The following is a 72,089-nucleotide window of genomic DNA, read 5'->3' on the forward strand; positions in this document are numbered from 1 at the left end:
TGGTATTATTATCGTCGTTCTTAATTTTTGGACTTGTGGTATTGTTCCGATCGTTCTTCATTCTTTTTGGAAAAACAAACAACAAAAAAATAAAAACAAAAAACAAAAAGCACAAAAAAAGGGTTTTAGAAAGTAGTATCTAGACAAAATTGTTGTTTATATTTTTGCATTATTTTTTATTCTTTGTAATAGGCAAAGAGGGACAATTGTAGACACTAAATTTTATCTAAAATTTTTTATTATTTTTACTGAAACTCGATTTTGCAATTACGCTTTGGCATTAATTTTTTGGACCTAGTACATGATCTAGTTTTAAAACTTCTAGGGTGAAGCCTAACATGGGCCTCACAATGAAGCCCATTGTGTAGGCCCGAATTAATGATACATTAAACAAAAAACCAAATAATTAATAATTAATTAAATAATTAAAATAAAAATATATATAAGAAAATTTTGGCCAAAAAAAATTATAAAATCATATCTAAAAACAAAAAGAGCTTGGGAGCCAAAAGAAGAAGGAATCCAAGATGAACGAAAACAAAAGGCCCGAATGGGACATGGCCTCGTGATCATTGGCCATTTCACGTGTAAAAAAGAAGTGGTTACTTCAAAAACAAAAAAAATGAAGAAAGGGCTAGATTCATAAAAGAAGAAAGGAAGCATGAAAATCACGTGAAAGGGAAAGGAAAAACTCATGCAAAATAAATGCATGGAACATGAAGCTGCACGTGAAGAAACTGCCATGGAAAACTGCTTGCTGCGCATGGAATTGTGAAGGGAAAAAAAACTGCTTCATGCAGTTGCATGGGACGTGGGCTGAAATGGTAGTAACGTGAGGCGAAAAAGGGGAAGCACTGCAGCACGAAGCAGAAAAGAAAAAGTCGCAAACCAGCAGGAACCAAGAGTGGTGTGTCAGGGAACAAGAACCAGAAAAGAAGAAAAGGAAAGGATGAAAAGAAAAGAGCGGAGACGGGACCAGAAATTGAAAACGGGAAGCAGAAAAAGGAGAAGAAATAAGCAGAAAATTAAGACAGCCAAAAACGAAGAAGGAAACGGGAAAAAGAAAGCTGCAGCAGGCAGCCCGTGAGGAAAAAGCAAAACTGGAAAGGAAAGGCAAACCAGAAAACCAAAAAGGCAGAATGATGAAAATGAAAGAAACTGAAGGGGAAGAAAAAAACAGTGAAAGCAAAAACAAACACCAAAAAAGGAGCGCAGAAACAGGGACCGGAAGAAACACAAAACTTGAAAAAGAAGGGAAGCTACGCGCTGATAAGGAAGAGCAGAAAACGAAAAGAAAGGAAGAAATCAACAGAAAAGTGGTAGCTCTTGAAGACGTAAACAACGGCAAAAAAAAAAAAAAAAGATAAGGCTTCACGTGAAAGGTTTTGGTTTTATCCTTTCTTTTTTTTTAAAAAATGCAGAATATTGGTTGTTGTGGTTTTTCCTTTTTGCAAACGGCTTCTTTATGGAAGCATAAAGCTTCAATCTCTTCATGGCTTCCATGTTTGATTTTCACTGTTAATCACTCATGGTCATGAATTCCATTTTTATTTTCATTACAATTGTTAGTTATACATGGTTGAAAAAAATCCAAGACTTCCCTTTTTAAATATGTTTGTACGTTGGCATAGGCACTTGATGTAGTCATTTTGTTTGCATGAAGGTCTTTCATGGTGACCAGTTCCATATACATGGTTGAAAGAGTCCAAAACTTCACTTTTTGAATATGTTAGTACGATGGCATGGGCACTTGATTTAGTTATTTTGTTTGCATGATGACCTTTCATGGTGATTAGTCTTGTAGTGACTAGGAAGTTTAAAGCTTCGCCTAGATGCCATGTCTTCTCTGTTTATCTTAGCTTGCATGTAAATTAATTCCCCATGTTTTAAATTGCTCTTGATGAAATTCATTCCTTTTGCACTTAAAATTATTAATACTATCACACACTTTTTTTTTGAGTGACAATGCAAAATTATATAATAAAAATTTTAAAAGAAACCCCGGTCTAGATGTTGTAGGGAATAAAAGTTAAATTCTTTAAAAAAATAATAATAATAAATAATTCTACCTAGATGTAGGGGAATTATTGAAACAAAAAAAAATAATGTAATAAAAAATACATAAATGATAAATAAATTTTTTTTATTGAAAAGGGAGATAAGAGAAAATTATAAAAATTCAATTTTTAGAAAAATTATAAAAAGTGAGCTTTTACAAAAAAATATAAAAATTAATTTTTAGAAAAATTATAAAAATGAGCTTGGTCTGAAAAATCTGTTTAGATGTTAGAGATTTTTTAGAGAGATTTCTAAGTTTATGGAATTTTAATCAAGACTCTAAAGTGTAACCCTAAACTGAAACTTTAAAATTAAAACCCTAAAATTAGAATCCTAAGGTTGAGACCCTAAATAAAACCTTAAATTGAGACCCTCTATTAATACCCTAAATAAAATCCTAAACCCTAGGTGAAACCCTAAACCCTAGGTAAACTCTTAAGCCCTAAATGAAACCTCGAAACCCTATATTAAAACTTTAAATAAAAACCTAAGTCTACCAAAAACCCCAAAACCACCATAAAATTCAAGGATTTGTATAAAAACTTCTTGTGAAATAATCTTTTCCCAAATGCTGCATAGGTGATAGGGTATCTAGGAAATATTATTTCATTAAGAATTTTTGTATAATTCCATAATTTAAAATAATAAAGAATAAAAATGTAAATTAGGGTTTTAAATGTGAAAGGTCACACCCGAACTTTGCCTAGAGGTTGGAGAGTCTAGATGGTCTTTTTATATTTAAAGATCCAATCTCGATTTTAAATCTCCCCATTATTCAAGGCACATTTGCATTTATTAATTTTCTTGCACACATTATTCATATACATGCATTTCAAATATGGTTGCTATAGCCTTTTTCATTTTTATACCATAGAAAGTTTCCTTTAGAAATTTAATTTCAAAAATAAATAAATAAATATGTTTAAAATAATATTTCAAGGAATACAATTTTTGGTACTTTGCTAGATGTTGGAGAGTCACCAATAATTCTCATTTTCAAAGAATATAAGGTAATTTTTTAATTTAAAGATTTTCATAATATTTCCCAATAGTTTTTAAATTGATTTTCTTTCTAAAAGATAAAGGGAATTATAGTTAAATTTCATATAAAAACCATTTTTGTCTAAAGCTATAATTTGTGCATGATTAAATGGTACCAATTTTATAGGTACTATGGGGGTGCTAATCTTTCCTCACTCATAACTGATTCCTGAATCTGATTCTATTTTCATAGACCAAAATTGTCTTTTTAACAAATTCATTGTTTTATTAAAAGGATAGACTTTTTTGGTAGCCAATCACATTTTAAAAAAGATTGGTGGTGACTCTCTATGCTTATTCATGATATTAAATTTTTATGTCTAATGATCAAGTCTCTAAACTGATACGTTATTACTTGACTTGTGGTGTTCTCCTATTCGTTTGTTGTCTCTGACTTGTGGTGTTGTCTCAGTCATACATTATTTCTAACTTATGGTATTGTCGTGGTCATTTTTTATTTCTAACTTATGGTGTTGTCGTGGTCGTTTTTTATTTTTGACTTTTAGTGTTGTCCTAGTTGTTCGTTATTTTTGACATGTGGTGTTATCTCGATAGTCTTTTATTTTCAACTTGTGGTATTATCCTAGTCATTCGTAATTACTTGACTTATGGTGTTGTCCCTATCATTCATTATTTCAGACTTATGATGTTATCCTGATCGTTCATTATTTCTGATTTATGGTATTGTCCAAGTCATTCTTTATTTTTGACTTATGATATTGTCCTAGTGTTCAGTTTTTTGACTAGTGGTGTTATCCCAATCATCCTTTATTTTTTAGTTTTTGGTGTTGCCGTAGTCGTCCTTTATTTATGATTTATGGTGTTATCCCGATTATTATTTATTTTGACTTGTGATGTTATCTTAGTCTTTTTTTGTTTTTTAACTTATGGTATTGTCCCGATCATTAATTATTTTTTTGACTTATGATGTTGTCCTGGTTGTCCTTCATTTTTGACTAGCGGTATTGTACCAGTCGTTCATTATTTTTTGACGTTGGTATTGTCTCAGTCGTCCTTTATTTCTGACTTATGGTGTTGTCTAAGTCATTCATTATTTCTGACTTATGGTGTTATCGTGATCATTCATTATTTTTTACTTGCAACGATGTCTTAGTCGGTCTTTATTTTTGACTTGCAATGTTGTCCCAATCGTCTTTTATTCTTAACTTATGATGTTGTCCCGATCATTCATAAAAACAAAAAACAAACCTAAAAAACTAAAAAAATAAAAAAACTAAAAACACAAAAAACACAAAATAAAAAATAAAAACAAAACAAAAAAGGATTTTATAAGGTATTATCCAAATAAAATTGTTGTTTATGTCTTTCCATTATTCTTGATCCTCAAAAATATGCAAAGAGGAGCAGTTGTAGACACTTAATTTTATCCGGGATACTTTTCCTTTTAATCTATATTTGTTTTTGCAATTGGATCCAATCTTCATTTTTTGAGCTCAACACGTGACCCACTTTTAAATGCCTAATAAAAAGGCTCGATAAAGTCTCAATTTTAAAAGAAGCCCACTAATGGCCCATTGTTGGCCATTAAATAAATAATAATAATAAATTAGAACAATTAAAAATATTAAAAATACATATAAAAATATATGTATAATAGCAAAATGTTGTATGACAAAATGTAAATATAAATATAAATATAAATATAAAAACAAAAAAAAAGCTAAAAGGCTTGGCCCAAAATCACCCAAAACAGAGCCTAAGTGAAACAAATAAGCAAACTTAAAATAAGCCTAAAAACTAAAAGGAAAAAGCCTAAAAAAATGAATGAATGGCCAATAAAATAATAAATAAATGAAATATATATAAATATAACCTGAAAATGGTAGCAAAGAGAAACAAAAACTTTTTAAATAGAAAATGCATGTCATGGATGATGTGCTACAAGAAAAGTTGATAAAATGGTTGTATGGAAATCACATGAACAGAAGGAAAAGCTATTGAAACACTTAACGCAAAAATTATGCAACATGGCATAGTTGGAACATGGGGATGGTTGTATGAAGATGTGATAGGGTATGGGAAAGGAAAAAACTAGAGGAAAATATAGAGCGGAAAAATGAGGAAGGAAAAAAACTGGTTGCCATAAAAAAAGACAAGTAGTGAAAAAACCTGGCAATATGAAAGGCAAAATAGAGGTAGCAAAAAAAAAAAGATAAAAAGGGAAGGAAAGAAACAAAAAAAAAAGATTAACAGTGACAAGAATAAGTGAACCATAATTGACGAAAAGCAAAAGAAACGAAAATAAAAAGTTGAATAAAAGAGGGCAAGCAAGAAAAGAAATGCAAATTGAAAAGCAAAAAAATATATATAAACAAAGAGGAAAGGCAGAAATAAAAAAAAAATCAAGAAAAAGCCATAAGGAAAAGAAAGGAAGAGTAAGCATAAAAACAAAAAGCAAAAAATGTAGAGAAGAAGCAAAACAAGCATCCAATAGCAATATGGGCATTAGGGAGAAACAAACCAAAAAAAAAAGTAAAGCAAATAGAAACCAAACTAAATAAAGCTATAAGGCAAAAAATGTAGAAGACCAAGAAGGAAAAAACCAAAAGCTACATGACACTAGAGTGCCAACACATCTTACAATGTAAGATGAAACTAAAGAAAACTTATCCAAAAATAAGATGGGCTTATCCTTGGTCCAAATCTGCTAAACAAATGTAGAAATAACGTGACCTAAAAAAAGGAGATTGTGTTCACACTAGTTGAAAAAGAAAAGCATAGAGATGGATGGGACTATGATTAGATTCATTATCATATAATTTATAGGAGTAAATGGATAGATAATTACATTCACATTACAGATTATTGTGTTTACATGTAAATCCCAAGATTTTAGACATGATTCTAGCAATTTAATCTATAAAGTTCCCATGCTTGGAGGGATGTTCCTAGCTTATTTATTTTCTATTATTCTTTGGTAAAAGGCAGAATAGAGTTTTCTCTATCCTTAAGCAATCTTTTAGATTGTTCTTCAAGTTTTATATCTCTTAGGTGAATTTCCTAGTATGGTGAACTTTTATTATTTTGTATCCTTAATTAGAATTCTTAGGGTGATGTTTTTGTATCCCTTAGTGTCTAATCGTAATGGTGCACTTTTATCCCTTTTAATCCAATAATCATATTCAGCATTATTCAAATTCTTGTGAATTGACTTATTTGTGAGTTTTTTCGTTTGCTATTAATCTCCAACATCTCAACCATCACTTCTTAGCATCAAATTAGTATCAGAGCTATGGTAAGTCAACATCATCAAGCACCAGTAGAAGAGGTTGAAGCCAACATTGATGTTATAACAACTACCAATGTTGATCTAAAGGATGTCCTCATAAAAGAGATATGGCAACATATCCTTCAACTATAACAATAGCTGCATATATAAGAAAAGAAAGAGGAGATAAGAAGGCAAAGAAGGAGGAATGAAAAAGATAAAGGAGAAACCAATCCATACCATAGAAACACTAGCGATTCTAATGATAGCACCCCACCTCACCCATGACAAGTCAGAGACTATTTATGCAAAAACCAACTTTAGAATAGAATATTCAATCTAAAGATAGAGATTCCTAAGTTCAAAGGGAAGATGTAACCTAAAGAGTTCTTAGATTGGCTACACATAGTGGAGCACATTTTCGAATACCATGATGCCCTCGAATATCGCAAGGTGAAGCTAGTGGCCATCAAACTTAGAAAACATGTATCTTTTTAGTGAGAAATTTTGAAAAAGTAAAGGGAAAGAGAAGGCAAGAGAAAAATTACAACTTGAGAGAAAAAGAAATAAGAGTCGAAGAAGAAATATCTTCCAAACAATTTTCATCAAGATATTTTTTTCAAACTTCATAATTTGAAACACATGGATTTTTCAATAGAAGAATACATTAATAAGAAAAGCACGCCCAAGACCAGTGTTTCGACCAAACTCCTTTCAATATATCACTAAAAAAGGATAGAGCCATTCCCAACAAACCATAATCTAGTACTATCAATAATCAAACCCAAAGAGACTTCAAGTGCCAAAGACTTAGGCATATACATACTGAATGTCCAAATCTCAAGATAGTTATGTTGGTTAAAGATAAAGATCTTGAAGATGCTGAAAGAGAACCTATTGAAGCACCCCATAATCTTGAAGAAGATGTTAAAGAGACCTATGGTGATCTTGAATCCTTACTTATTATACAATATAGCTTGAGTGATGTGTAAGTAAAAGAAAAAGACTTGTTTCATAAGAATAAATTCCACACTAAGTACACTACTAATGATAAGGTATGTGAAGTGATTATTGATAGTAACAACTTTAACAATGAGGTATCCACTCTCTTCTTATGACGGTTGGATCAAAAAAACATGAAACATCCTCATCCCTACAAGTTGTCATGATTGTAATAAGGAAATGAGATCAAGATCAACAAACTTTGTTTGGTTGCATTCTCTACAAATAAACACTATAAGGATGAAGTATAGTGTGATGTAGCCCCCATGATGATTGCTTTAATGAACAAAGAAAACCAATTACCTTCTTTAGTGAGAAGCTCAATGATTTTTTATGAAAGTACTCAATTTATGACAATAAGTTCTATGCTATTTATAAAGCTTTGTTCCTTTGGAGTCAATATCCCCTTGCCAAGTCATTTGTTCTATATTATGGTCATAAGGTGCTGAAGATCATTAATAGCCAACACAAGTTCAATCAAAGGCAGGTAACTTGGATGGAGATTCTTTAATCTTATTACTTCACCATAAAAAACAAATCTAGAATTCCTAAGATGGTGGCAAAAGCTTTGAGCCTAAAGCACTCCATATTAGGAACTATGACTGAACAAGTTATTGACTTTGATATGCTCAAAAAACTTTATGAAGAGGTTTTTTATTTTCACAGAATTTGGAAGGAATGCAAGCTTGGGTCACATAACCAATTTTTGTTACGTGATGGCTTTCTCTTCATAGCTAATTACCTGTATTGTCCTTAAAGACAAGCCATTGTCACCAAAGTTCATGATGGTACATTAAGAGAATATTTTAGAGGGAATAATATCAATTTGGACTTTGTAGTGGGATTGCCAAGTATTCAATAGAAGGATTCCATCATGGTGGTTGTGGATTTTTTTACAAGATGGTAAATTCTATCCCTTGTAAAAAAATCATAGATACTTCTCATATTTTTTATTGGTATTTCAGAGAAAGCATAAAGTTACATGATATTCCAAAGTCCATGGTGTTCAATCAAGATTCCAAGTTCTTAAGTCATTTTTGGTACACCCTTTAGAGGAAGCTTATTACTAGTCTTAATGACAACCCTTGTCATCATTCTGAAACAAATGAGCAAACTAAAGTTATCAATCATAGCTTGGAAATTTTCTTGAAGTGTTATGAAAGAAAGAAACTAAAATAATGGGAACTTGTTTTACTAGAAGCGAAGTTTGCCTACAATTATTCACCAAGTCAAACCATTGGTTGTAACCCTTTTGAAATTGTTCTTAGTAAGAATGCAATATGTCTTCTGAATTTAATTCAACTTTACACTAACCAACATTTTGATGAAGATGTAGAAGAAAGAGCCAAGAGTATCAAAATATTTCATTAACAGGTTCAGAATAGAATTTTGCAAAAAAATAAGAAATATAAAAGGGAAATAATCATGCATCGAAGATATGTGAAGTTCAAATAACATGATTTGATGTGGGATTATTTGCTTAAGTTCTCTTTTAGAATATTTTGATAAAACCTCGATGTGAATTCCTTTCTAGCTTAAATTTACTAATTTCTCGTCGATACTCAAATCTGCTTTTGAATATGTATACTTTAACCTACCTATGGTTTTTGGGTGATATCTCCATCAAATCTTACTTGTTTTTGCACAAATTTTTTTTCATAGTTTTTAATTCACTTAGCTATAACATGGTAAAAATTAAGTTTCAAATTTAGACCACAGCATTCCAATTCAAGCTTGGAATTTTTGGCTGGATGCAAGTGATAGTGCAATTCCAATTTTGAGTAACCAATTTGGTATGGACTTCTCTCCACTTTGGCCATTTGTTTGCATTCTTTTCTTATCTAGATCTTTTTTTCTACTTGTTACCTTGCTTAATTTAATTTTGTGCAATTTATTTCATACTTTTCATTGTTGTTTGGTTAAATTTCTTCGATGAGGTTTTGTTTTTTCAAATTCTGCACTGCTTTTGAATTTGAGTTCATTGAGCTAATTTCTTTGCTGATTCATGTTATTTTCTTATTTATTTAGGCAGTTAACTCATAGATCTAGGTTGATTAGCTCAATTTTAGTTCATTCCCTCTAGAGAATTGCGGATCTAATTTTTCTTCCATGACTTGTTAGTTTCCAACTTACAAAATCAATTTTGGTTTCCACTTTCTTTCGTTGAATCTTGCAAATTTTCTTTAGTTTTTGTTCTTAAATTTGAAATCTCATGATTTTCATTAAGTGTTCTTCCAATTTACAGCTTGTATCCATTTAGTTTTACATGATTTAGTTTAATTTTCCATCAATCCAATTGAATTTCTAGATTTTGGCATTAGCTTTTGGTTTGCACTTTCATTTTTTTTATTCTTTGAATTTCATACTTGTCTTTACTATAGTCCTTTACTTGTTTTTGCAATTTTTGAGCTTTAGTTCATTACCTTGTTTCCATTTAGATTCGATATTATGTTGCAAGTTATGGCTTAGTCTAGGTTAGTTAAGAATTTTCGATTTTGCAATGTTATTTATATCTTTCATTTTTATCACTTCAATACTTCAAATTTGTTTTCTCTTTGATTTAGCTACTACATTTTACATTTTATAGCATGTATTTGATTTTTGTTCTTGTTCATTTTTTCATTTACTTAGCTTTATATTTTTGATGCTTTATTCACTTTTATTTTTGTAGTTAATTTTCATGCTTACTTTTTTATCAAACCAACTTTATAAGGTTATGGGGATAAAAGGTACTTAGTTTAGGAACCTATTTAGCTAATCCTCATAGGATTGACATTTTGATCTTTTGGTCACTATTATTATTTGTATGGCCTAAGCACTTGCAGAGTTTACCTAATTAAGACAAATGGTGAAAAGTGGGATGGTAACAAGTGAAGAATCCTTACCCATTTATAAGCTTAGGTTTGGCTATGATAAGGATAGGATTTATAAGAGTTTGAATTTAATCCAAATGCTAAATATCAAGCTAATCCTCATCTTGAAGTAGTTGGCCAAATGTGGACTCTTCATTCTTAAAGAGTTTGATCGAATTGAGGGGGTTCTTAGCAATCTATCTTGACATTAATTTTTGTAGCTTTCATCTTGATTCAATCTTCTTAATTGGTTAAGCAAAGGCTTGGATTGCCAGAAGATGTAGCTGAATTTAATCCAATCTCTTGAAATTCAAATGGCTAGAATCTTTCCTTTATCACAATTCTTTAAAGGATGAGCAAAAATGTCCTTCTCAATCTCAACACTCTTGGCTGAAAAGGATAGTGTCTAAGTGATCTTGAAATTTCTTAAAACTTTTGAAATGGATATGGCCAATTGCATTGGGGATTTGAGGGTCCTTGTGCTTGACAATCTCTTTAAATATATTTTACTTCTTTTGCATTTTGATTTGGCTGAATGTATGTATCCTAATGCAAGTGAAAAACTTCATGTGTGCATAAAATCTTTCTCTCTTAACTGTATGGATTAGGGATGATGGACTAATAAGGTTTAGCTTTTGGCCTCTTTGTATGGCCAAAAATTGACTTTGCATGGTTGTATGCATGAATTACATGGAAATCACATCTACAAGCCTTAAACTTTAAAAAGCATAAAAACAATATCAAGGGCACCAAAATTGACCAAAATTTGCAATTTAGCACCCAGTTTAAGTAGCAAATTAGTATAATTTTAGGTGCTATCAAGTTGTATCCATTAAAAGCCTGGAGATTGAAGATCCATTAAGATCTTAGAGATCAAAATAGGCCAGCTAACCAAAGATTTTTTCCAACACCTTGTTAAAAGTACACCTCATGAAGAGTTAGTTGCCTTACCCTTTAGGAGTGGAAAAATCTTCAAGATAAGCCTACACAAACCACCTCTAAAGCAACCTTCAAAGAACCATTGGTGGAAGTCAATGTAGATAATGAAAAAGAAAAAGAGGCGAAAGAAGAGGAAAAGTTTATCACAAAAGAAACACACACTGAAGGATCAACAAAGTCACAACTGTTTCATCCACCTATCCCATTTCCATAGATTTTCATGTCAAATGGAAGATACATAATTTAAAAAATTCATAGAAATCTTCAAAAACCTCAAAGTCACCATTCCTTTTGCATCAAACATATGCCAAAGTATGCCAAATTTATGAAGTAAATCCTCTAAAAAAAAATGAGATTAAAAGATTTTAAACAATTGCTATGGTGAGAGAGTGTAACACCATTCTACAGTAAGGGCTACCACCAAAGCTCAAAGATCTAGGGAGTTTCACTATACCTTGTACCATAGATAGTTGATATTTTGATAGAACCTTATGTGATATTAGCATCAGCATTAATGTCATGCTTTTATCTATTTTTAGGAAGATCGACGTAAAAGAGCTGAAACCAACGACAATGATAATTTAACTAGTTGATTGGTCCCTTATATGCCCAAAAGATATGAGAAGATTTGCTAGTCCAAGTAGGAAAACTTAACTTCCCAGCTGACTTTATTGTGCCAGGCATAGAAGAAAATGTAAGAGTGGTAATCATTTTGGGAATACCCTTTTTAAAAACTAGAAAGGCATTAATTGATATGCACGAGATCGAATTCATGATAAAGGTACAAGATCAAGATGTGACCTTTAACATCAATAAAGTAATGAAATATCCCAAATAAGCAAATAACTCCTTTCAAAAAGATCTAGGGCATGGAATGTTGAAGACGTAAGGTTAAGAACCCTTTGTTTAGATGAGCCAAAGAAAGACTACAAGCTGAGGCCATTTTAAAGAAAATCTCAAACCCCTAATTAAAGAAACCTAGTTTTGAAACTCGAGCCATTGCCATCCCACCATAGATACACATTTTTAGGCCAATCATCTACCCTTACAATCATTATCTCTATAGCCTTGAACAAAGAGTAAGAAAAGAAGTTGCTAGAAGTATTGATGGAACACAAAAGGCTTTTGCTTGGTTAATAGCAGATATTAAAGGAATAAGTGAAAACTCTATAAAATAGAATTATTTAGACTTATTTTGAGTGCTCAAATGAGGTAATTTTGCTTAGTTCTTAGCTAAATAAGATTTATTTTACTTTTAATAAGCTTAATTTGCTCTTTTGTAGGACATCTTGAAGAAATGATTGAATCTTGATTAATCTTGAAGAATCTTGGAGTTTTTTTTTATCAATCTTGATAGGTTTTTAGTAAAGTCTTTTGAATTCTTGGAATTCCTAGAAAGCTTGAAGTTGGAGTGCTTAATTTATGCAAGACTAGTGTTGTAGACCTAATGCAAGTGAATAATTATTCAATTTTGTTAGAATACAAAAAATTCATGCAATAATTGTCTAAGGAAGATTTGGCCATTATAGGGGGCAAAAAAGTAAATTCAAGTTGATTGCAATACATGGTAGTTTATGTAGTGTGCAATGCATAGGATTACAAATGGATAACATGGCAGCAAGGCTTTTCTCATTGGTAAAAAGAGATGACTTGGAAGCTTATGTGGCATGTTGACTTAGAAATTCCATCCATATTTAGAAAAGTCCAAATCACCCGTAGTAATACTAGTTTAAGAAGGTTTTCCTATTTTGAGTTGGATTTCCTATTTTGATTCGGAAATCCTACATTGGCTCAGAATTCTTATCTTGATTAGAAGAGCACTTGGTTATCCTACTTAGAGTTGTTTTTCTTAAGTTGACTAGGAAATCCTAGTTTGAATGGATATTTCTACTAAGGGTAGGATTTACATGAAGATAAAAAAGCACTATAAAAAAAGGGTAGCACATGAGGAGAAAACAACTTAGAATTTTACTTCTCTCTTGTCTAAGAACAATAATCATTTAGGGTTTGGAATTTAGGGTTTAGGTTTAGGGTTAAGTTTTTAGGGTTTTATTTTAGGGTGTCAATTTAGGATTTGAAGTTTAGGGTTTGGGCATTAGGATTTCATAGGATTTGGGGTTTAGGGTTTGATGGAATTTAGGGTTTTAAATTTTTAGGTTTCAAGTTTGAGGTTTCAATTATTTTTTTTTGTTCTATGGAAATGGATATGAAATAAATGAAAATTACAAAAATGCTATTAATGAATGCATGTGCCAAATACATAACCTTGAAAAATAATTATAAAATAAGGTATTTTCAAACGTAATATCATAAACATGTAATGTATAAAAATTTAAGAACAAAATGAATTAGACATGAAAAAAAAAATTGAAACTTGTTTGAATGTTCCACCATTCTTCCATCAATAAACCTAACCAAACAACTTCAAAAATCAACCTAACAAACTAGCATTTTTCCATTTAAAGAATTAACCTAACACATTGAAAACTTAGTAAACATATGAAAAATAACAATCAAACATGTGAAATCAAGTAACAAATCATCACTAAAAGAAGAAAATGGTTTGGCCAAACAAGAAACTTACCATGGCTGAACCTTTATGGAATTTTCATCACCACATTTTAACTTCATTTAAGCCAAACATAGTTTATTTACCTTTCAATCACATAAGAACATATTCAACATAACAAGACATTTATCAAACTTGAAACAAGCTAAAATAACAAAGAAAATATAAGCAACTAGAGTATGAGCCAAACACCATTTTATATCATCAACCTAGACCATAAACTAGCAAATAGAAAGTGCACCATCAACCAAACACCTATAGGTAGCAAAAGAATCAAAGAACACATTTAGAGAGAAAGCTAAGAGGAGGCTTGGCCATGGGAAGGGAGGTTCGCCAAACCTCAAACTGGGTTTTTCAATGGTGGATTTGTGTTGTTTTGGCTTTTTTTCTAACTTTAATCCAATTATTGATTAATTGGATAAAGTTTGATTCAAACTTTGAGCAAGAAAATAAACCAAAACCTTTAAGAAAATCAATAAAGAAATGGATGAAACATAATGAAAATGTGATGAGGATGCAAAAAAAACCAAAAAAGCAACGATAGATGTTGAGAAAAGCTATATTCAAACAAGCAAGCAATAAAGAAATTTTCTCTTTTTTTTTTGTCATGTGTTCTTCCTCCTCTATTTTTGCATTTCTAGCTCTTTGGTTTCATGCAGCAAAAAGTCCCCTTATGAGTGAAGAATAAGCCACAAAAAAATCTTATTAGGATTGAGTATGGACCCTAGGATTAAAACTCATCTAATTGCCAAAATTTTCCCATTGTTTTTAATCTAAGGAGCAAACTTTAGCCATTAGATTAAAATTCCTCATGAGATCCAATGGTCCACATTGTTCATTGCAAATGTTGGATTTTTACAACCTTAAACCAATTGAAAAGACCATTTGGCCTTTACTATAAAGTTTTCAATATTTAGGCCATTTCTTGTATCATGCTCATTTTTGTAATTTTAATGCACAAAAAATCATGAAATATTATGAAATTAAGATCTAAAAATTTTTATGAAAATCTTACCTCAAAAAGGTCAAATTACGAAATTACCCTAAAGGTATTTAGGTAAGTTTACACCTCTTGAGGTATTGCTATGATTCTAAATGCACCAAAAATTATCAAATATTATAAAATTATGATATGAAAAGTTTCACAAAGGACGAACTCGAGAAGATCAAAGTACAAAATTACCCCTAAAGAGTATTTTCATAATTTTAGACCTCCAGAGGTACAATCAAAGTTTTCAAAATTTTAAAAATCATCAAATAATATTAAACCATGATCTAAAGCATTTCACAAAAGTCTGACCTTGGGAAAGTCAAATTACAAAAATACCTTTAAAAGGCATTTTGGTAATTTCACATCTCCAAGGTGTGATATAGGTTTTCAATGCATAAAAAAATCATTAAAAAAATTCAATTATGATCTAAAAGTTTTCACAAAAATTTACTTCGAGAAAGCTAAATTTCAAAAATACTCCTAAAGGTATTTTGGTAATTTTACACTTTTTGAACTTCAATCAAACTTTTTGGTACTTTAAAAATCACAAGTTTTAATTTTAAACCATATTGATTTCAATTTGGTTATAAATTTTAAGGATTGACTAGGGTTTTATCCATTTTGGGCAAGTTTTGTCTAACTTTTACTTTGTTTGACTAATTTTGACATTATTGATCAAGTTTGATCGATTTGATCAGAGTTGACTTTGGGGCATTTGGGTCAAATTAATCTGAATTTTAATTTTAAAACCTTATCAAAATTAGAGAGATGTTGGATTTGAACTAGGTTAAATTTTAAAAGCTTCACAAATGGTTGAGATTTTTCTCGAATAAAATTATGTGTCTATAGTTGTCCCTTTTTGCATTTTTTTAGAATCGAAAATAATGCAAAGAACAAAAGTACTAATTTTGTTTGGGGCCAAGGGCTGAAAGGTTTCATTTATGCTGTTTGTTTGTTTTGATATTGGAAGAGGGTTCTTTGTTTTTTATATTTTTGTTTTTGTTTTTTTTAATATTTGCATTAACAATTTTTTCAAAGGCTTTTGATTCACATCGAAGGTTTTCGAGATTTTCATTGAATGTTCAGGATTTACATTGAAAAATTCTCGAGATTAACATCAAGGTTGCATAAAAGGTTTACAAGATTCACACCAAAAGGCTGGGATTCATACCAAAGGGCTTTTTAAAAGTTCGAGATTCACACCAAAAGGCTAGGATTCATAAAAGGTTTCTTCAAAAGGTTTGGGATTCATAAAAGGTTTTTTTTCAAAAGGTTTAAGATTTATAAAAGGTTTCTTCAAAAGATTTGAGATTCACACCAAGATTCTTCAAAGGTTCAAGATTCAGACCAAGATTTTACAAAGGTTCAAGATTCACAATGAAAAGGATAAGTTTCACACTAGGATTGAGATTCACACCGAAAGACCAAGATTAGCATGAGGATTTTTTAAAAGTTTGGAATTCACATTGGAATGGCTATAATTCAACTAGGATTCTTTAAAGATTTAGGATTCACACTGAAAGACTTCTTCAAAAAGTTTGAGACTCATATTGAAAGGTTGTGATTCACACCAAATTTTTTCAAATTGTTCAAGATTCATACTAAAAGGCTAGGATTCAAACCAAATTATTTAATAGTTTTGATATTCACACCAAAAAGTTAGGATCCATACTAGGATTATTCAAAAGTTTTGAGATTCAAACCAAAAGGTTGGGATTCACACCAAGATTCTTTATAAGTTTTAAGATTAACATCAAAAGACTAGGATTCTTACCATGATTCTTCGAAAGGTTTGAGATTCACACTAAAAGGCTGGGACTCATACCAGGATTCTTTAAAAGTTTTAGACATCACACCAAAAGGATGATTCATAATTAGAAGACTTTAGATTCACAACAGAGTAAATGATTCATAGTTTGAAAGACTTCATATTTATGAAAGGCTAGGATTCACACCAAGATTCTTCAAAAGTTTCATACTTCACGCTAAAAGGATAATTCACTATTAGAAGACTCTAGATTCACAATAGAGGTAGCGATTCATAGTTCAATGGTAGAAGATTCTAGATTCACAATAAAGGCAACAATTCACAATTAGAAGACTCTAGATTCACAATGGAGTAAATGATTCATAGTTTGAAAGACTCTAGATTCACAATAAAGTAAATGATTCATAGTTTGATGACTTTGGATTCACGACAAAGGTAGTGATTCATAGCTAGAAGACTTTAGATTCATAATAGAGTAATGATTCATAGTTTGAAAGACTTCAGATTCACAACAGACTAAATGATTCATAGTTTAAAGACTGTGAATTTATAACAGAGTAAATGATTCATAGTTTTAAAGACTTTGGAATCACAATAAATGATTCATAGTTGGGAAGACTTTGGATTCAATAATGTAACTGATTCACAGTTGGGCGACTTTGGATTCATAATAGAGTAAACGATTCATAGTTTGAAAGAACTTTAGATTCACATTAGAGTAAACAATTCACAATTTGAAGACTCTAAATTCACAGTATGGTAAATGGTTTACAAGTTGGATAAACTCTAGATTCACATAAGTGTAAATGATTCATAGTTTGAAGACTCTAGATTTATAGTAGAATAAATGATTATCAGTTTGGAGGATTTTAGATTCATAACAGAAAAAATGATTCACAGCTTAGATGATCTAAATTTACAGTAGAGTATATGATTCTCTGGTTTCAAATATTCACAAGAGTCAAGGGTATGTAAACTTCAAGATTTCATGCGAGGGATTAAAAAATCACAAACTGTAAAGATTCATAAGAGTCAAAGGTTCACAATTTTTGCAGTTTTACAAGAGTCAAGGATTTATAAGTTTTAAAATTTCGTAAGAGATTTTAAAGATTCACAAATTTCAAAGATTTGCAGACATAAATGATCAATCATTACAATAGGGAATGCCAATAAGCTCTAATATGATGCAAATATAAGTGTCCCTAAGCAAATGCATATGTTTTTTCTATTATGTACATGCAATTTGCATTTTGGATTTCATTGTGAAAACTAGAAGACAAACCATCATTTTTGGAAACATTTTTTTTTCAATTTTCAACAACATAAATTATTCCATGAAAAATAATTTTCTTTCTTGAATGCAAATGGGCCTAAAGATTCTTACATGATTTCTTTATTTTTCATAAAATGTGTGACTGGTTATTTAAAATTTTTCCAAATGGTCAACAAAATTTGCCCACATAATTAAATTCCATGATCAAAAAGAAATGAAATATCTAAACAAATGTGATATTAGGAATCTTTAGGAAATTGGCATTCATTATTAGAAATGAAAGAGGTGAAAATTTTTTTAATAGATTAGATGGTTTAGCATGTGGAGGTTTTAGTTTAATCAAAAGATTTCACCACCTATAGAAGATAAAAATGGTGTATACTTTTCCATGTAGGCTCACAAATGACACAATTTTTTTCTTTTTTTTTAAAAAGCCTAAATCCTTTGAAAATCAAATATGTCAACACTTTCTTTAGCTTTCAAATATAGCATTTTGATGGATGGCAAGGCTAGTTGTGATGGGCTCAAATTTCTAGGAAGTTATTTAGGGATGAGGAAATAAAGCTTTAATTTAAAAAAAAATTATTTTTGTTTTTCAAACCTTTGGAGATCTTAACTTCTTCAAATCTATCATGGGTCTAGGTTACCCTTGGTTAGCATCTATTTCGCTTAACATCAGGAATGGCTTTAAGGCTTTCTAAGTTCACTCTATACTATCTTTTTGTATAGTTTTCACCTTAGAGCCACATTCATATTTCTTTCTTTTCTTTTTTTTTCTTTTTACTTTTTTTTCTTTATTGATTATCATACCATGCACTCAAGAATTCAAACTTATCTAAAATGAGTTAAAGGTCTAAACAAGTAAATATGGAATAAAGGGAGACAAAAAATATTTAGGTTTAATGGTCATTCCTTAAAAAGAAGTTCTTTAATTTTAAGCACCCATGTTTGATCCAATATGGATTTTTGTTGGGATGGAATGTAAACCAAGGTTCGTGGTTGCCAAAGAAAGGGATAAATAAGCCCAAAATAAGTGTTTGAGGGTGATTAAACTAAGGATCAATTTTTCATTTGAAGCATTCACTTTGAGGCATATGTACTTTTATTTTCTTATACTCTTCACCCAATCATTCTTTTTTTTTCATTTTTTTCTCTCCCTCTTTTTTTTCCTCTTTTTTTTTTGTTTTTTCCATCATTTTTTTCCATTTTTCATTTTTCCTTCAATTTTTTATTTGCAGGATTCACTTTGGGGTGTATATCCTTTTATTTTTCCATGCTATTCACTCAATCATTCATTTTTTCCTTTTGTTTTTCTCATTTTTTTTGTGTTCTTTTATTTTTTTTATTTTTTGGTCTTTTTTTCATTTCTTTCCTTTTTCCTATTTTTTCATCTTTTTGCTTTTTTTTTTCTTTCTTTTCCTTTTTTTTATATGGATTCAAAACTTTGGAGCCTTTTATTATACATTTTGCCGCCCAACATATGTGGTTTGTTCTTGAACATAACTATACTTAACCCCTTACATACATATTTTTTGCCTTTTAATGTGGTGGGTCATCCTAGGTTAGGGTTCATTTTGAAAGAATTTTCATTAGGCTCAAAAAAGTAGCAAGGGCTAATTTTTATATTTGTAAAAGGAAGAAGAAAGATGGTTATTTATCATCTTAGGAATAAGTCATTCAAATTTGAAAAGTAATTCTTTTAAAAAAAAAAAGGTTTTTTTTTAAAAAAGGTTTTTTTTTAAAAAAGAAGGTTTTTTTTTTAACTCTCTGGTTTTCTTTTATTGGGTTTTTTTTATGAATTTGTTGAAACCTTTTTGTTTTTAGATTTATTTGAATGTCTCAAGTGCATGATGTCATAACCAAAAATTTTTCTCTTCTTTTTTTCTTTGCATGCCCAACCAACAATCAAGAAAGATATCATGCGTTAACAAAACACCCTTGGTGAAGGTAAATACAAGAAAAAGGATTATGTGGAATAGACTTATTTAAAATGTCAAGGAATCCATGTTACTCCATGACAAGGGTTGATCATAATTTAGGTTGTTTTAAGGGCAATGAGGACATTCATTTTGGTCAATGTGCCCCAAGATACTAGACAAGGTAATTTTTAGGGTAGATGAGTGAACTGAGAGGCTAGTGTGCTTGTGGTCATTTCAAAAGATTTGGGTGACTTTGATTTTAGACTCTCTCTTGTATTCAGCCAAATGTGTTTTCATCCAAGAAAAACTCTTTTGATTGCTCTTGGAAGAGTTAAACATGCATTAAAACTCTATCCATTTAACCATCTCAAATGCAAGAAATGATGGAGCTTAGTTTGCAAGCTCAAGGACTCTCCAATCTTTATCCTATTTGGCTAAGAGTGTTTGTGTTCATGATGGACTCTGTAACTTATCCAATAAAGAGTTTTGATAAATGAAGGGCTTTTGCAAAATGATTAGATAAGAATCAACTACATTGCCTTAAAATTCAAAAGTCTTAGTCAAACTTTTCATGAAGTAAGATCAAGATGTGCAAAACAAGATGAATGGCCAAGATTACTTCTTAAAGACCCTATTCGGCTAAACTCTCAAAGAAACAAGAGTCCACATTCAGTCATGCCTATTTGAAGATCAAGATAGCCTTCATCCATTAGTATTTGAATTTAAATCAAAACTTGTAATCCTATCCCCCTTGGCCAAATCCTTCACTATGAATAGGGAGGCCATTCACCCATTCTATCATCCCTCATCTCATTCTTCTTTTCTCTCTTTAGTTATTTAGTTCTTTAGTTTTTTTCTTTTTAGTTTGAGGTGTCGGCTTAAGTAACAGATTTACCAATAACCAAAGTTTTGTTCTTTAAATTATTTTTCTTTCAATCAAAGAAGTATTTTTCCAAGATCTCTTTCTTTTCAAGTATTCTTTTATTTTAAAGTTTGATTTACAATTGCTTTTACTCTTTACAAGTTTCGGCTATTCTTTTGGATGGTCTACAAGTTTATTTTTATGCAAGCATTGTTTCAAGTTCTTTATAAGCATTCAGTAATCACTCTCTCTTGTTTTCAAGTTTTTAATTCTTGTTCTTTTAGATCTAGTTTATGGCTATATTCTTTTACTTCCCAGTGATAGTAGGTGAAGTCTAGATTAAAGCCTATATTGTTTTCAATATTTCTTTTATTTATTTTGTAACTAACCCCAAGTTATTTTGTAACTAAGTTAGTTATGTTTTCATATCAGATCTGATTCAATTCTTGCAAGTTTTCATTCAATTTTTTCCTATAAACTATCAAGTCATAGCATTACAAATCTAGAAAATTTCACTTTCAAATTCATTCCACAAAATTTTCTAGAAGTCTAGAAAATTTAGGTTGAAAATCTAGCAGTAGAGGAAGTGATCAGGTGGTGACATTACTTAAGGATTTATCTCTCATTGCTAAGCATTCAATCCATTCTTTCTCACTTTAATCTTGTTAATTCATATGCTTACTTACTTAGATTCAATTCCTTGCTTTAAATTTAATGTTTTCTAAGCCCGTTTAGCTAATTTTCACTTGAATACTTTACTTTTCTATTTTTTGCATTCAGTTTTTGTTGAAGCCCATTGAGCTTGTTAATGCATTGTTTTCTTTGATTTCTTTGTTGAATCTTGTAGTGGTCTTGTAGATTTAAGAATTCTTAGCTTAATTTTTGTTCACTTGCATTATGGGATTGTAAATCTAAGTTATCAATTCAAATCAATTGCATTTCTAAATTTAGAAGTTAGTTTGATTTTGTTTATTTTCAACCTTTCTTTGTGATTTTTTTTAAGTAATTGCAATTCAATTGTGTTTTGTTTCATGTTTCCTTACTATTTTTACATCAAAGAATTTGTTTGGATCAATTTCATGTAGCATTAGCATAACATTTTGTTTGAAGTTTGGCAGTTAGTTAATGGTGGTTAGAAGGTAGTTAATTTTGGTTATGTTCAAATTTCGTGTTTCAACCTTTCACTTGTTGTTTGCTTGTTATTTTAGCTTCCTAATTTATGTTTAATAGCTTAGATTTACTTTTAATGATGTTAGAATTAATTCAATACAATTTACCTATTGTTTTCTTAAATTTTCAAGCATGCTTATCTTGCATTTAATGTACATGTTTTCCTATTATATGTATTTCTCTTCTTTCGCTTTACATGCTTGTTGAGACTAGCTTAGTAATGTTTCCTTTAATGGATTGAATTAACTTTAGATTGAAGGTGGGAATAATAGGTATTTAACCTAAACTTCTTAGCTGATTTTCATGGAAGTGATACACTAACTTAGGTCACTATTATTACTCGAACGATTTGCGCACTTGCAAAAATCTTCAATCACTAGTACGATTCCTTCTTGGAACGTGAAGTGCCACTACTCCCAGTTGAGTACCAAATTTGTTTCCTTACATTTTTGTAGAACCTTGGACAAATTAGTTAGACACAGGTTAAAATTATTACCAAAGACTGAAAAATCAGCCATTAATAAGTCCAAGATGTCTTCCACCATATCGAAGAAAATTGCCATCATGCATCGCTAAAAGGTGGCCAGAGAATTGAATAACACAAAAGGCATTCTCTTGAAGGTGAATGTACCATATAAAGACATAAATGTGGTCTTTTGTTGATGATATGGTGCTAAGGCTATTTGGTTGTAGCCAGAATATCCATTAAATAGGCCATAACATCCATGCTTGGCCAAATTATTAAGCATCTAATCCATGAATAGCAATGAGAAGTGATCCTTTCGTGTAGCCTTATTAAGTTTTTCTAAAATCCATGCCTACTCTCCATCTGGTGATGGTTCTTGTTGGAATAAGCTCATTGTGATTATTGGCTACCTCTATCATTCCTCTTTCTTTGATACACATTGCACCAAACTTACCCAAGAGTTTATGAAGATAGGGTAAATATATGAGCATCTAACCATTTGATGATTTCTTTTTTTACAATTTCCTTCATGGCAAGGTTTAAGCACTTTTTTTGCTCAATTGTTGCTTTATGGCCCTTTTCTAGTAGGATCTTATGCAAGCAAATGGTTGGGTTTATTGATTTAGAATTTGTAAGTGCACAGAATTGGAATAAGTAATATAAAGTAGAGAATCATTCCTACCAGAATTGTAAATAGAGTGAATCAAGTAAAGAAGTGTCTCACCTTACATATATTTGGAGAAGTTAAAAGAAAAATGCAATTGCTAAGTAAATTAATCAAAACATAACTTAAATAATGCAATTAAACTTAGAAACATGCAATAGCAATAAATTAAGATGAAAGTAAACCTAAACTAATGCAAACAACAAATAACTTATGAATTAAGATCCAACCAACTTAAATTAATCTAACCAAAACTTAAATGATGCAAGAACTTGAAATTAAACCCAAAGTATGCAAGATTACTTAAATTAAATGCAAGCAACAATGTATAATAAAAACCTAATCATACAAAAGCAAACTTAATATATAATCATGCAAAAACACTCTAATAGCAACATAAAGATAAATTATATATGCTTTGAATTGAATTAAAACAAAAACTAATCTAAATAACCTAAGTAGCACACAATTGAAACAAATTAACTTAATTAAACCTTAACCAAATCCAATTAAAAATAAGAACATGTAGTGTAACCAAATTAATATTAATTAACTTAGATAATAGCAAATTAAATCAACACCGAAGCATTAACTTGGAAACCAAACTAAAATTCATTAATTAAAACATGAAAACATCAAATTAAAGAGAAACAGTAATAAATTGCATAAACTTAAATTGGTTTGAATTGAAAAAGCAAGAACTTAAACTTAAACTTGAAAACTGAAACTTGAATTGCCTTGAAAATTGAAAATAAACTTGAAAAACTTAAATTGCACATTTAAGTTTGAAGGATTGTTCCTTAGGATTTTTGGCAAAATTACTCATAAATGCACATTTATCTCATGTGCAAGCACAATTAATGGAATTGCGGAATTTTAGATTTTTTTATACAATTTAGAGGAATTTTTTATGCATTTTGTGGAAATGGCCTAAACTAGTGCCAATATGCTACATTAATATTTAAAGAATTTTTTTGACTTTTCTTGCATAATTTTTTTAGTATTATTTTCATAGTTAGTTTTTTTAATAAAATGTAGGATAAATATATTCATAAAGTGTCTAAATGTTTTTGCAGAAAAAAAAAAAAAGAATCAAAATGAAAGACACAAGAATAACATGGTGTATGGAAATGCATCAGAGAGTAAATTGAATTGAACACCAAAAATGCAAGGCATAATCAACTCAATTCAAGAGTGGTAAAGCTAGGAGCTTACAAGGCACTTTAGGAGGCTTTGATTGGCCATTATTTTGACTCATTGAATCATCAATTGCACATGAATTCACCCTGTAAAATTGTTGAAGAATCTAGGCACCAAACAAACATAACCAGTGCACTAGCCATGTACCAAGAAAGAGCAAGAAAGCTCTAAAAGCCCAGCAACTGAAGATCATTCTAGATATTTTTTAAGACCTTAAGCTCCTTCCATCTGCCTATAAATAGGGGGAGAGGGTGGCCATAAAAGGAAAGTTAGGTTAGGATTTAAATTTTTGTTCCTTTACTTTCCTGCAGTTTCTTTTCTAGACTTTACATTTTCTTAGTTACCAAACACTTTATTTCCAGCATTTACCCTTTGAATTTCAATGTAAATTTATAGTTTCATACGTGTTTTTCAGTGCTCTTTTATAATTTTTAAGTACAATTTCCATTTACATTCATTTTCTAGCTGAAATCTTCTAATTTCTCATTGATATGCAAAATTGTTTTTGAATCTATCTACTTTGACCTATTTGCGATTTTTGGTTCATAGCTCTATCAAATCTTCATTATTTTTGCTCAAGTTTTTTATCAGGTTTCCTAAGTCATAGAGCTACAACATAGTAGAATTCCATCTTCAAAATCGTAGCACATTGATCTAAATTAAGGTTGGAAGTCACTTATGGATGCAAGCGATAGGTGTAGGCCAAATCATGAAGATCAATGTTGGCATGGATCTCCTCTCCACTTTGGCAATTTGTTTGCATTATTTTCTTCTTTGGATCTTTATTTCTATTAGTTACCTTGCTTAGTGTAATTTTGTGCAATTTATTTCAATCTTTTAAGTGCTATTTGGTTAATTTTTGTTAAATATGTACTACTTTGTAAAATCTACACTAGTTCAAAATGTGAGTTCCTTGAGCTGATTTTTCCATTCATTTGTGCAATTTTCTTTTTGCTTTAGGTAGTTAACTCATAAATATATGTTTTTCTAGCAGTTTGATTTCATACCTTTTATAAAACTCTAGATCTAAGTTTCAAGCTAATAATCAATAATTACCATATTTCAAAGTCAGCTTTGGTTTTCATGTTTCTAGATTAAATTTTGTGATTTTCTTTAATAATGTGCACTTTCATGTTGTTTCTAGCTGAGTTCACTTATTGCACTTTCAATTTAGAACTCAACTTCATCAATTTTGTAGCACATTGATTGTAAAATTCTTGTTGGATTTATAGTTTTGCAATTTGTTTGGTTTTATTTTTATTCTCTTGGATTTTTTTATTAAAGTTGTTTTTCATTTCATTTCAATTCTGTTTTGAACTTGAAATTGCTCAATGTTTGTGCAAATTTTTAATCTGCTTGATTCATTTTTTCAAAGAAGTTTTTAATAAGTTCTTTAATTGGAAGTTAGTAGTTAAATAAAGTTAGTTACATTTGGTTATAGATAGTTGTTTTGATGTTCTTTTTCATTACTCTTCTATAAATTGGTTAATATCAATCTTCACCACACTCTTCTAAACCAACTTCACATACCTAAGGCTAGAGCTTAGGCTTGTTTCAGTTTTAGTTGTATATATCCTTGTTTCCTTTTGTAGATTATTTTTGTTCCTTAGCTATATATACTTAGGTTTCCATTTATAGGTTGATCATTAGGTCTAGTGTTTTTATAGCCCATGTATGCACTTAGTTAGGAATCATTAATTGATCCTTTAAATCTTAAGTTTGAGGCTACTTGTAGAAAGATTAGGAGGGAAAGATAAATCGATCCTACCATCACCATGGTTGAGTAAGATACTAGAGCTCTTAAGGATTCTACTATGCCCAATTTTCATGGTTTTCAACCTAATATTAAAAGGCTAGCAATTCAAGCCAATAATTCCATGATTAAATCTACAATTATCCATATAATATAGTAGTCAGTGTAATTTAATGGTCATTCGAGTGAGGATCCAAATGTTTATCTATGAGATTTCTTAGAGATTTATGATATGTTCAAATAGAATGGTGTTACTGAGGATGCCATTAAACTTATATTGTTTCTATTTTCCCTTAGAGATAGAGCCAAGATTTGATTAACTTTGATGCCACCATATTCCATCATCATTTAGGATGATTTAGTGTCGAATTGCATGGCTAAATTTTTTCCTTTGGCAAAGATGGTTAAGCTTTGGAGTGAGATCACTACATTTGCCCCACATGACTCAAAGACCTTGTATAAAGCATGGGAAAGATACAAGGAGCTCTTAGGGTGGTGTCTTCACCATGGAATATCGAAATGGCTGAAGATCTGGATTGTTTATAATAGGCTAATGCCTTACACTATGACACTTTTAAATGCTGCATCAGGAGGTTCTTTAATGAGTAAGACTTCTTACATAACTTATGAGCTTATTCAAGATATGGCAACTAATAATTGTTAGTGGTTAAATGAGAGATAGCATCCTAGAATAGTTTTAAAGGTGTACGAGGTTAGTAAGCTTATAGCACTTAATCCTAGAATAGTTTTTAGTACCAATCATATAGTAGTAGCAACACCCAAACACTACACACCTCTACATTCATCTATGCCAACCCTTGAGAAAGAATCTTTAGTTGAGGATCTCTTAGGTATCATTATTAGAACTTAAATCTCATTCATACAGACCTCGAACACCATGTTTTAGAACTAGACTACTATGTTTCAAAACCAGTCTGCATCTATAAAGAACTTAGAAACTAAGATTGGTTAATTAGTGACCCTCCGTAGTACCCAACCATAGGGCACCTTATCAAGTAACACAAAGGTCAACCCTAGAAAAGAGGGGAAGGAACATTGTAAGGTAATCACACTTAGGAGTGAGACGTAGTTAGCTAGAAGCCAGGGCCCGATAGGTTCTTAGGATGTGGCAAATGAGGAGTCTGATGAGGGTGAGCCTAATAGAGACCTAGTTCATGATATAGAGATGAGTAAGAAAAAGGATGAAGGTGTAGTATTTATTATTACCTAGTTACCACAAACACCATCCTCTAGTGCTTTACTAAGTTTATCTAGGCCCACTCCTCCTAAAGTTGAGCCATTTAGACCTTATATTCCTTTCCTTTAGAAGTTTAAAAAGTAAAAAGAAGATAAGCAATTTTTTAAATTTCTTAAAGTGTTTAAGAAGCTACACATTAATATCCCATTTGTAGATACACTTGAGTAAATGCCAACCTATGCAAAATTCATAAAGGACATTATTTCTCGGAATAAGAGATTGGAGGATTAAAAAATAGTTACACTTACCAGTGAGCTCACATCTATGATTTAGAGTGAACTACCTATGAAGCTTAAAAATCTTAGTAGTTTTATAATTCCATATACGGGAAGTCATATATCCTTTGATAGAGCCTTGTGTGACCTGCTAGCATTAACTTATGCCTTAGTCCATTTTTTTAAGATTAGGCATAAAAAAGGCTAAACCCACCTTAGTTACTTTGTAGTTGGTCGATTGATCATTGAAATACCTTAGAGGGATTGTGGAAGATGTCTTGGTTAGGGTAAAAAAATTCATTTTACTTGTTGATTTTATGGTTCTAGCTATGGAGGTGGATAATGAGATCCTAATTATTCTAAGAAGACCCTTTTTAGTCACAACTAAAACTTTGATGTCCAAAAAAGGGAATTGACAATGCGAGTTTAGGATAAAAAATGTCACTTTTCATGTTTTTAAAGCTTTACCATTGCTTGATGATATTGATAAGTGTTCAAAGGTAGAGGTATTTAGTGATGTGATTCATGATGTTTTATACCTAGAGCACCCTATTTTGCATTATGAAGACTCCTCAGTAGTCAAGGATGTAAAAGACATGGATTTGAGTTAATATGATGGTGAGATAGTGATAGCATCTACTTTTCAATTTACACCACTTTCTAGTGGCAAGTGTTTAATTAATCCTAATACTCACTTTAGAGTCATTAGACCTTCAAATCTAGATTCATTAGATTATGAGACATTCCATTTTGATGGTGCTTACTAAAGTCTTTCTAAGTTTAGGGGTGATGGTTTAGTTTTTATTAAAGGGGACATCATTGTTAGTTTACTTATCGATCTTTGAGCACTTTTAATTTAATCTATCTATCATAATCATTTTAGAAGGAAAGGTGTGGATATGATACAAAAAGGATATGATATGTTTCATGTTGATGATAAACCAGTTGACCAGATACAAAAATCAAAGCCCACTTACCATAGTCCTTTTAGGTGTAAGGTTGAGGGTTTTCTTGAGAAGTTTATTGCTACTCCTACTTTCCCACATAATCCACCATTAGACCATATTTGTGATGATATGGTAAAGAGAAAGGTCTTGGAATGGTTGGATTCAGGAATTAAGTATGGAGTGATTACTATGAAACTATAAGGTTGAGCTTATTTTGACAGTCTAGCTTTTGACTTTAAATAAAGTGCTTCTTGGGAGGCAACCCAAGTTTGATTTTTCTTGCTATTTCTTTTTATGCATGCTCGTGTACATATGTGTTTGTATGATTGTTTCGTTTACACATTCGATTTTCTCATTTGTACATAGTTGTCATTTTTGTTCATTCAATTAGGTTGTCAAACTTGTTCATGTGTTCATTTCTTTTCTTTCTATTATACTTTTCTTTGCACATATTAATGTAGTTTCTTTGTTTTGTAGGTTGAATAAGAGATTGAAATGGATACACTATTTTCGGCTAAAGCTTTCATGGAAGATTTAGCCACCAACCCCCATAATGATAGAGGAGTTTCCTTGTTCCTCTCTTTCATGCTTTATTACTTGATGCTTACACATTGAAGACAATGTGTTGGCTAAGTTTAGGGGGGTGGGAAAATTGCTCAAAATTTGAAAAATTATTCAAAATTTCCTTGATTTTTGCATTAAAATTTAGCATAACATATGGTAGCTTATTATGCTTTCTTTTATTAGTCCTTCATGAAGCCAATGATAGGTAGAGATTGAAAATGAATATAGCTTTAGAAAAAGATTGAATATGTGTGAAATATGAGATGATACTTAAGCTTCATTTATTTCGTAAAAAAATGACTTTCAGAAAATGATTTTCGCATTTTCAGGTATTTGTTTGGTGGAAAACTAGCTGGTCAATGGAAAATGACTTCCTGATTAATGGAAAATAAGGCCATTTTTTTAGAAATTGTCCAATGGATTTTAAAAAGAGAAGACATTTTTGAAAAAAAAGTTTTCTATAATTAAAACTATTTATCAATACTTTTGAGCATAATTTTAGTTATAAATAATATTATAATATATTTTATAAAAAATATTATAATATATTAATAAATAAGATATTCTTAATAAATAATATACTATTAATATAATATATTAATAAATAATATAAAGAATAAGAAATAGTTTTATTTTAAGTGTTTTTTATATGAACATAATATTTTAATATTAAATATTATTATTAAAATATAATTATCTTTTAATATTAATAATTTTAATAACAAATAATTTTAATATATTTTAATAATAAATAATTTTGAATATTTTAATAGTTATATTAATATTATTTTAAAAAATAGATTTTTCGAAAAACAACCAATCAACATAAAATATTTTTCATTAACTCATCCAAATGACAAAAAATCTCTTTCAAATAAGAAAATATAAACATTTTCCAAAAATCATTTTCCAAAAGTCATTTTCTACAAAACAAACGGACCCTTAAGTTTAGTGAATTCTTGAATATGGTATTCAATTGCGAGTTGATGCTTTTAAACATTGAATTGCATTTTTAATCTAGTGAGTGATTATGTGAGCATGAGATTGTTTTTGCATTGATCTTTAGAGTTGTGTTTCATGATTTTAGAATTTGTTTTGATCACTTCTCTAGGTGAAATATTAGATGACACGTGATTAGGGAAATGATATAGGCCATCTTTAGATTGTTTGAGCCTCTCAAGCCATCCTTGATATAATTTTTTCATAGTCACCCCATTGAGCCTTTTAATATCCTTTTCTTTGTTTTGAAAGCACATTATAAACCTATAGCCTTTTTATTAATATTTCCTATCTTTTTGGTCCCTTGCTTTATATGCATTAGGACATTCATGCACCATTTGTGAGTTATGCATTATTAGGAAGGATGGATGAAGCTTAGAAAAGAATGGTAAATTTGAAAAAAAAAACCTGAAAAGAAGAGAAAAAAATCAAGCTAGCTTGCAAAAGAAAAAAAATAAAAAAGTTGTGAAAAAAAAAACAAAAACAAAAACAATAATGGGGTGAAAAAGCAAAGAAAAGAAGAAAAGAAACAAAAATGGGCACAAACAAAGTTTGAGGGGTGATTCTTAATTCAAGCTTACCTTTCTTACCTTGAAAGCTTAATTATGGATGATCCTAGATATGTGATGCATTGTTAGGGTACTTAAGCCTAAATGACTTTTCATACCTTGACCCTAACCTTACATTATAAGCTTAATAAAGTCCTAAATCATCCTTGGTCATGTGTTTATCTACATTAGTGGAGAGAGATGTGATAAGCAAACTTATTGAACATGAGCATTCTTTATTGATCCTTGTTATTAAAGTTTCATGTTTTGCATAACATTACTAGATTTCATGCAAGGATATGTGAGAAGTGTTGCTTGCTTGTGGAACCATAGTTAGGAAAAATCTTAGCCTAGGTAGATCCTCATATACTAGTACTTATTCATGATTTTGTTTTAGTTATATCCATTAATCAATCCATAAGGCAATCATGTTGAATGAAACATTGAGAGTATAGTATGATTCTTGCTCATTCTTATTTTGCTTATGGACAAGCAAAAGCTTAAGTTTCGGGGTTTGATTGCATTAAAATTTTAACTTTTTCATGTTTATTTTTAGTGGAATTTGACTTATATTTTGGCTTGTTCCTTAGGATTTTTGGCAAAATTACTCCTAAATGAACATTATCTCATGTGTAGGTATAAATAATGGAATTAAGGAATTTTGGACATTTTTATACAATTTGAAGGATTTTTTTTGTGCAATTTGTGCAAATGGCCTAAATCAGTGTCAATATGCTACATTGACATTTAGGGAGTTTTCTTGATTTTTCTAGCATAATTCTTTTAGTATTATTTTCATAGTTATTTTTTTTAGTAATGCATAAGATAAATATGTTCATAAAGCATTTAAAAGTTTTTCAAAAAAAAAAAAGAAAAAAATTGAAATGAAAAATGCAAGAATAACATAGAGCATGAAAGTGCATAGGAGAGTAAGCTAAATTGAACACCAAAAGTTCAAGGCATAATCAGCTGGGTTCAAGAGCACCAAAGCTAGGAGCTTATGTGGCACTTTAGGAGGCTTTGATTGGCCATTATTTTGACTTATTGATTCATCAATTGCATGTGAATTTAGCCAGCAAAATTATTGATGAAACTGGGCACCAAACAAACACAACTAGTGCACTAGCACAAAGGCTCTAGAAGCTCAACAACTAAAGATCATTCTAAATACTTTTTAGGACCTTAAGTTCCTCCCCTCTACCTATAAATAGGGGGAGAGGACCGGCCATAAGAAGAGAGTTAGTTTAGGATTTAAATTTTTGTTCCTTTATTTTATTACATTTTCTTTTTTGCACTTTACATTTTCTTAGTTTCTAAACACTCTATTCCTAACATTTTCCCTTTGAATTTCATTGTAAATTTATAGTTTCTTAAGTTTCTTTAGTGTTCTTTTAGAATCTTTCAATAAAATTTCTATTTACATTCGTTTCTGGCTCAAATCTACTGATTTCTCATTGATATGCAAAACTATTTTTGAATCTATCAACTTTGACCTATCTGTGGTTTTAGTTCATATCTCTATCAAATCTTCATTGTTTTTCCTCAAGCTTTTTTCATAGTTTCCTAAGTTATAGAGCTACAACATAGTTGAATTCCAGATTTAAACTTCGAGCACATTGATTTAGATCAAGGTTGGAAGTCAAGCATGGATGTAGGTGATAGATGCATACCAAACATGAAAATCAGTTTTAGTGTGGATCTTCTCTCCACTTTGGTAATTGCTTTGCATTATTCTTCTCTTTGGATCATTAGCTCTATTAGTTACCTTGCTTAGCTTGATTTGTATAATTTATTTCATGCTTTTAAGTGCTATTTGGTTAATTTTTGTTGACTATGTATTGCTTTTCTAAAATCTGCACTAGTTTGGAATTTGAGTTCCTTAAGTTGATTTTTCCATTCATTCATGCAATTTTCTTCTTCGTTTATCTAGTTAACTCATAGATATATGTTGTTGTAGCTCAGTTTCATTTAAAACCTCAATTAGAACTCTAGATCTATGTTTCAAGCTAATAATCGATAGTAACTAGATTTCAAAGTCAACTTTGGTTTTCATGTTTCTAGATTAGATTTTGTGATTTTCTTTAATAACGTGCACTTTCATGTTGTTTCAAGCTAAGTTTATTTACTGACCTTTCAATTTACAACTCAACTTTATCAAATTTTGTAGCACGTTGATTGTAAAATTCTTGTTGAAGTTATAGTTTTGCAACTTGTTTGGTTTTATTTTTTTTCTTTTGGATTTTCAGTTAAAGTTGTTTTTCACTTCATTTCAATTTTGTTTTCAATTTCAAATTACTTATTTTTAGTTTGCTTGATTCATTTTTTAAAAAAAGTTTTTAGTAAGTTATTTACTTGGAAGTTAGTAGTTAAATGAAGTTAATTACATTTGCTTATAGGAAGTTGTTTTGATTTTTTATTTAAGTTACTATTTTTTTTGTTATGTTGATTTTTCTTATTATTTTTTATTAGTAGATTAGAGTAACATTTTAAACCATGTTAAATTTTATTCAATTAAATTGTCACTAATTTTGTTGAATTTGTTACATTACTCATTTTACATGTTCGTAGTTTGCTTTTTGTTAAAAATATATTTTGTGCTTTGTTTGATTTCATTTTCCTAGTTAGCTTCATTTTTATAGATAATGATTGATCAAACTAACTTTAGATAGGGCATGGGGATAAAAGGTACTTAAGCTAAGAATCTCTTTAAATAATCCTTATGGGATTGACATCTAGACTTTTATAGTCTCTATTGTTACTTATATGGCCTATGCACTTGTAGCTTACCTGAATCATTATTAAATCATGCTTAGGTGTTTATTGCATGTTGATTAAATGTCTTAAACATAGGACTTTAATTTCATGCATTTTTCCTTCCATTCCTCATGTATTTTTTCAATTAGTTTTTCTTCACTTTATGTTTGGTTTTTGGTTTGAGTTTCCTACATATTTTGTCCATCTTTAAGTCTATTTTGATGCTATGCTCATGGTTTTCGCATTGCATGTAGGAATTTTTAGTTTTGCTAGCATTCACCTCATTAGGACATTAGATTAAGTTGGATTTCTTTACCAAACTTGTCTACTATTTTGTGTAAATTCTAGTTGTTTTTAGAAAATGCTCACCTATACCTTTTGGGTTTGTTTTCAAGTTCATTTTAAAGTACTAAACCTAGTTTTTATAGTTCTTTTTGGTTAGTTCATATTTTCTCATCATATTAGGTCATTAATAGCATTCATTTGCATATTTTTAGTCTGGTTTTTGCATGTAGATTGCATCCATTTCTGTTTGCTTTTGTGGTCTAGTTCCTATAGGTCAATTGCTCCATTTCAAGCCTATTTAAGGCAAGTGCAAGTTGTTTTTATGTTCACTCATCTCATGCATGTTTCTTTAGTATTTAAAGTTACTAAGTCATGTAATTATTTAGGTTTTGTTTCAGTATGTTAATTGCATGTTTAATTTAAATTCCAACCTTTAATTTCATTGTTTTAGTGTTTAATTTTCAATTTGAATCATGTTTGAGTTTTACTTCATGTCTTTTGTAATTTTTGCCTTATTGTTGCTGACTTGTTTAGCTTGTAGGTTTAGTTTTAATTCATGTTTTTATGATTCAATTAATTTTTATCCATGCAATTTAGCTTAGGTGTATTTAGTTATAAATTAGGGTAAATATGATTAGGGTTAATTTCTGATTTAGATTTGCTATTTTTAGAAACTTACTATTTTTAACAATTTTCCTTGTTTGGTACTTTCTATTTTAAGTAAGCTTACTTTTTAGTTTAAGTTCACTTTTCATAATTTGTAGTAATTAGGCTTTTAAATATTTGGTAATTTTATTTTTTAATTCCATGAGGTTAATTAGAAAAACAAAAATTTTCAGTTTGACTAGATATGCCATAAAGGCAATACTCGAAACTTCTTATCTATATTACTTGTAAGGCCCATACACTTGTGATTGTCAAGCAACACCAGACTCAAAGTGTTTCTCCATATTTTTCTTATCATGCCACTTCTTGGTTTTTTTTTTTTTAAATAACTTGGCACTTTCATAAGTATGGAGTCTAAACTCATCTAGCTCATTTAATTGAAGCAATCTTTCCTTAGTAATAGCTTTTGCATCAAAGTTTAAGTTCTTGACTACCTAATATACCTTCTAATTCCATAGGAAGATAACATGTTTTCCTATAAACCAATTGTTTTGGAGACATACCTAAAGGGGTAATGTAGTGTAATATGCCCATAAAGAGTCATCAAGCTGAATTGACCAATCTTTCCAAGAAGTATTTATGATCCTCTTAAGAATTCTCTTTATTTCCTTATTAGACACTTCAGACTGGCCACTTGTTTGAGGATGATATGTAGTGGCTATCCTATGATTTACCCCAAGTCGAGCTTCAAAAATCTTCTTGCAAAAGTGGGATCCTTCATCACTTATGATTGCCCTTGGTGTGCCAAATCTTGTGAAGATGTTTTTTTTTAGATATCTGAAAACCACCCTAGCATCATTGGAAGGAAAAGAAATTGCTTCCACCTATTTGGACACATACCTTATTGCTAATAAGATGTCTAGGATGCCATAGGGAGAAACAAAAAGAACCATGAAGTCAATCCCCCACACATAAAAAATTTCCATTTCAGGAATATTAGTGAGAGGCATCTTATGTCTTCTTAAGAGATTTCTAGCTCTTTAACACCTATCATGTCTAGAAAACAAACTCATGAGCATCTTTAAAAGGACTTGGCCAATACAAACTAGATTGTTGCAACTTATCCTCCATTCTTGCACCTTCACAATGTCCACCATAATTAGATAAGTGGCAATGCTTTAGAATGTCTTCTACTTCTTCTATAAGAAGACACCTTAAAACTTGGTCTTTATGTTGCCTAAACAAGAAAAAGTCATCCCATACATAATATTTAACATCATTAAGAAATTTATTTCTTTTTTGAAAGTAAAATCAATAGGAAGAAGATTACCTACTATGTAATTAACAAAATTTGTATACCATGGTAAACTTTTGAAGGTGAAGAGTTGCTTATCTAAGAAAGACTTATGGATCATCTCACTTTGTAAAGCTTCCTTTTTCAACCTAGGAAAATGGTTGGCCACTTGATTTTTAGTTACTTTCTTGTCTCTATTCTCTAAATCAAACTCTTGTAGAGGAAAAACCTATCTAATCAACCTTGGCTTGGCATCTTTCTTGGCAATAAGGTACTTGATGGCTAAATGGTCAGTGTACACCACTGCTTTGGTGCCAATCAAATATGAACGAAACTTTTCAAAAGCAAAGACAATGGAAAGTAACTCATTTTTGGTTATGGCATAATTTAGCTGTGCTTCATTTAAGGTTTTACTAGCATAATAAATAGGATTAAAAATCTTGTCCTTCATTTTTCCCAAAATAGTCCCCATCACATAATCACTTGCATCACATATCAATTTAAAAGGTAAACTCCAATCAAGGGATGCAATGATTGAGGTAGTCACCTATCTTTCTTTCGAAGTTTGGAAAGTATTTAAGCATGCATCATCAAATTTAGACTTTACATACTTCTCTAACAAGTTGCATAGCAACTTGGAGATCTTAGGGAAGTCTTTAATAAATCTTCTATAAAAACTAGCAAGGCCAAGAAAACTCCTTATACACTTAATTAAATTTGGAAATGGCAACTTCTTACCTCAATCTTGGCTTTAGCAACTTCAATCCCCTTAGAAGAGACCTTATGACCTAGTACTACACCTTATTTCACCAAAAAGTGACATCATTCCCAATTGAGTACTAGGTTGGTTTCTTTACATTTTTTCAACACTTTAGCAAGATGGCTTAACCATAAATCAAAAGAATCATCAAAAACAAAAATATCATTAATAAATACCTTTAAAAGTCTTTCACCATTTAGAAAATATAGCTATCATGCATATTTGAAAAGTGGCAAATGCATTGCATAGGCCGAATGGCATGTTTTTGAAAGAGAAAGTCTTATAAGAGCATATGAAAGTAGTCTTTTCTTGATCTTTAGGTGCAACGGCTATTTGATTATAATCACAATAACTATTCAAAAAACAATAAAACTCATGGCCAGCCAATCTATCAAGCATTTGATCAATAAAGGAAAGTGAAAAGTGATCTTTCCTAGTTGCTTTATTAAGCTTTCTATAGCCTGTGCACACTCTCCAACTAGTGACCACTCTTGTTAGGATGAGTTCATTATGATCATTAGTCACCATAATCATTCCCTATTTTTCAGATTACATTGAATAGGACTAACCAAATAACTATCATAAATTGGATAAATAATGCTTACATCTAACCACTTGATGATTTCTTTGTTTACAACTTCTTCCATGGCTAGATTTAGGTGCCTTTGATGTTTAATGGTAGCCTTGTAATTGTCTTTAGGTAGAATCTTATGCATGTACACAAAAGGGCTTATCCCCTTAATATTGGCTATAATTCCTTTTTTATGTTCTTTAAGCACATCAAATAATTTATCCTCTTGCACATCATCTAAGGTAGCCAAAACTATAATAGGTAAGGTAGAAGACTCCATAAAAAATGCATACCTAAGATGGTAAGGTAGTGGTTTGAGTTCTAATGTGGGTGGCTGGTGACATAAGACTATTAAATGATTTTAATGGCTCCAACATTCCATAATTGTTTGTTCCCTCTGTAAGTACATCTCTCACCATCCTAACATCTAGTACATAAAAACATTATTTAATTAGTCCTACTTTCTCTACAGTAATGTTTTCTTCCCCAAATTTTTCTTACACTATCTCATTCAACTCACTAACTTTTAAACAATCATTAACACTACTAGGGTATTTGATTGCTTTAAACATATTGAACGTCACCTATTGATCTTCAACCCTTATGGTGAGTTCACCTTTTTGAATATGAATAATGCCTTTCTAGTAGCTAAAAACGATCTACCCTCAATGATTAGAACTTTATTATCCTCCAACATATCCAACACCAAGAAATTGGCTAGGAAAATAATTTGTCCACTTTCACTAGCACATCTTCAATAACACATTTTGGGTGTTTAAAAGATACATCAATAAGAGTGACCAAAGTAGGCTTTGTCTTTCTAAGTCCAAATCTCATAAAAAATAAATAAAGGCATCAAGTTAATACTTACACCAAGATCACACAAATCTTTATCAAAGAAAAGATTACCAATAGTGCAAGAAATAGTAAAACTCTATGGATCTTTAAGTTTAAGAGGTAAACGTTTTTGTAAAATTGCACTACATTCTTCAGTAAGTGTAACGATGTCACAAAGCTCTAACTTTCTTTTCTTTGAGATGATGTCTTTCATGAACTTTGCATAGTTTGGCATTTGCTTAATGGCATTAGCAAAAGGAATTGTGATTTGGATACTCTTAAAAAATTCAACAAATTTAGCAAATTGCTAGTCCTTTTCTGGTTATAAAACCTTTGAGAGAACGGAATAGGTGGCTGAAATACCTTAACTTTTGTCTTAGATGAACATTTAAAAAGGACTTGCTCTTTTAATGGTTTTTCAACTCCATTTCCTTTCTTTTCCTTTTCATCTTCTTTTTCACCCATAAGTTCCACCAATGGCTCTTTGAAGGTTACTTTAGGTATGGGTTTAATAGGCTTATCATCAAGGACTTCCCACTCGTAAAGGTTATAAACTTATAATTCTTCTTCCCTTCTTTTCTAGGGTTTGACTCAGTAGCAGTAGGAAATGTTCCTGAAAGGCAATTATTAAAGGCATTCACTAATTGACCCATTTAAACCTTAAGGTTTTTTATGAAGGCTGCTTGGTTTTGTTGGATTTGGGTAAACATCGCTTCCATGAAAAGGTTTTTTTTTTTTTTAAAGTGAAGGAAGTGAATGATATTGGGGTTGTTGTGGTTGTTGGAAACTAGAAGGGTGTATGGGTCTAGAATGGTAAGTGGATGCTTACCCCTAGTTACTAACTTAAGAAAAGTTTGGATGGTGTTTCCAACCTTATTTATAGGTGTTTGAGTATGGGTTAAATTGTTGCTCTTGTTGAGCAACAAATTGTATAGATTCAACTCTAATATGACACCTATCTTGAAAATGGCTCCCTCTACAAATATCAAACAAGGCAAAAGGACTTTGTATGGCTTGAACATGGTTGTGTGTAGAGTTCGTTCCTAAAGAATCAAATTTTATAGCTAAGGTAGCAACTTCAAAAGTAAAGGTGATTAAGGCATCAAATTGATATACCTGGTTGTTTTCTTTGGAGCTAACCTCTCATTAGACCATTCATAATTGTTTATAGCCATCTCCTTTATCAAGTGATATGCCTTATCAATTAACTTAGTCATCAAAGCTCCACCATCAATAACATTTATGGTTATTCCAACTTGCACCACCAGTCTAATATAATATTTGTACTTGCAACCACTTAAGCAAACCATGGTGTTCACATCTCCTCTATAACTTTTTGGAACTCTTCCACACATCAAACATGGATGCAGCCTTAAATTGTTGGAATGTAGTGCTATCATTCCTCATCTTAGTAGTTTTGGCTGATAGGAAGAATCTTGCTAGAAACTTTTGAGCAAGGTGATCCCATGTAGTGATGGAGCCTTATAAAATAGAAGTCAGCTAACTCTTTGCCTTGTCCTTGAGAGAAAAAGGAAAAAATCTTAGTCTAATGGCATCATTAGTAACATCATTATGCTTAAAAGTGTCATAAATTTTCTAACAAATTAGAAAAATGTAAATTGGGGTCATCATTGGGTAACCCACTAAATTAGACTAAGTTCTAAATCATGTTTATAATAGATGGCTTCAATTCAAAATTATTGCCCTGAATGACTGGCTTTCTAATACTAGGTTGGAAGCCATCTAATTGTGGGAAAGCATAGTCCTTTGGTGTTCTTTGATTCTCTTGCTTCAGCCATTGGTTGCTCAAGATTTGATTACTTTTTACCCTTCTTTATCTTTTTAACAGTTTTCTCAATTTTTTTATCTAAGGGCAATAAACTAGAAATTTCAGCTTTATGCATTCAACATAAGAAGAATCTAACAAATTAGAAAAGAAAAATAAACTCCATACTACAATGAAGATGTTTAGTATCATTATTGAATCAAATGCATCAATCCTTAATAATGGTGCCAAAAACTTGATTGAGAATTTGCAAGTGCACAAAATCGAATTAAGAAATATAAAGTAAAGTATCATTCCCACGCAGATTGTAAATATAGTGAATCAAGTAATAAAATTGTCTCACCATTACTTATATTTCGAGAAATCATAATAAAAATGCAATTACTAAGAAAACTAATCAAAACAGAACTTAAATAATGTAATTAAACTTACAAACAAGTAATAACTATAAATTAAGATGAAATTAAACCTAAACTAATGCAAACAACAAATAACTTATGAATTGAGATGCAACCAACTTAAACTAATATAGCCAAAACTTAAATTATGTAAGAACTTGAAATTAACCCCAAAGTATGCAAGATTACTTAAATTAAATGCAAGCAATAATGTATAATAAAAACCTAATAATGCAAAAGTAAACTAGACGTATAATCATGCAAAAATGCTCTAGTAGCAACCTAAAGATACATTCTATATACTTTGAATTGAATTAAAATCAAAACTAATCTAAATAAAATAAGTAGCATGCAATTTAAATAAACTAACTTAATTAAACTATAACCAAATCCAATTAAACCTAAGAATATATAGTCTAACCAAATCAATATTAACTAACTTAGATAACAAAAAATTAAATCAATACCAAAGCATTACCATGGAAACCAAACTAAAATTGTTAACAATAATAAATTGCATAAACTTAAATTGATTTGAATTGAAAAAGCTAAAACAAAAACTTAAACTTGAAAATTGAAACTTGATTTGCCTTGGAAGCTAATAATAAACTTGAACAACTTAAATTGTAGCAAAAAAAAAAAGACTTAAGAACAATAAAAACTTAAAAGAAAACAATAAGAAAGCTAATAAACTAAAGATCACCCTAATCATGATTTTTCTTCATGCCTAAGCTAGCTATTTATTGAACAATAATACAAAGAATCATAAAGTTAGAAAGATAAGTAGGTGGTGGCTAGGGCTTTCTTCAAGAGAAAAGAATGCTTTGTAATTACTTTTAAACCTGGGGTGCCTTTTTAAATAAGAAGCCAACTTGGACTAGGCTTTAGATTTTCTTATACTTTTCTTGAATTGGGTTTGAATCTTGAAATTAATTTTTAATTTTTAATTAATTTAAATTTTCTTTTAATTTCCCAATATCTAGGAAAAATTAAATTTTCAAAGACATAATTTGGATTCCCTCTAACATCTAGGCAGGGTTTCAAAGATCGTCATTTTCATTTTTTTCACACATTTTTTCATTCTTTTATTATTATTATTATTATTATTATTTTATTTTATTTTTCATAAAACTAAAACGCATGGAAAATGAATTGCATCAAAAAGATAAAAATATTTAAATTACACAAAATTAACAAAAACATAGAAATTCAACCAAAAAATTCATGAAATTATGATTGTAATTAAACTAAATCAACATAAAAAGAACGTGCATGAACATGAGGATATGACATGTGCATGAAAAATAAAAAATAAGTCTAAACTTTTCCACTAGTCAATGTAGGGAAAACAAACTAAAAAACAAAAGACCTGTTAAAGTCTTAAACTTCTCTAAATATATAAGATAATCGGCATGTGAACGAAAGAGCTCTAACTTGTTGCAAATGAACCATGTACAAAAGAAAGAAACAAAAAACTAAACATGGAATGTTTGAAGCTTTAAGGCTCCTATAAGGAATTTTCACGTAAAAACAAGCAAGAAAGGCAAGACTCAAACTTTTAAGTTTTATTTTTAGTTAATATTGTCCACGAAAGTAACATGAAGAACCATAAAACTGTGAAAGGCTCTTTTCATAAAGTTCTATGGCCTTTTTTTTATTTAAAAAAATCCATCACATTAACACTCTAAGCCATGAAACTATTTTTGAAGAATAGCAAAAAACTTGAATGCTTTAAACCTTTCAACAAAACCCACCCTAGGCTACTTCCAACATGTTTTTATTTTGAGAAAAAAAAAACTTTTGAAACCTTTCTCTTTTGTTTCTTTAAAAGCTCTTCATACTTTTTTTTTTTAAAAGGAAGATAAGCACAAAAGTCATGCATTGTAAAAACATGAACGTGATCTAGCTGATAGGAACAAATGAAATGCTATCTTTTTACTACCAATGTTTCATTCTCCTCTCTTTTGTTTAGTTTCTTCTTCTCATTTTTTTCTTTTTATCTTGTTTTTCTACTGCCTTTCCTTTCACTATTTCATGCAGCTCTTTTTTTTTCCTTTTATTTTTCTTTTTTGCCAAATGTTTATTTCTCATCTTTTTTATTTTATTTTTGGTTCCTATTTTGCACTTTTCTTCCTTCTTTCTGCTATTTTTTCCACCAATCGTTGCTGCTGGCCTTTTTTTTATTATTATTGCTTTTTGCCTTTTGCTCTTTTTCTTTTACTTTCTTCTAGTTTTTTCAATTTTGGCTACCTCCTTGATGTTGCTAACCTTTCCTTTTTCTTCTTTTTGGTTCACGTTTCACATTCCTCTTTATTTTGTTTTTTCCTACTGGTTTTTTTAGTTTTTATTTAATTTTTTTATTTTCTTTTTTTACCTTTCTATATGCATCTTTTTTCTTACTTGCTGCATGCTTGAATGCTTTTCTTCTCTCTTTTTCCCTTTTTAGATTTTAATTTTTTAGCTGCTCTTCAACCTTTTGCTTACTTCTTCATTTTTTCATTTTTTTTGGTTTTCTTAGTTGAATACCTTATTGCTCGAATGCTCTACTAGCCACCTCTCCTCTTTTTGTCATGAACTAGCTCCCCCACTTGCTTGGCTTCCTTTGTTATTCTTATATTCCCATTTTTGCTTGACTTTCCTATGTTTCTTTCAAGTTTTTTTTGGTTTGGCTTTCACCACCCCTCTAACGCCTCGCTGCTCTTCTATTTTATGAGCCATTTTTTCCTTACCCCTTTCACGCACCCACATTCTCCATATTATGCACTTAATGCATGTTTTCCATTTTTGCCATTCATGTGTCTTCAAACATCTTCACTTCCATGCATAATTCTAGCTAGGCCAAATGGGCTATGTCTTGGGCTTTTATTTTTAGGCTAAATTTAAGTTTTTCACTTGTTTTTATTTTAGCTTAAATTAGGCTCTCACAATTTTATTTTGGGCCAAAACCTATTTTTTTTATATCTATTTTCTTATATTTATTTTTTTTATATTTTATATTTTATTGATAGTTAATGGCCAACAATGGGCCAATGATGGGCTTTAAGGATGACTTTTTTACTGGGCTTTTCTTAGGCCATTTTGGGTACTATTTGAGCCAATGCAACAAGCCTCACTATGGGACCCACATTAGGCCTTATCCTTGAGCATTTTTAATGCACCGTTAATGGACCCAAAAAATTGATGATTGAGGCCAAATTACAAAAACAAGTCCTAATTTAAAAAATAAAATATTTCAAACAAAATTAGGTGTCTATAGTTTTTAAGTTTGTAATTTTTTCTTTTAGATCATGTTTTGCCTCTTGTCTTTAGCTGACCAACTGACAATTGGTTAATTGATATATAAGCCTATATTGCCTTTTCAATCTTCTATTTATTTAGATTTGCAATCGTACCCAAGTTTTCATCTATTTAGATAGATGATTTTAAGATCTTGCCATTGGTTTTTAAAGAACAATCCAACATTTACATTCTATAATCCCTTAGAAAATGATACTGGAATACTTCCATTATTATTATTTCATTTACACACTTGCAAGCTATATGAAAAGTAGCAAGCAAGTTTTTTGCATAGTTGCCAGGATTATAGCGGTGTTCTCAATATCACTAAGGATTTCTTAAACTCTTACAATCTAAACCCTTTTTTTATTTAATTTTTATTTTTCTTTTTCTTTTCTTTGATCTCTTCATGTTTGTATGTGCAGATCCAAAAGTGTTGACTTAGCTCTAGTTGATCAAGAAATTGAAAGAACCTTTAGAAGAAAAAGAAAAGAGCAATCAACATACACATGCACCAACACTAATGGCTAATGCAAACAATGAAGGGCAAAGAACCTTAAGGAACTATGTAGTTCCCAATTTAGATGGTTTTCAACCATCCATTGGAAGGCCAGCTATTCAAATAAACAACTTTGAGATTAAGTCTTCAAAAACACAGATGATCCAAACTTCTATACAATTTACAGGGCTACCCAGCGATGATCCTAATCTTCACCTTTCTAATTTTTTTGAATTATGTGATACATTTTGCTATAATGGTGTTTTTTATTAAGCTATTAGGCTAAGACTATTTTCTTTTTCTCTCAGGGACAAGGTAAAATGTTGGTTGACATCATTACCACCTAACTCAATCACAACATGGGATGATTTGGTATAAAAGTGTCTGGCAAAGTTTTTTCCACTAGCCAAAATAGCAAAGCTAAGGAATGAGATCACCACATTTCTCCAAGCAAATGGTGAAACACTATATGATGCATAGGAAAGATTCAAAGAGCTATTAAAGAAGTGCCCAAATCATGAATTGCCCTAGTGGCTACAAGTATAATTTTTTTACAATGGTCTCACACCATACATGAGAACCACTTTAGACTTACCTACTGAAAGGGTAATTATGAGCAAGACTCCTAAGGAAGCAAATGATATGATTAAAGATATGGTGCTAACAACTACCAATGGGGCATGGAAAGAAAGGTAAGTAAAATGTATACGGTTTATTTAAGATAGATACTATCACCTCCATCAATTCCCAATGAGTTTTCTTAACCAAAAAGATAGTAGTCCTAAGAGCCCAACTACAAACCAACCATGTGAATGCAATGCAAAACCCTTTTATGTTATGTGATATATGTAAAGGACCCCATTCCTATGATAGATGCCAATTTAAGATAAAACTTATCCAATACATCTAATAATCTAAGCCTAACTAAAATCCTATAGTAAGATCTATAACCCTAGATGGTGAAACCACCTAAATTTTTCTTGGAACCAATCAAACCACTAACCTACCAATGACCAAAAAATAACTACCACCCCAATCCACCAACTTATAACTTACCCTAGGAAAGAAATCGAGTTTTAATGATATGTTGACCTAATTGATGCAAGCTAACAATGCCAACATCCAAAGCCAAGATATATCAATCAAGTACCTTGAAAACGAAATAGGTCAACTAGCCCAAGCCATTGCTAATCGCCTAGTAGGTACCTTGCTTAGCAATATTGAATCTAACCCCAAAAAATAAGGCAAGGAATGATGTAATGCTATCTATTCTTTAGGAGATGATGGGATGAAGGATTTTGATGAAGAGGATAATTTTATGAATGAACCTATAGTGGCAAACCTCTCTAGTTTTATGAAACAACCTGAAGTAGATTTTATGGGAAATGAGGACATATTAGAAGATGAAGAACTATTGAGATTTGGTAGAGAAATTTTGTAAGGTTTTGACCCCATGGCATTAAAAACCCTTGAAAATATTAAACAATATAAGGATGGCCTTAAGAAAAAATATGTTGAAATAAAATATGAAGATCTTGAAGAGTATATTAAAAGGTTTGTTGAAGAAAGAAAAATGTTATTGCAAGTAAAGATAGCACTATTAAAAAGCATTCAGCCTAAGCTTAAAGAAACAACTTAAGAAAGAGTAATCTAAAAAGAAGATCAACAAGAAGAAAAAGAGGATCAAGAGAAGGAAGTCCATGAGGAAGTGCAACTAAGGTTAAGGATGACTACTATAATGTATAGGCAGTGTTTCAATATAACATCACCTGTCCCAAGGCATATTCAAAAGCAGCTACTTAAAGAGTTAAAGGAAGCCATATTTTTAAAAGATTGTAGCCTTAAACTTTAACAACTCCTACCTAGAAAGTAAAAAGTTCTAAGGAGTTTTACTATTCTTTATAAAATTAGACATTTAAAATTTGATAATGCTCTTTGTGATCCTAGCTCTAGTATAAATCTAATGCCTTTGAATATTTTTATGCATCTAGGGTGTGGAGAGCTAAAGCCTGCAAAGTTCAACTTTAAATTTGCTGACCAATCTACCAATTTACCATAAGGAAGGTTGAAAAATGTGCTTATGAAAGGTAGTAAATATGCTTTCCCTATGAATTTTATTATTCTAGACATGGAGGATGATAAAGCTCTATTATTGTTAGGGAGACCTTTCCTATTGACTACCAAAGCATTAGTAGATGTCTACAACTCTAGCCTTACCCTTAGATTTAAAATAAAAAGCTGTAATTTGTGACTTAAAGGTAAGGTGTGTTTAGAGATAAAGATGATGTAAATATAGTCAAGATAAAAGAAAACCTTAAGGAGTTTGACCTAATAGATAAACCTCTTTACTCTATGATGCAAAACCATTTGGCAACCCCTAGCTCCAACCATGTCAACCCTATAAAGAACTCAAGCTTTATGTATGTTATCCCTATTAAGAGAGCTCATAAACCTCTTAAGACCAATTCTATTTATGTCATTTTGTAAAAAAGGAGGCAATAAGGAAAACTCCCTCCTAAAGGGACAACATAAGCCATAGATATAATGATGGTTAAGCTTAATCAAAACTAGCGCTATTTGGGAGGCAACCTAAATCTTATTTTTATGGTTTTTTATTTTTATTTTTTAAGACAAGTATGTTTTATAATATTTTTGTTTGAGTTTTTTTTAGGGATGAAATGAAGCAAGGATGATGCCTTATACAATGAAAATTCAGCCTTAAATAAATTAGGGGAGTATTTCTTTTTCCTTTGTTTTCTACACTATTCAATTTAAGTGTGGGGGAAAAGAAAGCTTCTTGAACTTAAATATTTTTGAAAATTATGATCCCATGTTTATTTTCAAACCAAATTGACATACTAGATCTCATTATTATGCACACTTAGTAATATTTTCCAAGATTGACTAAAGTATGATATAAAGTTTAATTATGGCTATAATGGAACTTGAAAGGAATTCTTAAGCATGTTTTTCTTTGGCTATGATTTTTATGCATATGTTTCTATTATCTTATAATGAAATGCTATAATTTTTGTGAAAGTTTATAAAATGTGGATTTGTAAGAGATTTGAGGATATGAATAAGTGTTATAGAATTCACCTATTCAACCCTTGAGGCAAAATCTTAAACTGTATTTGATTCAAGAGATGATCTAGGTAATTCTTTGGATTATTTGAGCCTTTTTCAAGCCCACTTTTAATGATGCATCCCTAGCACCTTTATTTTGAGCCTATTATATTATTCCCTTTTCTTTGTTTATTTAGCCGCATAATAAGCCAATAAGCCTTTACATGATTATGATTTCAGGAGGAAAGGAGGTGCAAGAAATGAAAGCAAGAAAATGGCAAAAACAAAGGCAACGCTAGATAAAGCCAAAAATGGCTAGTATTTTTCCAAAAAGAAAAAAAAAAAGATGTCGTGAAGAATAAAGGATGCCTCAAAAGTGAAAGTTAAAAAAAAAAAACACTCAACTTTTGAAAGTCCAAGAAATTTCAAAGAAAGTAAGCTTAAAGTTTTGAACAAAAATTTTCTTTTTCCTACCTTAACCTAAACCTTACATTACAAGCCTAAAAGACCTTTTGATTTTGAGTCAAGTAGGTAAGTCTAACATTAATGGAGAGGGATGGGGAAAATGAACATGTGAAGTCTCTCTTTGAATAGAAATGTGATAAAGTGTTTTGCATTCTTTTTACTTGAGTTATATGCATGAAATAAAGATGAAGTATATGTATATATGTAAAAAGCATAAGATATTGGGAGCTTGTTTTTGAAGGAATTTCTTGTAACTCTATTTTTATAGTTAACTTTGTATTATGTAATAGTGCATGGTAGGAATTTTATGTAATTTTTTACTTTGTGAGTATGTATAATGGTTTTTAGTTTTGTTGATTTGAGGTTTTTGCTTGAAGATGAGCAAAGATTAAAGTGTGGGGTTATATGATAGCACCATAATATATAGTGTTTTTACATGCTAAAAGTGGTGCTAAATTTTAAATTTGGTTGATTTTTGGTATTTTTCATGTTGTTTTCATGATTTAGGGTTTCAAGTTCAAGAACTCCATCTTTATACAATCCATGTATGCAAGCATGCAAAGAGCATTTTTGGCCCTATCTTGGAAGCTTATAGTCGAACCATATTGGCCCAAATTCATCTAACCATGCCACAAAGCAAGTATTTGAAATGCACAAGAACATATCTTTGACAATTGGCCAACACATTTGCAAGAGAGGATAATGCAAATTTGAAAGAGTTTGCAACTTCAAGGATTCCATCACTTTATCTTATTTGGCCACACTAAAAGTGAGCTTCATGCAATTTTAAAGGCATAAGGACTCTATCATGCAACTATTTCAAATCCAAGAAAAAGATAATGATCAGTTGAAGAATTTTAAACCTATAAGAACACTAAGGGATTCTGCCAAGGATGCTTATGTTGGAAAATGATTCTTTCATTCATTTCTTTGAAGATTTTCAAGCAACATCCTCAAGAGTTTGGATAAGAATCAATCACTTTGCTTTGAAACCCATCTTAACTGAACCAAGAGTGGAGATTTAATCATGTTTGGTATTAAACAATGATCAAAGGCTAAGATTGCTTCCTAGACATCCCATTCAACCAAGCATTCTTAAGAAGAAAAAGTCTCATTCGATCATGTCTCATTTGAAGATCAAGATGGCTTCATCCATTTGTATTTGAATTTAAATCAAAATCTTGTAAAATTATCCCTCATGGCAAATCCCTCACTATAAATAGGGAGGCCATTCACCCCATTCCATCATCCATTATCTTATTCTTCTTTTCTCTCTTAAGTCTTTAGTTATTTTCTTTTTAGTTTGAGTTATTGGCTTAAGTGACAGATTTGCTAATAACCAAAGTTTTTATTCTTTAAATTATTTCCTTTTAATTAAAGAAATTTTTTTTTGAGATCTTTTCTTTCATTATTCTAGTTTCAAATATTGTTTTTACTTTCTTATTTTTAGCAAAGCATTATCTTTATTTTACAAGTTTGATTTAAGCATTCCTATTTTTTCTTTACAAGTTTTGGCATATACATTCTTTCTACCTATTGCTTTTATTTCAATGCAATCAATATTTCAAGTTCTTTACAAGCATTTGGCAATCTCAATTTCACTTTGTTTTTAAGTTTGTAATTTTTTTTTTTAGATCTTATTTTGGTTCTGGCCTTTAGCTTACCAAGTGACAATTGGTTAAGTGAGATCTAAGCCTACATTGCCTTTTCAATCTTTTATTTATTTAGATCTACAGCCAAACCTAAGTTTTCATCTGTTTAAATATAGGATTTTAAGATCTTGCCATTGGTACTTGAAGACCAACCCAAAATTTACAATCTATAATCCTTTGGAAGATGATATTGGAACACTTCCTTTATTATTACTTGATTTGTGCACTTGTAAACTACATGAAAAGTAGCAATCATAAACCATTTAGGAATTCTAATTTGATATGGAGTCTTAATGAAATCCAATTTCTTAAATCCTAAACCTTTTAGGTATCTAAATCATACATGGAGTAGAACCAATCTAAGGTTTCACCAAATCCTATTCAAAATAGAAAGGTTTGCTTACAACTAAAACTTCTCCTTAAGAGGTGTTTGGTTCACAAAATCTTAGGGGAAAGTGTGATACCCGAGGTTTTTTTCCATTTCAGGGCATGTCGTGTTTAGATTCACTCATTTGGTTAAGGGAAATTTGCGTATATTAATTCCTATACAATTACCATAATCTCTTTGACATATATGATAGCAACTTTTCATTTTATTTTATTAATAATAAATACTCAAACGACAAATGATGTCTTTGTTTTTATTTGATTGCTGTTTTTGTTTATAAAATATCATCAATTGAGGCATTTGGCACTTTTTTGAGTAATAGAAATTGATAGGAAAAATTGTTAAAAAAAAAGGATCAATTATTACGTTTGCGACTTTTTTTATATCATGGATAAAAAATTAAAAATGTTCCTTTAATTTATTTGTAAAAGGATCATTTAAGGCATTTTTTGTATAGAAACGCTTTAAATAATTCTTTTATTTTTTTATATTATGGATCATTTAATAATTATCCTTTAATTTATAAGAGAATTATTCTATACAGACCTTAACTAATCCTTTTATAAAAATATTAACCTTAAATCCTAAACCCTAAAATATAAAAGAATTATTTAAGGTGTTTTCTGTATAGAAACACCTTAAATAATCCTTTAATAAAAATATTAACCCTAACTATTAAACCTTAAAATATAAAAGGATTATTTTAGGTGTTTTCTGTATAAAAACACCTTAAACAATCCATTTATGAAAGTATAAAAGGATTATTTAAGATGTTTTATATACAAAAATATGCCTTAAATAATATTTTTATAAAAATATAAATAGATTATTTAAGGTGTTTTCTTCATGCCAAACCCTTTTATTATAATATAAAAAAATATTTTTTATACAAAAACCCACAACTAAGTTTCAATCACTTCCAGACATGATTTTCAAAAGAGTAACAGTTATTTTATCATTTTTTTAATTAGGTCAAATTTGGAAATAAGGCACATTTTCCCCTGAAATCCTATAATACCACAAGGAGAGGTAGGTTTATGATTTTGAGACTTTGGGTATTGTTGAGAATTTGACATTTTCCCCTGTAATTTGATTACCTTGAACCAAGTGTGGGAATCAAATACCCACCATTAAGATTCCAGGGAAAATTTTATGGATTCCCCTGAACCAAATGCATTCTTAAGGAATTTGTGGTCTTTAAGTTAGTCATTTGATACAAAAAATCAGTAAGAGCATAGGTTGTTCAAGTAATAATAGTGACCTTTCGGTTAAGTTATTGTTCCATAGAGATTAGGTAGAACTTCTTAAGCTAAATACCGGTTATCACCCTACTATTACTAAAGTTGGTTCTACAATATAAGCATGTAATCTAATTATCTACAAAAATAAAATAAAAATAAGCATGAAAAATGTAATACTTAGTAATATGAGAAAATGAGCAAAAATAATAGGTAAAATAAATGTTAGCACTTTAAACTACTGTAGCTAAACTAAAGGAACTCATATTTGAAAGAAGAATTAAGAACTAGAATGATAAAACTCACCTATTAAGCCTAAACTAAAACTAAGGTGGAAATTATGCAGACCATAGCTATTAAAGAACAATGCAAATTATTATTCAATGATTAAACTAAACCTAAATAGCAACAAAATTCATGAAATAAAACTTAAACTTATAAGAACTAGTGAAGATCTATGGTGAAAACAAATTTGCAGTTTATATGTGATTGTTAAACTGCAAGACTCCAAGTGTAAATTGAAACTAAAAATGAAAAAAGAAATTCTAAAAATTTTAAAATGCATTGCTGATAAATTGATTGAATTCAAATGCAATTACATAAATATAAAATGAACATGGATAGAACAATAAAAGAATTGAAATTGAACATGGTATCCAAAATAAAAACTAAAAGTGAAATGCAAAAATAAACCAAAAGTATGAAAATTGAATTTTTTTGGCAAATCTGGAAATCAACATTGAGCTAAAAATTTAATGTACTTTGTGCAAAATTGCGTGAACATTAAGTGTGATCTTGAAGATTAACTAAAGAACAATATGAGACATCGAATAAAAGATCAAAAACTGAAAAGAAAATGCAGTAAAGTAGTTGATCAAACCAGAACATATTGCAAACTACATTAAAACTCTACTAGTTTATGAACATAAAAATAAAGATCTAAAAACTTTTAGAGAACATGAACAAAAAATGAGCTACAGTAAGATTCAACAATGAGTTTCCTACAAGATTTAGCAAAAAATCCATAATAAATTAAAGAAAAAAATAGCTCAACCAGATGAGAATCCAAATAGTGATCAAATAAGGAGAAAACTAAGTATGCACTACAAATGTGATCCAAACAGCAGTCAAATGTAAAGAAATAAATTGGATCAAGAAAGAATCAACTAGTAAACAAGTAAAACTAAGAATTTAGAGTGAAAACAAATCACCAAGGAGAGAGTAGTTCCACACCAAGGTGATGGATCACGTTTGGCCTACACTTGTCACTTGCATCTGCCGAAACTTCCAAGCTTGATTTGGAATGCTATGGTACGTGTTGTTGTTAAATGAATTAGGAAACTATGAAAAAATTTGAGCAAAAATAAGCAAGATTTGAATGAGTTATGATTTGAAAACTACAAATAGGTCAAAGTAGACAAATTCAAAAATAGTTTTGCATATCAATGAGAAATTAGCATATTTGAGCCGAAAAATGAATGTAAATGGAAGTGCCAACTCAGCCTCTAGCTTTGGTGCTTTATCCTAGCTTGTAACACCTAGCATTTTTAGTGCTCCTCCTATGCACTAATGTGTCTTGCATATTTCTTTTTCTTTTTTTGCAAAAAATTTCAAACATTTTATAAACAATTTTATCGTACATTTTACTAAAAATAACTATGAAAATAATACTAAAAAAATATTACAAGAAAAATCAAGAAATCTTCCTAAATTTCAATGTAGCCAATTGACACTAGTTTAGGACATTTGCACAAATTTCACAAAAAATTCCTCCAAATGGTATCCAAATTGACTAAAATTCATCATTTTCATTATTTGTACCTGCACATGAGAATAATGTGCATTTAGGAGCAATTTTGCCAAAAATCCAAGGAACAAGCCAAAATATATGGAAAATTACACTAAAAATAAGCATGAAAATACTAAAATTCAAGTGCAATCAAACCTCCAAAGTTAAGATTTTGCTTGTCCCCAAGCAAAACAAGATTGAGCAAGAATCATACTATACCTTCAATGCCTCATGGATAAATCAATGGATATAACTAAAGTAAAATCATGAAGAAGTGTTAATATACAATAATTAACCTAGGCTAAGATCATTCCTTACTACGGTTCCCTAAGCAAACAACACCACCTACAAATCCTTATATGAAATCTAGTAATGGTATGCAACCTGAAACTTTAATAACAAAGATCGATAAACTATGCTTATATTCTTAAGTTTGCTTATCACATCTCTCTCTACTAATGTAGATAAACAAATGACCAAGGGTCATTTAAGACTTTATTAAGCTTGTAATGTAAGGCTAAAGTCAAAGTATGATAAAAGTTAATTTAGGCTCAAGTATCTTAACAATGCATGATATATCTAGGATCATCCATAATTGAGCTTTCAAGGTAAGAAAGGTAAGCTTGACTACAGAATCACCCCAAACTTTGATTTTGCCCATTTTTCTCTCTTTTCTTTTTTTCTTTACTTTTTCACCACTTTATGGTGTTTGTTTTTCTTTTTTTTTTCTTTTGCTAAGCCAGCTTGACTTTTATTTTTTATTTTAATTTCCCATTATTTTTTCAAGCTCTACCCTTCCTTTTTAATGATGCATAGCTCATAAATATTACATGAATGTCCTAATGCATATAGGGCAAGGGACCAAAAAGATAGGAAATATACAAAATAAGGCTAATGGCTTATAATGTGGTTTCAAAACAAAAAAAAAAGGGATATCATGAGGCTCAGATGGGGTGATTATGGAAATATTGTATCAAGGATGGCTTGAAAGGCTCAAACGATCCAAAGATGGCCTATATCATTTCCTTAATCATGTGTCCTCTAGGATTTCACCTTGAGAAATGATCGAAATAAATTCTAGAATCATGAAACAAAACTCTAAAAACTAATGCAAAAACAACCTCATGCTCACATAATCAATACTAGACAAAAAAATGCAATTCAATGTTCAAAGCATTATCATAACATATCGATCCAAGACTCAATCGCTAGATGTAAAAATTTAAGATTGTGAAAAAACATAAGGAGTCACCACCAATCTTTTTTAAGGTGTGATTGGCCACCCCAAAAATTTTATGTTTTTAATAAACAATAAAACATGTATAAAGTTTTATCAAAAAGACAGTTTTGATCTATGAAAATAATATCAAGTTTGGGAATCAGTTATGCATGGGGAAGGATTAGCACCCTTACAGTGCCCATAGAATTGGTACCAATTAATCATCACTAATTATAATTTAGGATAAAAATGGTTCTTATACAAAATTTAAATATAATTCCCTATATCTTTTAGAAAGAAGATCAATCAATAAAAAACTTTGTTTAGGAATATTACGAAAATTTTAGATTAAAGAAATATTTTTGAATTCTACAACATAAAGGTAGAATTCAAAGATAATCTTTTCATTGAAAATTTATTGCAACATTCCTTTTAAAAATAATAAAATAACAGTCTTTGTAAATAATAATTATTGACAACTCTCTAGCATCTAGGCAGAGTACCAACACTTATATTTTGTGAAATGCTATTTTAATTTTATTTGTTTAAAACTAATTTTTAAGAACTTTTTATGTAGTGAAAATGATAATTAATATAATTAATATTAAACATCAATAATTAGAACAAATATATATATGCATTATGAATGTGCATAGTAATATAAAAAATAAGATGTGTGCAAATGATGATCAAATGTGAATTTAGAAATCAGATTTTCATATATAAAGATACCATTAGACTCTTCAACATCTAGGCAAAGTTTGAGTGTGACTTTTTATATTTAAAACCTTGTCCTATTATTTTTATTATTTTATATTTTTATATTTGTTATTTTAATCGAACCAATTTATTTTAAGTTGGGAAAATGTGTGAAAATTCTTAATGAAATAAAATTTCCTAAATATCCCATCATATAGGTTGCATTTGGGAACAGATTATTTCATAAAAGATTTTTATACAAGTTCTTAAAAACTTTAGGGTTTTTTGGAGCTTTGGGATTTTAGGGCTTAAGTTTTCACCTAAAGTTTAGGGTTTAACCTAAGGTTTTGGACTTTATGGTTTAGGGTTTCACCTAAGGTTTAGAATTTCACTTTGGGTTTCACTTTAGGGTTTAGTGATTCACCTAGGATTTCGTTTAGGGTTTTGCTTTAGAGTTTTTTTTAAGATTTCATTTTAAGGTTTCATTTAAGGTTTTGATTTAGGGTTTAGGGTTTTATCTAAGGTTTTGAGTTTTGCATTAGGGTCTCATTTAGGGTTTTAGGGTTTATCTAAGGTTCCATTTTACAAATTTATAAGCCTCACTAAAAATCTCCAATATCTAAGTAGACTCTTAAAGCAAGCTTACTTTTTATAATTTAAAAAAAAAGAATTTTTAGATTTTTTTCTTATTTTATTAAAATTTATTATTATTATTATTATTATTATTTATTAATCTTCTATCATTCTATTTTTATTTTTTAATAATTCCTCAATATCTAGGCGAAATTATTATTATTATTATTATTTTAAAACTTGATTTTGAATCCTTTCAACATCTAGGCAAGGATTTAAAAAATCTTTTCTTCTAATTAATTTTCATTATTATATTTTAGGAAATTTTTAAAATGGAAATAACAATTAATATGTACAAAATATAATCAAAGGCCATAAGCATGCCAATTAACTATGAACAAACTAAGGTTTCAAGCATACAACTTTCATGCCAAAAGAGTTTAACAAGCTAAAAAATGAAAATCTCATATTATTAGAACCCTAAACAAGCTACTTTTCAATTCATCAAAAGCCAAGAGCATGGGTCGATAACAAAGGGAGATAACAGACAAATTGACGAGAGGTAGACGTGGCAATATCAACCTCCCCATGAACTCAAAACAAGGTGGATTGAAATTACTATTAACAATTGAACACAAATGGACATAAAACACTAAAAACAAGATTAAAGGTTCACGCTAAAGAGAAGGGAGAAAAGAATAACAAATGCACATGTTAAGAGATAAAAAGAAAACTAGAGTAGGAAATTAAGAGCATGCGATAAGATAAAGAATGAAATTTCAGTGAAGAATAAAGAAAAGAGGAAAAATAAGAAAAAAAATCATCCCTACAGAACCTCTTAGTTTTCTTTTTTCTTTTTTTTTTTTTGCTTCCTTTCTTCCTATTATCTTTGTTGCATCTTTTGTTTTTTTTGTTTTTTTGCCTTTTTCTGGTCTCATGACCTTGCCCAGCTTTTTTTTTTGCTTTTTCTGGTACATTTTTTTTTTGGATTTTTACTTTCTTCTCTTGCTGCACCACTACTTCTTCTTTTTTCTGCTACTCATTCTTTTTCCTTCCTTTTGTTCCTAGTTTTGCTTCTTCTTCCCTTATTATCTGTCTTGTTTTACTGTATTATTGTTTTTTTTTTACTATCATGCTACTTGTTGCTTCTGCTTGTTTTTTCCTTGCTACAGTTTTTGCTTTTGTTACTTCAGTATGCATTTTTATTTCTGTTTTGTGCTTCTGCTATAATACATTTTTTTTTGTTTTTCCAACTTCTCCATTTTTTTTGTTTGGTTGCAGCCTAATTTTTTTTTATTGTTTCTCCTTCATGTTTTCTCACTTTCTTTCTGCTTGCAATTTTCCATTTTCCACATACTTCTTCCTATGTTTTTGCCTCCCTTCTTTTTTGTCTTTGCACATTTTTCTGTTACCACTTTATTGGTGTTCTAGCTGCCTACGAACACCCCACACCCATGCATCGTAATTTTAGTTTTTTAACTTGTGGCATGGCAGTTTTAGGTGCCACCTCCTCTCACATGCATGGGGCTTCATGCCACTTTTTTTTTTGTTTTGAGCTTTCATGCTTTATTTTTGGTCTAATATTCACTCTAATTTGCAACCTTTAAATGTGGGCCAACTGATTTTTTTATTTTTGGGCCATATTTGGACTTTAATGCATTTTGGGATTTTAAATTAACTTTTAGGCCAAGCCCTTTTTTTATTTTTTATTTTTATTTATCTTTTTTATTATTTATCATCTTTATTACTATTTCATTTTTAAATTTTAAATTTATTTTTTATACTTTATTTATTTTTTAATTTTTTAATTTTTTAAATTTACTTAAAAAAAATTTATTTAATTTAAGTTTATATATTTATATGTTTACTACGATTATTATGGTCATTAATGCACTTTTAAGATTGGACCTTTATCGAGCCTTTTATCGGACGATTTTATGCCTTATACGGAGTATTCAAAAGTGGGTCATATATTGGGCTTGAAAAATGAAGATTAAGCCCAATTGGGAAAACCAACTCCGAATTAAAAGATTAAAGTACCCTAGACAAAATTAGGTATCTATAGCTATCCCTCTTTATATATTTATGAGGACTAAGAATAATGCAAAGACATAGAGAATAATTTTGTCCAGATGTTACTTCCTAATGAGATTTTTTGTTTTTTGTTTCTTTTTGTTTTGTTTTGTTTTTGTTTTTGTTTGTTTTTGTTTTTGTTTTTTATTTTTTTATTTTTCTTTTGTTTTTTGTTTTAAGGCTCAAGATTAAACCTTGAGTTAGTCATAAAGAATGATCGAGATGACACCATAAGTCAGAAAATAAAGAATGACCAGGGTGATATAGTAAGTTGAAAAATAAAGAATGACTAGAAAACACCACAAGTTAGAACATAAAGAACGATGGAAACCACACCATAAGTTGAAAAATAAAGAATGACTAGGACAATATCGCAAGTCATAAATAGAGAATGATTGGGACAACACCGCAAGTTGTAAAATAAAGAAAGATTGGGATAATATCGCAAGTTAGAAAATAAAGAACAATCAAGACAACACCACCAATCAAAATAAAGAATGACTAGGACAACACCGTAAGTCCAAAATAAAGAACAACTAGGACAATACTGCAAGTCTAAAATAAAGAACATCTAGGACAACACCACAAGTTAGAAAATAAAAAATGATCGGGACAATATTGCAAGTAAAAAATAAAGAATGACCAGGATAATACCACAAGTTAAAAAATAAAGAATGACCTAGACAACACTGCAAGTCAGACTAGGACAACACTACAAGTTGAAAAATAAAGAATTACTAGGATAACTTCACAGGTTAGAAAATAAAGAACAACCAGGATAACATTGTAGGTTAGAAAATAAAGAATGACTAGGATAACACCACAAGTTGAAAAATATAGAACCATCGGGACAACATCATAGTTAAGAAATTAAAGAACGACTGGGACAACACTACATGTCAAAAAATAAAGAATGATCAAGACGACATTGCAAGTCAAAAAATATAGAATGACTAGGACAACACCACAAATCAAAAAATAAAAAATGACCCAAGCAACAACAAAAGTGGTAAAATAAAAATCGCTAATCTAGATTTACATGCCAGCTAATTCTGGGCATACATGCTAGCTAATTTTAGGCTTACGTGTCAGTTAAACTAGGCTTAAACTTCCATAAAGACCAGCTAAACTAGTTTAAAACTTCATTGGGTGCTAATTAAAGTAGGTTTAAATTTTTTTTGGGTGCCAAGTAAATTAGGCTTCAAATTTTGTTAGGGCTAGATAAACTGGGCTTAAAATTTCATTGGGGCCAGATAAACTAGGCTTAAATCTTTTCATGGGGTGCCAGCTAAACTAAGTTTAAATTCTACATTAAGTGGCAGACAATCTAAGCTTAAATTTTTTCATGAGGTGCCAACTATAATGAGTTTAAAATTTCATTAGGGACAAATAAACTGGACTTAAATCTTTTCATGGGTGCTAGCTAAACTAGGCTTAAAATTTGCATTAAGTGCCAGCTAAGTTAAGCTTGAACTCTCATTAGGTGGTAGCTAATCTGGGTTTAAATTTTCATTAGAGCCAAATAGTCTAGGCTTTAATTCTTTCTCAAGAATTGGCGATCCCATCATATATGAAAAAAGTAAAAATTTTCTTTTCGAATGGATTGAATGGTTTAGTATACGAAAGTTCTATTCATCCAAAAAGGTTTCTCCACCAGAAAAGGATAAAAGAGGAATATACTTTTTCCATGCAAGCTCACAGATGAAATATAAGTTTTTCCAAAAACATGAATTTCTTGAAAATCAAACATGTTAAACATTTTTTTTAGCTTTCAAATGTGACGATTTGATATATGTCATGGTTAGCTGTAAGGGCTTGAGATTTTGAAAGGTTATTTGAGAATGGAATAAGGCTGAGATTTTCAAAAATCAACCCTTCTCAAACTCTTAGAACTTTGATATTCAAATCTTTTAAAAATGCTTGGCTTATTTTTGTTCAGCATCTACCATATTTAGCATTAGGAGTGGCCTTCAAGGTTTGCTCTATATTGCCTTGTTGAGGGTTTTCACCTTAGAGCCGTATTTTTTTTTTTATTTCTTCTTCTTTTTTCTTATTTTTATTCATTATCACATCATGCACCTGAGAATTCAAACTTATCCAACAAAAAATAATAATAAAGAAGGACCAAAAGATTCATGAGTTTCAATGGTCATTTTGCAAAAGAAGCTCTTCAATTTTTAAACATCTATGCTTGATCTAATATAAACTTTTCATAGGATGTAACATAGGCTAATGTTTGGGGTTGTCAAAAAAAAAAGATAGAAAGGCCCAAAACAAGTGTTTAAGTGTAATTAAAACTAAGGATCATTCTATTATTTGAAAGATTCACTCTGAGGTATATTCCCTACCATTTTTCTTATGCTTTCCACCCATTCATTTCTTTTCTTTTCCTTCTTTTCCTTTGTTTTTCTTTTTTTTTTCTTCTTTCTTTCATGTTCTTCACTTTTCTTTTTTCCCTATTCTTTGAATGGATTTAAAACTTTTGGAAAATTTTATATTAGGCCTTTGCCCCAACACATGGGATTCCATGTGGACATCACCATTTTTAAACCTCTAAATGCATCATTTTTACCCTCTAGTGTGAAAAGTGATCCTTGGTTAGGGTTCTATTTTTAAAGAATTTTATCAGCCTCAAAAGGGTAGCAAAGAATAGATTTTAAGATTTTAAAAGATGATGAAAGATGGTCAGTTGTCATTCCAAGCACGGTTACCTAAATTGAAGAGTAATTCCCTTTGGAGAAATGAATTTGAAAAAAGGTTTTCATTTCAAAAGTTTTCTTTCTTTCTTTTTTTAATTTTTTTTAATTATTGACTTTCTTGACTTTTCTTTTGGCTTTTTCATCTTGGTTTTTCTTTCAAAATTTTTGATTTGTTAGGTCTTTATTTAGATTTATTTGAATTTTCTAAGTGCATGATGTCATAATTATTTTTCTTTTGTCTTTTTTTTCTCTTTTTTTCTTAACTTTTTTACTTTTTTTTTCTTTTTTTTTGACTAACCCTTTTGTGACTCATATGTTAATCCACTTTACCAATAATACGATTCATGGAAGATACCTTTTTTTAAGAAACCACCCTTAATAAAATTTATTACGAAAAAAAAGGTCATGTGGAATGAACCTATTTAAGGTATCAAATGGTCCATATTACTTTACTAAAAAGGGAATGAATGGGTTGATCATAACTCATCTTGTATTAAGGGTAATGAGGTATTTCTCTTATGATCAACATGTCCCTAAGACATATAAGCCAGACCAATTTTAGGGTAAAGAGCTAAAAGGTTGGTAAATCTGAGGTCATTTTACAAGATTTGGGTTGGCTTTGATTTTGAAAAATTTTTGGAACTACAATGTAACATTGACACATTAAATTACCACATCTAAATTCTTAAAAAAATATCATGTTTACCTAATCTTCTAGGAATCTAAATTTTTTTCTTCCTTTTTCAATTAGATGTTTCATTGTTCATTGCCTTGGAAAAAAAATCACCTTTAGATATCATAACATTATCAGGTGAAGGCAAGGTTCTTGAATTCAATTTTATGGCTTTTAAAGGGTCATGGCTACTGAATGGAATCATCAGAAAGGCTTAAGAAAAAGGGTTTAGTTATTTGACAAATTTCTAATGGTGATGGCCAACTCATTCAAGAGCTTTCTTTAATCACAAAACATTTTCCTTTTCTCCTTTTCCAATTTTTTTTCTTTTTTTTTCTTGCTTTTTCCTTTTTTATATGGCATTTGTCTTTCTATAACTATATGATTTAACTATATGGGGCTTTATTCACATCTAACATTCCCCATTTTTTTCTAATTCTTTTTCAAGAAAAACTACTATATCCAAAATTTAAAAGAAATACAAAGACCTCATATGATAATATAAATCCAATAAAATCCTTAAAATACTATGTTGCACAATGTCCACTCATGCAACGCAAACATAAAGAATTGATCCAAAAATTCACATCCCCAATGGTGCTCTTGAGATGACATTCAAAGTTACAAAAACAAAAGTTCCCCACTTGGCGTTTCAACTTCAGTATCATTGACTCATAATTCCACCACTATCAATCATTAAAAGCACTAACTAGCTCTTTAAACTTAGCGGGATCTAAGTCAATCAAAGTCTAAATTATATCTTTTAAGGTAGTACAGTCTTTTATATAATACTCTTTAACCCTATAATGGAATTTACACTTGGCATTGAGATCATACCATTTTGGTAGGGTGACTTTTTGGGTCTTGCAAGAATAATAGAAATCATCTTATTTTTGACCAATAAGGTAAAAAGCTCAACATAAAACATTGAGAATGAATGGACATCTTGAAATTTTTTCCTTTACGATTTTGTGAATGGCTTGGGTTGATCCTTTGTTCTGTGAATATTTATGGCAAAGAAATTGAAGCACACAAATGAGGTGTTTAAGGAAAATTACTAGTTCAATGTGTCAATTAAAAATAATACAGTGATCGTTAGGAGTAGTTATCCATCAAATCTTCTTGTATCATGATGATGTTTCTTTTATTTCACCCTTCAACAATTATCTCTTCGGCATATCCTTTGGAAATATTTCCTTACCTCTCTTTAGGAATTTCCACATTGGCATCCATGCTCCCATAAATGTCATTCCCTTCCACTGCTTTTAGTTTTTTTTAACAGATTATACTTATTTTTTATTTGATGCCAGGAATTGATGGTTAAGATGTTAAAGAGTAATTGCAAATAGAAAAAGCTCATAAAGAAGACAACTTACAAGAATTTGAATAATGGCAGAATATGGTTATTGGATTAAAGGGATAGAAGTTCACCACCAAGACTAGACACTAAGGGATACAAAAACACCACCCTAAAAATTCTAATCAAGGATACAAAACTATAGAAGTTCACCACTCTAGGAAATTCACCTAAGAGATACATAACTTGAGAACAATTTAAAGATTGCTTAAGGATAAAACAAACTCTATTATTCTTCTACAAAGAATATCAAAAAATAAATAGGCTAGAAACATCTCTCCAAGCATGGGACCTTCAAAAGATTGCCTTTTTTTTGGATTGCTAAATTGATGGGATTGCCTTCAATCTTTATTACTAAAACGGTGCCTAAAATCATGGGATTTGCATGTGAACACAATAATTTATAATGTGAACACAATTATCTACCCATTTGCTCCTGCAAATTATAGGCTTGCACATTGATAATGTGCTTAATATTTGGTGCCTAGGTTCATCCATGAATTTGACTATAATCCCATTCATCTTTATGCTTTCCTTTTTTAGCTAGTGTGAACATAACTTTTGTATTCCAGCCCACCTTATTTTTACATTTGTTTAGTCGATTTGGACCAAGGATAGGCCTATCTTATTTTTGGATAAGTCATTCTTACTCTCAGCCTAAGTTGTAAGATGTGTTGGCACTCTGGTGTCAATCTCCTCTAGTTAGAAAAGACTTATCTTCAAGTCTAAATTAGTATTCTCACCATGGTAGGGTGATAAATCTGTAACATTAAAGGTGAAAGATACTCCATACGTGTCGAGAAGCTCTATTTTATAGGCATTCTCTCTAATTTATTATGAAATTTGAAATGGGCCATTTACCTTAGGCTGTAGCTTACCAAACTTCTCTTGCGAAAACTTTTCTTTGCATAAGTAATCTTTCACTAAATCATGTTCTTTAAACTTCACATGTCTTCGATGCATGATTATTGCCCTTTTATATTTCTCATTTTTCTACAAAATCTTATTTTGAACCTGTTTATGAAATATTTTGATACTCTTGGCTCTTTTTTCTACATCTCCATCAAAATGCTAGTTAGTATAGAAAGTTGAATTAAATCCAAATGACAGATTACATTCTTAGCAAGAATAATTTTAAAAGGGTTGCAACCAATGGTTTAACTTGGTGAATAGTTGTAGGCAAACTTCACTTGTAGTAAAACAAGTTCCCATTGTTTTAGTTTCTTTCTTGCATAACTCTGTAAGAAAATTTCTAAGCTATGATTGATAACTTTAGTTTGCTCATTAGCTTGGAAATGCTGATAAGGGCTGTAATTAAGACTAGTAATAAATTTCCTTTGAATAATGTACCAAAAATGACTTAAGAACTTGGAATTTCAATTGAACACAATGGACTTTGGAAGGTAAGCATCTATGGGGCAACCATATTTCATCTTTAAAGTGTTTTTTTATAGAGAATGCAACCAAACAATATTTTTTGATCTAGATCTCATTTACTCATTGCAACCATGACAATTTGTAGGGATAAGGATGGTCCATGTTTTTTTGATCCAATCGCTACATCAAAAGAATGGATACCTTATTCTCAAAGCTACCATTATCAACAATCACTTCATATATCTTATCATGAGCAGTGCACTTAGTGTGAAATTTATTCTTGTACAACCAATCTTCTTCCTCTATATGCATATCACTCAAGTTGTATTGTATAATGGTAAGGATTCAAGATCACCATAAGTCTCCTTAACATCTTTCAAGATCTTAGGTTACTTCAATTGGTTCTCTTTTAGCATTTTCAAGATCTTTATTGACCTTGGAGTGTCAATACATCTTACAACTTGGGTTAAGACTTAAAAATGCTTATCAAAAAATAAGATTGGCCTATTCTTGGTCCAAATTCACTAAACAAATGTAGAAATAAGGTGTGCTGGAATAGGAGATTGTGTTCACACTAGCTAGAAAAGAAGAGTATAAAGATGGATGGGATTGTGGTTAAATTCATTATCATGTAATTTGCAAAAGTAAATGAGTAGATAATTGCATTCACATTATAGATTATTGTGTTCACATGTAAATCTTATAATTTTAGGCATGATTCTAGCAATTCAATTTGTGAAGATTTCATTTTTGAAAAAATGTTTCTAGCCTATTTATTTTTGTTATTCTTTGGTAGAAGGCAGAATAGAGTTTTCTTTATCCTTAAGTAATCTTTTAGAATGTTTTTCAAGTTTTGTATCTCTTAGGTAGATTTCCTAGAGTGGTAAACTTCTATTATTCTATATCCTTGATTAGAATTCTTAGGGTTGTGTTTCTGTATCCCTTAGTGTCTAGTCTTGGCAGTGAACTTCTATCCCTTTTAATCCAATAATCATATTCTACCATTATTCAAATTTTTATGAGTTGTCTTCTTTATGAGTTTTTCTGTTTGTTATTAATCTTCAACATCTCAACCCTCAATTCCTAGCATCAAATTGGTATCAAAGCTTTGGTAGGTCATCGTCATCAAGCACTAGCAAAAGAGGTTAAAGCTAACACCAATGTTGACTTAATGGATGCCTTCATAGAAAAGATGCAGTAATAGATCCTTCAACTATAACAATAGCTACATATAAAGAAGAGAAATAAGAGATAAAGAGGTAACAAAAAGGAATGAAGAATATAAAGGAGAAACCAATCTATACTATGAAAACAACTATGATTCTGATGATAGCACCCCACCTCACCTATGACAAGTCAAAGACTATCTATGCAGAAACCAACTTCAACATAGCTTATTTAATCCGAAGATAAAAATTCTTAAGTTTGAAGGGAAGATGCAACTAAAGAGTTCTTAGATTGGCTACACATAATAAAGCATATCTTTGAATATCATAATGCCTCTGAATATCGCAAGGCAAAGCTAGTGACCATTAAACTTAGAAAGCATGCATCCTTTTGGTGGGAAAATTTTAAGAGAAAAATTGTAACCTTAGTGAAGATGAAAAAAGAGTTGAAGAGAAAGTATCCCCAGACAACTTCCATTAAGACGTCTTTCTTAGGCTTCATAATTTTAAGCAAAGAGATCTCTCAATGGATTAGTATACAGTTGAGTTTGATCACCTTATGTTAAAATAAAAACTAATGGAACAAAAGAAGCAAACTATTGCACTGTATATTAAAGGGTTGAAGATTAAGATAGCTAATATGGTATAGCTATAACCCTATTGGATTTTCAATGATGTACACAAGCTTGCCCTTAAGGTAGAATGACAACAAAAGGAGGCCCATAGTAGCAATTTGAGATTTAGGTCTCGAGAAAGCTATATCAATATAGGTGGCTCATCTAATAATGTTGTTCCTTTTAAGCCCATTCCAAAATAGCCCTAAAAGAAATTTGAAACCTCAACAAGCAAGCCTTAGTCTAGTGCATAAACCAAAAAGTGTTTTAAATGTCAAGGGTTTGGACACATTACCGCAAAATGCCCAAATAAGAAAACTATTACTCAGTAGAGGAAGACTTAGAGGAAAATGAAAAGGAGTTGGCTGAAGAGGAAGAAAAGGTAAGCTATGGTGATTATGGAGCATCCTTAGTCATACAATGCAACTTGAGTATCGCATCTGCTAAGAAAGAAGATTGGTTGCATAAAAATGTGTTCCACACTCAATGTACCACCTATGGGAAAGTACGTGATATTATAATTGATAGTGGAAGTTTTGAAAATGTTGTTTCTATTATTATGATACAAAAATTAAGCCTCAAAATAGTGGATCACCCCCAACCATATAAGTTGCCTTGGCTGTAAAAAGAGAATGAAATCAAGGTTAGCAAGAGGTGTTTGGTTCTTTTTTTCATAAGAAAGTAATATAAGGATGAAGTGTGGTGTGATGTAGCTATTATGGATGCTTGCCATTTACTACTCGAAAGACCTTGACATAATGATAAGAGGGTTATTTATGATTGTTACCACAACACTGACACATTTGTAAAGTATGGATACAAAATCATCCTAGGCCCTACCAAGCCTATAGTGATATTAAAACCAACTATAGAGGAATGAAGTAGCTTATTTACCAAGGCCAATTATAGAAAAGAAATTAAGATAGGTGATACTATATATAAACTAGTACTGATTGAGGAGAATGAAGATTATGAGGAGCCTCCTGCAGTGATACAACCATTATTGGCAAAATTTCAAGATATTGTTCAAGAAAAGTTACCAAATAGTCTACCACCAATGAAGGACATTCAACACTGCATAAACTTTATCCCAGGAGTTGTTCTACCCAACAAGGCAGCTTATAGGATGAGTTGTAATGAACATGTAAAGGTGTAATGCTAAGTTGATGAATTGGTGAGAAAAAGAATGGTGTGTGAAAGCATAAGCCCTTGTGTAGTCCTAACCCTTTTAGTGCCTAACAAAGATGGATCATGGCACATGTACGTGTATAGTAGGGTGGTCAACAAAATCACAATTAACTATCATTTTCCTATTTCGTGCTTAGTTGATTTGCTGGACCAATTACATAAAGCAACTATTTTCTCTAAGATAGACTTACACAATGGTTATCATCAAATCAGAATGAGGCTTGGAGATGAGTGAAAAATAGCCTTCAAGACAAAGGATGATCTATATGAATATATGGTAATGCCTTTTGGTTTATCTAATGCTCCTAGTACTTTCATAAGATTTATGAATCATATCCTTTAACCTTGTATTGGTAGATATGTAGTAGTATATCTTAATGATATTCTAGTGTACAATAAAGATGAGGACCAACACATGAATCATCTACACCAATTGTTTTGCATATTAAGGGAACAAAAACTTTATGCTAACTTTAAAAAATTCAGTTTCTTTACTTCCAGCCCCGTGTTTCTAGGGTTTGTAGTGTCAAAAGAAGGAATAATGGTGGATCCCAGCAACGTTAAGGGAATTTTAAATTGGCTAACATCGGCATCTCTACATGATATCCAAAGCTTCTATGGCTTTGCATCTTTTTATAGGCACTTCATTTGGTGTTTTAGCTCCATTATGGCTCCCATCATCAAATGTTTGAAAAATGAAGCTTTTAAATGCACCAAAGAAGCCTAACACAGCTTTAAGCTCATCAAGACAAGGATCATTGAAACTCCCATCTAGTTCCTACCAAAATTTGACCAAGTGTTCAAGGTGGAATGTGATGCATCCAATTTTGGAATAGGTGTTGTTTTAAGTCAATGAGGAAAGCCTATAGCATTTTTTAATGAAAAGCTTAATAAAGCCAAAAAGAAGTGTTCAACCTATGACAAGAAGATCTATACCATATATAGAGTTTTATTCCATTAGAGTTAGTATCTCCTTGCCAAGCCATTTGTCTTATATTCAAACCATAAAGCTTTAAGCTTATCAATAGCCAGCACAAACACAACTGAAGGCATACAGCTTGGGTAGAGTTCTTTTAAGCCTATAACTTCACTATCAACACAAATTAAGAACTCAAAATATAGTGGTAAATGTTTTGAGTTGAAAATACTCTTTATTAAGGACTATGGCTATTGATTGTATTGGATTTGATATGATTAAAGGGCTTTATGAGGTAAACCCTTACATTAGCCAAATTTGGGAAAAATGCAAGCAAAGACTATACAACTAGTTTTTGTTGCATGGTGGATATCTCTTCAAGGCTAATAGCCTTTGCATTCCTTCATGTTCCTTGAAATAGGCCTTAATCAATAAGGCTCATAATGGTACACTAAATGGACACTTTGGAAAGGATAAGACACTTGCTCTTTTGTAGGACAGGTTTTATTGGTCGAAAATGAAGAAAGATGTGATAAAACACTTTTAACAATGTAGAGTGTGCCATATTACCAAGAGTCATAGTCAAAACACTGGATTGTGTTCTCCATTGCCATACCTAATGCTCATTGGGAGGATGTTAGTTTGGATTTTGTAGTTGGACTGCCTATAACTCAAAGGAATAAATAATCCATCATGGTGGTTATGGATCATTTTTCCAAGATGGCCCATTTCATTCTTTGTACCAAAACTATAGATGGATCTCATGTTTTTTATCTGTATTTCAGGGAAATTATGAGGCTATATGGATTCCTAGATCCATGCTATCTGATCGGGATTCCAAGTTTCTTAGTCATTTTTAGTGCACCCTTTAGAAGAAGCTTGGCACCAATCTCAAGTATAGTTCTTCTCATCATCCTCAAACAAATGGTCAAACGAAAGTAACCAACAACAGCTTAGGCAACCTTTTAAAAAGTTATGTGGGAAAAAAATATTAAGTAGTGGATCTTATTTTACCTCAAGTGGTGTTTGCCTACAATCACTCATCAAGTCAAACCACTGGTTATAGCTCTTTTGAGGTGGTGTATGGTAAAAACCTAATTAGCCTTTTAGATTTTGCTCCTCTTCCTAGTAATCAACAATTTAGTAGAGATGCAAAAGAAATGGCTAAAGGTATCAAACAATTGCATGAACAAGTGAGAGCTAAGATTTTGTAGCAAAATGAGAAATACAAAAAGGTAGCAAACAAGCATCGAAAAATATGTGGAGTTCAAAGAAGGTAATTCGGTATGGATTAACTTATAGAAAGAGAGATTTTCTTCATGAAAGTTTGGCAAATTACAACCTAAGGTAGATGGTCCATTTAGAATTCTCCAACACATTGTGTTAACTTTTTAGGTGAGATGGTGATCCGGGTTGAATTGAATTTCTCCAAATTCTTCCCAAACAATGATTTCAATATAGATGAATGGAAATTAAAACAATAAGCACTTTTGATGGAAATATAATGCAAAAAATAATAATTAATGAACCTAAAATCAAATATAAACAATAATAAATTGTAAGGAGATAAGGATAAAGAAATCAAACATAATGATTTATAGAGGTTTGGTCCTTCTCCACAAGGTACCTATATCCTCTCTTCTTGGTTATCCACACCAAGGCTTCAATCTACTATTCTTGAAATGAAAATACAACCTATCTTTTTCTTTCTAAGGCTTGAGTTAGAAACCTCTACCCTTTGTAGTATTTTACTCAATCTCATTACAAAGCTCTCAAGAGGATACCTCACCTCTTGTTCTCTTCCACCTTTGTATATCAAAGGTAATTTTGCAAACAATAGAAAACCTCTCTAAGGCTAAGTGTTTGCTAAGTTTTAGTACAAGAAAATGATGAATGAACAAAAAATATAATTTGGATAAAATAAATACAAAGATATAGACTTTAAAGCTCTAAAAACTCTTGATTCTTTAAGAGAATGAAAATATGGCTTACTGGCTCTTGCTCTCTTGATTCATCAATCCCTTTAGTGTGTTGGTGTGCCCAATTTATAGAGAAATTGAAGAAGTAGCCTTTGGGGAAGCTTGGAGTCAAGAAATGCCCAATGGAATCATGAAAAAGTAGCCGTTGGTGTGCTTGCGCCCAGAATCGATCGATCCCTTGCTTGAGGGGATCGATTGGTTCATGTTTGGAACCATTTTTCACTTAAAAACAGCCTAACTGATCGATCCCTTTTTGTAGGGGATCGATTGGTTAATGGGGCGATCGATCCCATATGTGGGGGGAATTGATCCTTTTTCTGGATTTTCAGTCCTAGGAGCATTCTATTTGAAAAAGCAATCGATTCCTTCTAGAGGGGATCGATTTGTCTATGCTGGGCGGTAGTCTTCCATTTTGCACTCTACTTATTAATTTGATCATATCTTGAGTTATACAAATCCACATTACAAACCGTTTGAAGATTTAGAAACTAGACTTAAAGATCTTTCTAACTGTATAAAATCATTGCCTAATTCATTGAGTACGAATTATAGGGAATTTTCAAAATTACCCCTTGTGCAGTTTTTTTGACAATTGCAGAGTGTCTACTAAAAATTCAAAATCTTTTCTTAGAAAATTTGGATTTTAATTTTTTTTAGTCCATTAGAAAGTAGACTCAAAGAGCTTTCCAAACATATAAAATTCAAATATTAAAACTTTATGAATTAATACATAAAAATAAAACAACTTCAATGTTGGAAAACTTTGTTCTTGTAAAATAGCTCTCTTAAGTTAGTCTATTTCTCAAAACCAATATTATTAAAATTGTATTAAGCCCAAAATGAATAAATTCACTTTAAAAAAAGAATGGGACTTTCATTTAAGCTCAAATGAATAATCTTTAAAGATAGATTTGGTTTGAGAAATATGAAACCAAGAAAGGTTTGTTTAAACTTTGAAAATCATATTATTTATTTAGTACCAAAATATAAAACTTAAGAACATGTACTAAATAAATCTTTTTCAAAATCTTGATCAAGCTTATTTAGCTTAATGTTTTGTCATTTCAAAATAAGGATCAATTCAAGGGTAACATATTGGGAGAATGCCTACAAGATATAGCTTCCTAACACTTATGGAGTATCTTCCACCTTTAAGGTTACTGATTTGTCACCCTACCATGGTGAAAAGACTAATTTAGACTTGAGGACAAGTTTTTTCCAACCAGAGGAGATTAACTCGAAGTGTTAACACATCTTATAACTTGGGATAAGACTAAAGAAGACTTATCCAGAAATAAGATAGGCCTATCCTTGACAAATCCACTAAACAAATACATAAATAAGGTGGGCTAGAATAGGGAAATTGAGTTCACACTAGTTGGAAAAAAAAGCATGAAGATGGATAGGATTGTGGTCATATTCATTATCATGTAATTTACAGAAGTAAATGGGCAAATTATTGTGTTCACATTACACATTATTGTGTTCACATACAAATCCCATAATTTTAGGCACAATTCTAGCATTTCAATCTATGAAGTTCCCATGCTTGGAGGGATGTTCCTAGCCTATTTATTTTTTATTATTCTTTGGTAGAAGGCAGAATAGAGTTTTTTTTATCTTTAGGCAATCTTTTAGATTTTTCTTCAAGTTTTATATCTCTCAGGTGGATTTCCTAGAGTAGTGAACTTCTATTATTTTGTATCCTTGATTAGAATTCTTAGGATGGTGTTTCTGTATCCTTTAGCATCTAGTTTTGGTGCTGAACTTCTATTTTTTTAATCTAATAATCATATTTTGTTATTATTCAAATTCTTGTGAGTTGTCTTCTTTGTGAGTTTTTCTATTCACTATTAATCTCCAACATCTCAACCATCAATTCCTAGTACATTCATCTTTAACCAACATAACTATCTTGAGATTTGGATACTTAGAATGTATATGCCCAAGTCTTTGGCACTTGAAGTCTCTTTGGGATTAAGTGCTGGCACTAGATTGTGGTTTGTTGGAAACAGCTCATTCTTTCTTTAGGGGTAGATTTGAAAGAGGTTTGGTAGAAAAACTGGTCTTGGATGTGTTTCCCTTGTTAATGTATTCTTTCACTAAAAGATCCCTTTGTTTCAAATTACGGAGTTTGAAGAAAATATCTTGACAAGAATTGTTTGGAAGATATTTCTTCTTCAACTCTCATTTCATCTTATCCCAAGTTGTAATTTTGCTTTTGCCTTCTCTTTTTTATTGCTTTTTCAAGTCTCCCACCAAAGTGAAGCATGTTTTCGAAGCTTGGTAGCCACCAACATGACTTCACAATGTTCTCAAGCATCATGATATTCAAATATGTGTTCCATTGTGTGCAACCAATCAATGAATTCTTCTACCTACATCTTTCTTTCAAACTTAGAAATCTCCATCTTTGACTTGAACATGTTATATTAAGGTTAGTTTTTGCATAGGTATTCTCTCACATTTTAGTAAGGTGGTGGAGTGCTATTATCTAAATCATGGTTGTTTGTATGGTGAAAAAGGTTGAATTCATCATCTTCATCACCATTTCTCTTTTCATGTTACTTTGCCTCTTTTCTTTTTTCATGGTAATGAAGTTGTTGTTGTACTTGTAGAATTTGTTGTAGCATCTTCTCTATGAGGGCATCCTTTGGATCATTATTTGTAACTATTGCAACATTGTTGTTGGCTTCATCATCTTTTATTGGTCCTTGATGATGATGACCCACCATAGCTTTGATACCAATTTGATGTCAAGAATTGATGATTGAGATGTTGAAGAGTAATTGCAAATTAAAAAAGCTCATAAAGAAGACAACTTACAAGATTTGAATAATAGAAAAATATGGTTATTGGATTAAAAGGATAGAAGTTCACCACCAAGACTAGACACTAAAGGATACAAAAACACCACCCTAAGAATTCTAATCATGGATATAGAACTATAGAGGTTCACCACTCTAGGTAATCCACCTAAGAGATACATAACTTGAGAACAATCTAAAGATTGCTTAAGGATAAAACAAACTCTATTCTTTTTGTAGAAGAATAATGGAAAATAAATAGGCTAGGAACATCCCTCCAAGCATGGAAGCTTTAAAAGATTGCCTTTTTTTTGGATTGCTAAATTGATGGGATTGCTTTCAATCTTGTCTTACTGAAATGGTGCCTAAAATCATGAGATTTGCATGTGAACACAATTATTTGTAGTGTGAACACAATTATCTACCCCATTTACTCCTGTAAATTATAGCCTTGCACATTGATAATGTGCTTAATATTTGGTGCTAGGTTCATCATGAACCTAACCATATTTCTGTCCATCTTTATGCTTTCCTTTTCTAGCTAGTATAAACACAACCTTTATATTCCAACCCAACTTATTTCTACATTTGTTTAATGAATTTGGATAAAAAATAGGCCTATTTTATTTTTGGATAAATCCTCCTTAGTCTCAGCCCAAGTTGTAAGATGTGTTAGCACTCTAATGTTATTATCTCACCACTCACTACTGGCACAAACATGCCACGTAGCTCTTTCTATTTAATAGGATCATCTAAATTTGGTACAATGATAGGATCGATAGGACCTAATCCTAGATT

The 72,089-nt window shown here is 30.6% G+C and overlaps 2 non-coding genes across 2 annotated transcripts; both read right to left on the minus strand.

Annotated features, from left to right (window-relative positions):
- Nucleotides 1–26,162: 26,162 nt before the first annotated feature.
- LOC149518465 (small nucleolar RNA R71) lies at nucleotides 26,163–26,269 on the minus strand. Its single transcript, XR_016343420.1, has one exon. It is a non-coding gene; the product is annotated as a small nucleolar RNA R71 (small nucleolar RNA).
- Nucleotides 26,270–43,770: 17,501 nt separating this feature from the next.
- LOC149518466 (small nucleolar RNA R71) lies at nucleotides 43,771–43,877 on the minus strand. Its single transcript, XR_016343392.1, has one exon. It is a non-coding gene; the product is annotated as a small nucleolar RNA R71 (small nucleolar RNA).
- Between the last annotated feature and the right edge of the window lie 28,212 nt (nucleotides 43,878–72,089).

This window comes from Durio zibethinus, chromosome 6 (genome assembly GCF_047325235.1).
Source record: "Durio zibethinus cultivar Kanyao isolate XHJ-2024 chromosome 6, ASM4732523v1, whole genome shotgun sequence".
Classification (NCBI taxonomy): Eukaryota; Viridiplantae; Streptophyta; class Magnoliopsida; order Malvales; family Malvaceae; genus Durio; species Durio zibethinus.